We start from the raw sequence: 60948 nt of genomic DNA, 5'->3' as shown, positions 1-60948 counted from the left end.
AAACTTTTTCACTTTCTTATATGGATAATTATATGACCTAACAAAAAAGATGGTCACAAATAAAGAAAGAATGTAATGATAATGATATATATATATATATATATATATATATATATATATATATATATATATATATATATATATATATATATATATATATATATATATCAAAAAACCTTCAAAATAGGAAGGATAATAATAAGTTGATTATTTTTTTCAGAGTTGAAGGTCAGTGATCAATCATTGGTGTAATATGACACCTTAATATTGTAGAAAAGATTTTATGACCACAGACAAATCAACTTAGTAATAGCACCTCATCCCTTAATAGATTGTATATAGGAAAAGAGGAGTGGCATTTTCAGGGTGCAATTTAATTTGAAAAATAGTAGTAACAACTATATTATATAAGAACGTTTTTTTTATTATTTTAGAAAAAAATAATAAAATTTGATAAAAAGTACAGCAGTTTGGCAAGTACAATCAATAGGTATTTACGGATACAGCATAAACAGATAAAGTTCCCAACATGTTTCACCCATATATCGGACTTCTTCAGGGAATGCTGTCCAAGTAAACGGCACAAGTCTTCTATTAAAGAAGCACATACATACAATGATTATAGAAAATAGTAAAAACCTTCGCGCCAATGGTGTCGATAGCAGATAATATATATGAATGACATATACTGGTGATACATCTAGTAAAAAAACATTCCCAACAATAAAGAAAATTTGTGGAAATATATAAACAATCAGTGTAAGCTGCTCCCCAATTTTTGAATAATCAAAAAAATAGATAATCAAAAAAAGGAATGTAAGGAAGATAGGGGGCGCTAGATATCATATTATTCAAGTGCTCTAAATAAATAAATAAATCTCCTGCATTACCAAAAAAATGGAAATGTAAGAAAGCTAGGGGGCGCTAGATACCATACTATTCAAGTGCTTTAAATAAATAAATATCCTGCATTACCAAAAAAATGAAAAACATAATAATGACAAATCATAATTAGATTACACATTGGAGTGCCCACAATAGTGAAACAAATATATAGTGATTGATTGTCCACATAAAAAAGTGTTTTGAAGTGGTTGAAATGATATCTTTCAATAATATCCCAATCTTGTTGCTGTAAACGAAAGGTTTTCCATCACCAAAGGAAAATAAGAAAAAGGAAAACACCTCGAAGTAGTAGATATCTGCTTACCAGATACCAATGACTCCTTTAGTTAAAAAGAGAGTCACTAGCGCTTGTGCAGGGTTGTGCCTGCTCACATGGATGGCCGGACTGTGGTTGGTATTATAGGCATGGATCGTTCCCGTCAAGCTCATTCAAGATAGGATAAGGATACATAGGAAACAAAAACAGTCTCCATAGCGTAAAACCATTTATTAAAACAGTAAACAAATTAAAAAGCCAAATGGCCGCTTACATTGGTGGGTGCCTACCCGGCACTGGGGCTGCTTGCATGTCAGGGTGACTTCACAGTCAGAAAAAGCCTTTCATGTCTCCTCCACGCTGGCGTGCGTTCCAGCTTACACAGGGGGGCAGCCAAAGGATCCGGATGTTGTTGGGTGATAGGACATGTGACCACGTTTTACTGTTTTAATAAATGGTTTTACGCTATGGAGACTGTTTTTGTTTCCTATGTATCCTTATCCTATCTTGAATGAGCTTGACGGGAACGATCCATGCCTATAATACCAACCACAGTCCGGCCATCCATGTGAGCAGGCACAACCCTGCACAAGCGCTAGTGACTCTCTTTTTAACTAAAGGAGTCATTGGTATCTGGTAAGCAGATATCTACTACTTCGAGGTGTTTTCCTTTTTCTTATTTTCCTTTGGTGATGGAAAACCTTTCGTTTACAGCAACAAGATTGGGATATTATTGAAAGATATCATTTCAACCACTTCAAAACACTTTTTTATGTGGACAATCAATCACTATATATTTGTTTCACTATTGTGGGCACTCCAATGTGTAATCTAATTATGATTTGTCATTATTATGTTTTTCATTTTTTTGGTAATGCAGGATATTTATTTATTTAAAGCACTTGAATAGTATGGTATCTAGCGCCCCCTAGCTTTCTTACATTTCCATTTTTTTGGTAATGCAGGAGATTTATTTATTTATTTAGAGCACTTGAATAATATGGTATCTAGCGCCCCCTATCTTCCTTACATACAATGATTATAGTTAACGATAGATATTACAGCCATAATATAGATATAATATTTTAATTTAGAACATTTTACAAGTTTTGACAAATATAAACTATACTTGCGCGTGTCTGCAGTCTGGACAACACTCCTTACCTTGGTCTCTTGAAAGAATCAAATAAACCACTTATGGGTCAAGGTATCCACGTGCATCCAAAGAACCATATGCTAGGGGTGACCCTGGTTGTAACAAGTGTTTGGTGACAAGAGAAAGAACTTTCCTGTGCAGTGTAATAAAAATCATCTCTCCACTCCTCCTACTGCACAATGCCTATTGGGATTTGAAGTGTAAAGAGTCCATTCACCCCATTATATGGCTGCCAGTGGCGGCCCGTCTACTAGGGGGGCACGGCGCCGCCCCCTTATCCACCCGTCTGGCTCCCTGATCTACATACAGGGTGCCGGGATCATGGATTCCAATGATGGGGGGTGGGGTTTGAAGCACGTGATTAGAGCCAGAGGCTCTATTAGGCTTCAAAATAGGGTGGGCTCGGGGCGCAGACTAATGCCCCGTACACACGGTCAGATTTTCCGACGGAAATTGTTCGATGGGAGCTTATTGTCGGAAATTCTGATCGTGTGTACACAGTTCCGATGCACAAAATTCTACGCATGCTCAGAATCAAGCAGAAGAGCCGCACTGGCTATTGAACTTCATTTTTCTCGGCTCATTGTACGTGTTGTATGTCACCGCGTTCTTGACGTTTGGAATTTCCGATAAGATTTGTGTGACCGTGTGTATGCAAGACAAGTTTGACCCAACATCCGTCGGAAAAAAATCCATGGATTTTGTTGTCGGAATGTCCGATCGTGTGTACAGGGCATAAGACTGGGATGCCATTAAATTTCATGTGTGTGTGTAGAGGCAGGGGTCCCAATACTTTTGACAATATAGTGTGTGTGTGTGTATATATATATATATATATATACACAGTATATACATAGTATTTTTTTTCTCTGACTGTATGAACTAATGTGGTGCCACCGCCTTTTCAATTTTCTCTTAGTAAACTTCTCCGGCAGTCGTAGTTACTCTTAAAGAGGAAGTAAACCCTGACGGGTTTTACTTCCTCTTTATTGCCCTGCAAAGTGAAAGCATAATAGGCTAGTATGCATCGCACGCTAGCCCATTATGTGCCACTTACCTGCAAACGAAGCCCGCTGGTGGAAGCATCCATCTTTACCCCTCTTCCTTCCGGGGCAGTGGAATCCAGCTCTGTGACTGGCCGAAGCCGCATGGTGTCACTCTCGTGCATGCACGAGGGAGCCACCAGTCACGGCACACGCTGGGGGAAGAAACAGCCCGTTTGGCGCATTGTACATGAAATATCTCCTGAAGGGCACACATTCAGGAGATATTTTCAGTACATATAGGTAAGCCTTATTATAGGCCTACCTATATGTAAATATATCTCAGGGGGTTTGACAACCACTTTAAGGAAAGAGTAATTGTTGAATAATCAGGCCCGTAGCAGAAATGCTTAAATTGCTCTGATCCATGGGTGTGATCAGATGTGAGATCTGAAGTGGTTAACATAATGCTATTACATATAGTACATAAAAACATATCTATATATATATACATTGAAGACCCTTCACATGTGTGTATAGCTCATCTCTGTTCATCTCCCGTCTCTGTTCAGGTGGGCACATATGAATGCTGATGCACCCAGAAAGATCCAAACAATAGTTATAGAAAGAAACCAAGCAAAGGTTAACACAGTAAAGGGAAAAGGCCATTCGTACTCCACACAAAGCACAATGTCAGCATGTGAGTGTGTAAGCAGTAAAGGACGTATATAAGGACCATAGACATCCCAGCAGTTACTGGTGTAAACGAATAGCAGCACGGTGACAAATCAAGCAAAATGGGAAAGGTGAGTTTTTAAAAACAATTATTTTTTTGACTAAAAATTAAAGGCCGACTTTTTCCAATACTTTTTTTTTTTTATACAGTATTTAAATTGTTTTTGTAAATAATGTTGTTTTTATTGCTCTCTTTGGGGAAATTTTCCACCCTTTCCTGTCTATTTGACAAGCGTCTGACAGAGCAAGTGAAGGAAAATCTACCTAACAAGGACATTGATGGCAATATAAACAATCCTTCTAACAGAGTATGGAAAGGTTAGAGCCTCTGCCAGGATTTTATTGCTTTTCGTGGTATGGGAGCGCTAAACCTTGTGGTGATTTGTTGTAATGTTACATGTGGTATGAAGTCCCGGAGGTTACTTGTTACTACAACTGCGACCCTCTCAGAGGAATTTACTAAAAAAAAAAAATGTAAAAGATGGGAAAATCGCATTAGTTAGTTAGAACCCCCTTGTGTACATAGTTGGTTAATGTAGGTAAATTTTGTTGGGCTTCACTATAGCCTGTGAAGCCAGGTTATTTAGGATCATATAAAGGTCTCAGTCACCTCGCCCTGTCACCTCGCCCTGGCTTCAGGAAGCTTGTAGAAGGTCCCAGAACTTAGTGGGCGGAGGGGTGGAGAGTTCAGCCTGAATGTTCATGGGAACTCTACTAATCCCTGAGGGAAGGACTACCCAGTAGGTGGAGAGTGCCCTATAAGTATTCGGGAGCCTGGCCATGTTGGGATAGAGTCCAGAATCCAGAGTCTTATGCCTCCAGGTATAAGTGTGCTGCTGAGAGAGAGAGAGAGGGAGAGAGAGAGAAAGAGAGAAGAAAATTAGCCAGAGACTTCCCCACCCCCTGCATTCTCAGCCAGGCTTGTCTGTGACAACATGCTAGCAAGAGGGACCTGTACAGAAGAAGGCCTGGACAGAAGTTGCCAGCTTTGCTCCAGGAATTACCAGGGACTGAGTGAGTGATCTCTATTTGTTTACCCCCCCCCCCCCCAAGCCTACAAGGGAGAAAACAACCAAGTGCAAGACTTAACTAGTTTTCAGGAGGGACAGAGCTTAGTCTATCTTCAAACCTGCTGGGAAAATTTCAAGTTTTGGGCTGCATGCTTTAAGATTTCTTTTAGTGGGAATAGATCAAGATTCCCACAGTCAGTTTGGAAGTTTTCTTAAAGGAGTACAGCCTGGAAATTTGTGCTGGGAGTCAGCAATTGTTATCTAGTTTGTCCTCACGGGTTTGTGCTTTAAAGTCAGTTCTGGGCACCCCATACTTCCCTAAACTTGTCCAAGTTACATCCCCTAAAAAATATATCAAAACCAAGCCAAGGGACTGAATTATTGACTAATAAGTGCTTGCCAATAATGGGTGTTTCCTGGCTGTGCAGGAGAAGGGGGACCCAACGGTCCTTTAGGGGCTAGGGCTACAATTCACACATTCCAAAAAATACTTTTTTTCTTCATCACAAACAAATGTGTTTTGGGGACTTTGTCAGGGCTAGAATCAAGAAAAAAAAAACTATATGTATATACAGGGATAATTACCCCAATGTACTCTCATTGAAACTAAAAGCTCAGTGCTCCTTGACTCTTTGACTGAGGTTTCACTTCAAAGAGAAAATTAGAAATAATCACAAAATTATATGAATAATGATAATTGCCAGGGGAGAAACACTGACAATGAAAATTGTAGTGCCCATTGGTGTTGAGTTGAAGAATGCTCCTTATGTTGGTGGTTAGGGATGAGCCGAACACCCCCCTGTTCGGTTCGCACCAGAACATGCGAACAGGAAAAAAGTTCGTTCGAACACGCGAACACCGTTAAAGTCTATGGGACATGAACATGAATAATCAAAAGTGCTAATTTTAAAGGCTAATATGCAAGTTATTGTCATAAAAAGTGTTTGGGGACCCAGGTCCTGCCCCAGGGGACATGGATCAATGCAAAAAAAAGTTTTAAAAGCGGCCGTTTTTTCAGGAGCAGTGATTTTAATAATGCTTAAAGTCAAACAATAAAAGTGTAATATCCCTTTAAATTTCGTAGCTGGGGGGTGTCTATAGTATGCCTGTAAAGGGGCGCATGTTTCCTGTGTTTAGAACAGTCTGACAGCAAAATGACATTTTGAAGGAAAAAACTCATTTAAAACTACCCGCGGCTATTGCATTGCCAACAATACACATAGAAGTTCATTGATAAAAACGGCATGGGAATTCCCCAAAGGGGAACCCCGAACCAAAATTTAAAAAAAATGATGTGGGAGTCCCCCTAAATTCCATACCAGGCCCTTCAGGTCTGGTATGGATATTAAGGGGAACCCCGGCCAAAATTTAAAAAAAAAAATGACGTGGGGTTCCCCCTAAATTCCATACCAGACCCTTCAGGTCTGGTATGGATTTTAAGGGGAACCCCGCGCCAAAAAAAAAAAAAAAAAAACGGCGTGGGGTCCCCCCAAAAATCCATACCAGACCCTTATCCGAGCACGCAACCTGGCAGGCCGCAGGAAAAGAGGGGGGGACGAGAGTGCGGCCCCCCCCTCCTGAACCGTACCAGGCCACATGCCCTCAACATTGGGAGGGTGCTTTGGGGTAGCCCCCCAAAACACCTTGTCCCCATGTTGATGAGGACAAGGGCCTCATCCCCACAACCCTGGCCGGTGGTTGTGGGGGTCTGCGGGCGGGGGGCTTATCGGAATCTGGAAGCCCCCTTTAACAAGGGGACCCCCAGATCCCACCCCCCCCTGTGTGAAATGGTAAGGGGGTACAAAAGTACCCCTACCATTTCACTAAAAAACTGTCAAAAATGTTAAAAATGACAAGAGACAGTTTTTGACAATTCCTTTATTTAAATACTTCTTCTTTCTTCTATCTTCCTTCATCTTCTGGTTCTTCTGGTTCTTCTGGCTCTTCTGGTTCTTCCTCCGGCGTTCTCGTCCAGCATCTCCTCCGCGGCGTCTTCTATCTTCTTCTCCTCGGGCCGCTCCGCACCCATGGCATGGGGGGGAGGCTCCCGCTCTTCTCTTCATCTTCTTCATCTTCTTCTCTTCTTCTCTTCTTCATTTTCTTCTCCGGGCCGCTCCGCACCCATGCTGGCATGGAGGGAGGCTCCCGCTGTGTGACGGCGCTCCTCGTCTGACAGTTCTTAAATAATGGGGGGCGGGGCCACCCGGTGACCCCGCCCCCTCTGACGCACGGGACATGACGGGACTTCCCTGTGGCATTCCCCGTGACGTCACAGGGAAGTCCCGTCAAGTCACCGTGCGTCAGAGGGGGGCGGGGTCACCGGGAGGCCCCGCCCCCCCCGTTATTTAAGAACTGTCAGACGAGGAGCGCCGTCACACAGCGGGAGCCTCCCTCCATGCCAGCATGGGTGCGGAGCGGCCTGGAGAAGAAAATGAAGAAGAGAAGAAGAGAAGAAAAGAAGAAGAGAAGAAGATGAAGAAGATGAAGAGAAGAGCGGGAGCCTCCCCCCCATGCCATGGGTGCGGAGCGGCCTGAGGAGAAGAAGATAGAAGACGCCGCGGAGGAGATGCTGGACGAGAACGCCGGAGGAAGAACCAGAAGAGCCAGAAGAACCAGAAGATGAAGGAAGATAGAAGAAAGAAGAAGTATTTAAATAAAGGAATTGTCAAAAACTGTCTCTTGTCATTTTTAACATTTTTGACAGTTTTTTAGTGAAATGGTAGGGGTACAATTTCACCATTATTTCACCTTACTATTTCACACAGGGGGGGGGCCGGGATCTGGGGGTCCCCTTGTTAAAGGGGGCTTCCAGATTCCGATAAGCGCCCCGCCCGCAGACCCCCACAACCACCGGCCAGGGTTGTGGGGATGAGGCCCTTGTCCTCATCAACATGGGGACAAGGTGTTTTCGGGGGCTACCCCAAAGCACCCTCCCAATGTTGAGGCATGTGGCCTGGTACGGTTCAGGACCCCACGCCGTTTTTTTTTTTTTTTTTGGCGCGGGGTTCCCCTTAAAATCCATACCAGACCTAAAGGGTCTGGTATGGAATTTAGGGGGAACCCCACGTCATTTTTTTTTTTTTTAATTTTTTAAATTTTGGCCGGGGTTCCCCTTAATATCCATATCAGACCTGAAGGGCCTGGTATGGAATTTAGGGGGACTCCCACGTCGTTTTTTTTTTTTAATTTTGGTTCGGGGTTCCCCTTTGGGGAATTCCCATGCCGTTTTTATCAATGAACTTCTATGTGTATCGTCGGTAATGCAATAGCCGCGGGTAGTTTTAAATGAGTTTTTTCCTTCAAAATGTCATTTTGCTGTCAGACTGTTCTAAACACGGGAAACATGCGCCCCTTTACAGGCATACTATAGACACCCCCCAGGTACGAAATTTAAAGGGATATTACACTTTTATTGTTTGACTTTAAGCATTATTAAAATCACTGCTCCTGAAAAAACGGCCGTTTTTAAAACTTTTTTTTGTATTGATCCATGTCCCCTGGGGCAGGACCTGGGTCCCCAAACACTTTTTATGACAATAACTTGCATATTAGCCTTTAAAATTAGCACTTTTGATTTCTCCCATAGACTTTTAAAGGGTTTTCCACGGCATTCGAATTTGCCGCGAACACCCCAAATTGTTCGCTGTTCGGCGAACTTGCGAACAGCCAATGTTCGAGTCGAACATGAGTTCGACTCGAACTCGAAGCTCATCCCTATTGGTGGTCAGTGGAAAAGTGCCTCCTTAAATTGGTGGTCAGCATAGTGTTCCCTTACTGTAATGGTCAGTGTGACTCCTTAGTTTAATGGTCAGTGGGTCACCATTACTATACTGATATAAATTAAAAAGTGTCCCCCCTTACCAATAGCTAAAAAAGATCACTGATGTCAATAATGACTGAGAGGCAGATATTGCTCATTGTTCAAGGAACCACTGGCAACCTCCGAAGAAACCCTCGATGAGAAAGACTGACATAGTGTGACATGAAATCTAACCAATAAGGCTTTAAACAAAGATCAAAGTCTAACAGAGGTTTGAACTCTTCCCCACCCTGATAAAAAATAAAAATGTTTTGTCTAATGTTAAGTTTTAATATTTATCTAACTGTGATCTTGTGTGTGCCCAGCTGAGTTTTTAGGTTTATATATTGAGTGTGGAACATTCCCTTATTTTTTTTTGACAATCAAGAAGTAAAATTCATTTCACGGCTTATACAAATAAATGTCTACCCTTTTATTCCATTAGATCATCTTTTACGAAGACAAGAACTTCCAGGGTCGCTCTTATGAGTGTAGCTCTGAATGCTCTGACCTGTCCTCATACTTCAGACGCTGCAACTCCATCCGCGTGGAAAGTGGAAACTGGATCCTGTATGAGCAACCCAACTACAGAGGACACCAGTACTTCCTCCATAGAGGAGAGTATCCTGACTTCCAGCAATGGATGGGTTACAATGACTCCATTAGGTCTGTGCGTCTGAGCCCCCAGGTAATACAATGCAGTACAATGTGAATTAAAGCATACTGCTGCCCCTAGCCATGTGACAAATCTCCTGTGTAGCAAGCTTAGGATCTTGACGCCTGTGATCCATCTTACACTGTAATGCTGCGTACACACGGTCGGATTTTCCGACGGGAAATGTTGGCTGTGAGCTTGTTGGCGGTAAGTCCGACCATGTGTATGCTCAATCGAACATTTGTTGTCGGACTTGCCACCAGCAAATGTTGGCTAGCAGGTTTTAAAATTTTCCGCCAACAAATGTTTCTTGTCGGACTTTCCGATCATGTGTACACAAGTCTGTCGGACAAAAGTCCACGCATGTTCGGAATCAAGCACGAGCTGGAAGCGCTCGGTCTTGTAAAACTAGCGTTCGTAATGGAGATATCACGCACGTCTCGTGTGTCACTACGTTCGTAATTGTTGGCCAACATTTGTGTGACCGTGTGTATGCAAGACAAGTTGGAGCCAAAATCCTTCGAACAAAAATCCACGGTTTTGTTATCTGAAAATCCTATTGTGTATACGGGGCATAAGTCTTAAGATATGTCAAAACAACACAGACCAATGCAAAAATGCCTAACAAAATAAATAAATAATACATATGAGGGGTCTTCAGAAACTTTCCACACTTTTAAATTTCCTTTGGAAACAGTGAGGGCGCGGAGTTTTGCTGATGGCATTAAAAAGGTACGAGGCTAGGAAAAATGCATCGCAAAGGAAGGTGACTATGCAGAAAAGTGATATATTTTTTCATGAAATTCTTAATAAAGAGAGTTAAACAAAAGTGTAGAACATTTTTGAAAAATCCATATATATATATATATATATATATATATATATATATATATATATATATATATATAGGCCCTGGAAGTGAGAAAAGAAAACTCAGAAGTGAGAAAATTGGTAGTGTTGATGTTACAGGTTTGACTGCTTGGTTAATTTCAAGTTTTGTTTCCTTCTTTAGCACCAAGGTTCCTTTAGAATCAGGATTTATGAGAGAGAAGACTTCAAAGGTCAGATGATGGAGTTCACTGAGGATTGCCCTCATGTCTATGAGAGATTCCGCTACAATGACATTAATTCTTGCCATGTCCATGATGGCTACTGGATGTTCTATGAGGAGCCCAACTATAGAGGACGTCAGTATTACCTGAGACCTGGAGAGTACAGGAGATACACCGACTGGGGAGCCACAAGTCCCAGAATTGGGTCCTTCAGACGTCTCCATCATCTCTATTAAATGTTTAAAAACATTTTAAGTTTTCTGCTAGACAATAAACTTGATAAAGACATTTTTTTCTGTTTGTTTTTTATGCAATGTTGATTTGATGAGATGAGAATTTGTAAAGTGCAGCAACCCATACAAGCGGTCAAAAGCCACTTTTAGTCAGAGACACAATCATCTACAGTATATGACTATATACGGTAGACTGGATGAGAGTCGCTCTTCATTTTATTGTCAAAGCTTTAAGTGGTTGTAACAAGTATATAGGAAAAGAGGAGTGAGATTTTCGAGGTGCAATTTGATTTGAAAAATAGTAGTAACAACTATACTATATAAGAAAGTTTTTTTATTGTTTTAGAAAAAAAAATAATAAAATTTTATAAAAAATTACAGCAGTTTGGCAAGTACAATCAATAGGTATTTATGGATACAGCATAAATAGATACAGTTCCCAACATGTTCCACCCATATATCAGGCTTCTTCAGGGGATGCTGTCCAAGAAAACGGTACAAGCCTTCTATTAAAGAAACACATACATACAGTGATTATAGTTAACAATCGATATTAAAGCCATAATATACATATAATATTTTAATTTAGAAAATTTTACAAGTTTTGACAAATATAAACTATACATGCGCGTGTCTGCAGTCTGGACAACACTCCTTACCTTGGTCTCTTGAAAGAATCAAATAAACCACTTATGGGTCAAGGTATCCATATGCGTCCAAAGAACCATATGCTAGGGGTGATTCAAGGACCAACTAAATAACAAATTGAATCAAATTTAGTTTAAATATAGACATTAAACCGATCTCCACACAAAGAAGCCAAGTATATAAAAGAAATCAACTAACAGAAATAAAATTCTGCGGTAGACTCAGAATCAGGGGACAAACGCTGTCAAAGAATGCCAAGGTCTATTGATAAAACTATCCAGAAAAACGAACACAGAAAGCAAAGACTAATTAGAGAACAATGAAGCAGTTGCAGTTTATAAAGGCAAACAGATTGAGTATTTCATCAACAGAGCAAAAACTACTAAATGCGTTCTCTTGAAAATATAAACATAAAGATTTTTTCAAATCCGAAAATAGCAAATGATTACCTGGCATTCAATAGCAGCATGCATGTATCCCTGGGTTCCAGCAGCTTCTAATATTTGGAACCAGTGGCCTTAAATACCCCCCATCCAGCCTAGACCAGAAGCGGATGTGAGGACCATACCGCGCATGCGCGAACCGCGTCACGCCCGCTCCTTCGCTCGTCGCCGCTGGGTCCTAACCATCGGCTCCAGAGGCGAGGGGCGTCACTCCCTCTGGTGGATGGAGGGAAAATCTCACCGCATCTCAAAGGGATGCGAAAAGATCATGTGAAAAGGAGAAAATAGAAGCGAGGCGACAGAACGCATGCGGGACGGTAAAACGGGCGTCTGGCCAATTATAGCACAAGTGCCCCGAGCGTCCATATGGTCATCCCAATGCCAGGAAACAAGGTTGCAAAAGGGCTTAAATGGGGACTCAATAGGGCTTAAAGATGGAAAGGATTCTTGAGGAGGATGGATTTCAACAGGATCAGACAGTGTGGTCAGGTGCGGACATGCACATATATTTACAAGAAAATTCATATTAGTCTCAGAACAGTACATTTAGGAGTAATGCGGGCAAAAATAGAAAATAGAAATAAAAATAAAATAAATTCATCAAAAGACATGTCAGGTTGTTAGCCATATATATTGGTCAAACAATCTATGCATTAATAGCATGTAACGTATGGCATAAGGTCCAATATTTATAGGTATTAATTAGGAGAGTAAATAAATCAAATCTCGCATATATATATACCAGGTATGGGGGGGAAAAGGGAAAGGACGGGAGGGGGGCAATTGGAGGTGTAACGAAAAACCGGAATTCATGACATAAAAGAAAGGTAAGGGAAGGGAAAATGGGGAGGGAAGAAGGGGAGGAAAGGGAAAGGGGAAGGGGAGAGGGAAAGAAAGGGGAAGGCAGGAATGGGGAAAGGGAGGGGGTTTGGGAAGGGGGAGGGAAAAGGGGGGGATAAAAAGGCGAGTAAAAGAGGGGAGGGAGAGGCAAGGGAAGAAGGAAAGAGCAAAGTTAATAGCGAAGGGCCAGTAATGTCAGTCAGATGGATATATATCAATATTATAGGAAGGGTTTATAGCTTAACATTTCATTCAATCCGGGGTAAGCTGTCGCTTTCAATAGATGAATGCATCGTTATTCTAATTGTAAGAACTTTTCATCGTTACTGCCACCTCTAACATCAGTAGGGATGTGTTCTAAGGCCATACATTTTATAGTGTGTAAGTTGAAACCATGGCACAACGCCACATGGCGATTTATCGGGGTTTCCATTTTATGTTCTTTAATAAGGGATATATGATTGTTTATTCTTTTAAAGAAGGGTCTCTTACTGTTTCCGATATAGAAGCACTTACAGGTACATTTCATCAGGTATACAATGCCAGGAGTTTGGCATGTCACTCTATGTCTAATCCTATGGATTTGACCATTAGTTAGTTCTATCTCATTATTATTCGGCATAAAACGACAAATTGTCACACTTTTTGCATGAAAAAGTTCCAGAAGGTAAAGTAGATGATGTTAAAGTTTTATAATGACTTTGGACCAAACGGTCCTTTAAGGATTTTGCTCGTCTATAGGTTATTTGTGGCTGTCTTTCTACATATTTGTTCACTATGGGACCTGCCAATAAAAGTGGCCAAGATTTATTAATAATTTGTCTTACTTTTCTACGTTGCTTTGTGTAAGACGTAATTATTCTCACTGGTTGTGATATGGGCTTACTTTTCTTTTTGAAAATTAGAGTATCCCTAACGTGGCTCTATGAAATGCTTTTTTGAGATTACTGTGCGTGTATCCCCTTTCACGTAAACCGTAAATAAAGGGCATTTGCCTCAGTTTTGAAGTTCTCATCCCTACTACAGTTGCGTCTCAGTCTGAGATATTGACTGTAGGGGATGCTGTTAATCAAAGATTTTGGATGGGAGCTTGATGCGTGTAAAATAGCATTACTGGCTGATGGCTTCCTGAATAGGGATGTACCCAGGGAGCCATCTGTTTCAGCAAAAATCTGAATATCCAAAAAACGGATACATTTCTTATCACATAGCATTGTAAATTTGAGGTTGTATTTATTGTTACCCAAGATTTCCATGAATTCAATCAACTCCTGATGTGCACCTGACCATATCATTAAAATATTGTCAATATAGCGATGGAACGTTACTATATAATCCAAATATTTTTTAATATCTTCTCTTCCAAAATGGTCTCTCTCCCAACCCCCCAGGTACAGGTTGGCATACAATGGGGCACAGCGTGTCCCCATCGTTACCCCCTGCACCTAGAGGTAGTGGGAGAGACCAAATATAAATACGTTCCTTGTAAAGATAAACTTTAATAAATCCAAGATAAATTCATTATACTTATATGTGGTTTGACTTCGTTCATGTAGGTGATCTACTACAACTTGCAATCCCATATCATGTGGGATCGTGTTGTAGAGGCTCTCCACATCAACAGTGACAAGACATGCATCCTAAGGGATGGAAATGCCTTTGATTATTCTAATGAGATCAATTGTATCCTGCACATAGGAAAATAAAGGTTTAACTTGGGGGCCTAGATAGGTATCAATTAAGCTACTCCCATTTTCCATCTGGAAATGATGGGATGACCGGGGAGATTTGTTAATGACTTATGAACTTTTGGTAAAGCATAAAAGGTCAAGACTTTCAGGTTTATTGACATCCAAGAACGTCCAAGTTGATTTATCTATCAAGTTCTTAGAATAGGCTTTTAAGATGATGTTTCTATGTTCTTTACAATAGGACTCAATGACTGTTACTAAAATGGGTCTATACCACTCTCGATTTTGGAGATTGTACAGACACATTCTTTCATAATCATTGCAGTTCATTACCACCAAATTACCGGCTTTATCTACTGATTTAATTACGAGTTCAGTGTTTGTTTGTAATGATATCAATGCCTTCCTCAAAGGGGGGGGGGGGGGGGATAGATTATCTTGGAAAGACCTCAACCCTGTAGTATCCTCTATTTCTTTGGTTGTTTGTTGTACAAAAGTCCAAATGTTGGGATTGTTACCCAAAGTGGGAAAATTCTTTGATTTGGGTCTAAATAACTGTGGAGGGGGAAAACATCTATTGGAAGTAATTACTCCTGATGGGGGGGGGGGGGGTTTAAAAGGCGAGTTAATAGAGTCACCGTCTTCCTTCCATTAGCGTCACCATCTTCCTTCCATAGTTCCATTAAATCCTGTATAGCTTGAATTTCTCTAATTGTTAAATCATTATCACCAGTGGAATTGGTGAGATGGTCTATGTGAGTTGATTTATGATAAATGGTTTTAAACATTAACCGTCGAGCGAATAGATGGATGTCTTTAATGACGTCAAAGCAGTCAATGTTTGCATCTGGGCAAAAAGTAAGGCCCAGCTGCAAGACATTGGTTTCCTCACAGGTAAGTGTATTGGATGAAAGATTCAAGATTTGGAGTTGTTTCCCCTCATCAGGGATTATACAGTAGGGGTATGTGGTTTCACCGGATTTCTGTTCTCCGGTGTTCCTAGAGGTAAAAAAAATTGAAGCTACTTTTGGGTCAATCTTGCTAACTATAGAAGGAGTGGAGTCACTTACCTTAGTAGGCATTATTGTGGGTGCTAAAGTTGAAGAACAAGAAATAGGAATAGATAAAGAAACCATTGAAACATTAGTTTTGCAATTTTGAGTGCCACGTGAATTTTCTAATAGAAGGGTGAGAGGTGTTGAGACCTTGTGAATTTTTTGGTCGAACCACTGGTGATTCACGCTCGTGCGTAGATACCGGTGCGCTCTTTACATTATCTGAAAAGGATATATTAGAATCTCCTTTACGTTTTTTAGAAGATCTTTCGTTAGTAATGTCCTGGTAGACAGTTGATTGGCTAGAAGATGTAAGAGAAACAGAACAAGCATCAGATATATGAGTAGTATGATTCGACTGCAAATGGTTATTCTGTTTAGCTAAACATCTTGGTTGTGTTTGCTGATTCCCTTTCATAGGCAAAGCCCATATCATGTGCTGATTGATCCCGTATAAATTTAATCTCTTTATTATTTATAATCTCAATGGTATATTGTTCAATGTGCTCTCTTAGCTCGCGCTCCTTACCTAAAAAGGAGGATAGGCCCGCCAAAGACACATGTTCAGCATACCATTTATTATTTGTTCATCTACCTCATTAATTTCAATCTCATATTGATAACATAATAAGGACATCATCCCTAAAGAACATGATTGTAGGATTGATTCCCGTTTGTTTTTTAGTGCTTCATGTACTTTTTTTAAGGTTGGGAAAAATTTGTACCCTTAAAATTCTTTTCTTTTCAACTGATTTTTGGAGTTTGACAAATGATTTGTCCAAATTGGCTTCCTTAACCCCCACTGAGCTCTGGGAAAGGTGTATTTTTGTCATGAATCCCTCCCAGTCCTCCCCACAGAACCTGGCCATAGTAAGATCTTTTTGTTTTTTCTATAATCTTAAACAATTTTAATATAAAGCAATCTAGAAAAAGATTATTTATAAAATAAAATTTGCATATAAATAACATAGAAGTTTATAAAAGATTTTAAACTTTTTCACTTTCTTATATGGATAATTATATGACCTAACAAAAAAGATGGTCACAAATAAATAAAGAATGTAATGATAATGATATATATATATATATATATATATATATATATATATATATATATATATATATATATATATATATCAAAAAACCTTCAAAATAGGAAGGATAATAATAAGTTGATTATTTTTTTCAGAGTTGAAGGTCAGTGATCAATCATTGGTGTAATATGACACCTTAATATTGTAGAAAAGATTTTATGACCACAGACAAATCAACTTAGTAATAGCACCTCATCCCTTAATAGATTGTATATAGGAAAAGAGGAGTGGCATTTTCAGGGTGCAATTTAATTTGAAAAATAGTAGTAACAACTATATTATATAAGAACGTTTTTTTTATTATTTTAGAAAAAAATAATAAAATTTGATAAAAAGTACAGCAGTTTGGCAAGTACAATCAATAGGTATTTACGGATACAGCATAAACAGATAAAGTTCCCAACATGTTTCACCCATATATCGGACTTCTTCAGGGAATGCTGTCCAAGTAAACGGCACAAGTCTTCTATTAAAGAAGCACATACATACAATGATTATAGTTAACGATAGATATTACAGCCATAATATACATATAATATTTTAATTTAGAACATTTTACAAGTTTTGACAAATATAAAATATACTTACGCGTGTCTGCAGTCTGGACAACACTCCTTACCTTGGTCTCTTGAAAGAATCAAATAAACCACTTATGGGTCAAGGTATCCACGTGCATCCAAAGAACCATATGCTAGGGGTGACCCTGGTTGTAACAAGTGTTTGGTGACAAGAGAAAGAACTTTCCTGTGCAGTGTAATAAAAATCATCTCTCCACTCCTCCTACTGCACAATGCCTATTGGGATTTGAAGTGTAAAGAGTCCATTCACCCCATTATATGGCTGCCAGTGGCGGCCCGTCTACTAGGGGGGGCACGGCGCCTCCCCCTTATCCACTCGTCTGGCTCCCTGATCTACATACAGGGTGCCGGGATCATGGATTCCAATGATGGGGGGTGGGGTTTGAAGCACGTGATTAGAGCCAGAGGCTCTATTAGGCTTCAAAATAGGGTGGGCTCGGGGCGCAGACTAATGCCCCGTACACATGGTCAGATTTTCCGACGGAAATTGTTCGATGGGAGCTTATTGTCGGAAATTCTGATCGTGTGTACACAATTCCGATGCACAAAGTTCCACGCATGCTCAGAATCAAGCAGAAGAGCCACACTGGCTATTGAACTTCATTTTTCTCGGCTCATTGTACGTGTTGTATGTCACCGCGTTCTTGACGTTTGGAATTTCCGATAAGATTTGTGTGACCGTGTGTATGTAAGACAAGTTTGACCCAACATCCGTCGGAAAAAAATCCATGGATTTTGTTGTCGGAATGTCCGATCGTGTGTACAGGGCATAAGACTGGGATGCCATTAAAGTTCATGTGTGTGTGTGTAGAGGCAGGTGTCCCAATACTTTTGACAATATAGTGTGTGTATGTGTGTGTGTGTGTGTGTATATATATATTTATATATATATATATATATATATATATATATATATATATATATATATATACACAGTATATACATAGTATTTTCTTTCTCTGACTGTATGAACTAATGTGGTGCCACCGCCTTTTCAATTTTCTCTTAGTAAACTTCTCCGGCAGTCGTAGTTACTCTTAAAGAGGAAGTAAATCCTGACGGGTTTTACTTCCTCTTTATTCCCCTGCAAAGTGAAAGCATAATAGGCTAGTATGCATCGCACGCTAGCCCATTATGTGCCACTTACCTGCAAACGAAGCCCGCTGGTGGAAGCATCCATCTTTACCCCTCTTCCTTCCGGGGCAGTGGACTCCAGCTCTGTGACTGGCCGAAGCCGCGTGGTGTCACTCTCGTGCATGCACGAGGGAGCCACCAGTCACGGCACACGCTGGGGTAAGAAACGGCCCGTTTGGCGCATTGTACATGAAATATCTCCTGAAGGGCACACATTCAGGAGATATTTTCAGTACATATAGGTAAGCCTTATTATAGGCCTACCTATATGTAAATATATCTCAGGGGGTTTGACAACCACTTTAAGGAAAGAGTAATTGTTGAATAAACAGGCCCGTAGCAGAAATGCTTAAATTGCTCTGATCCATGGGTGTGATCAGATGTGAGATCTGAAGTGGTTAACATAATGCTATTACATATAGTACATAAAAACATATCTATATATATATATACATTGAAGACCCTTCACATGTGTGTATAGCTCATCTCTGCTGATGCACCCAGAAAGATCCAAACAATAGTTATAGAAAGAAACCAAGCAAAGGTTAACACAGTAAAGGGAAAAGGCCATTCGTACTCCACACAAAGCACAATGTCAGCATGTGAGTGTGTAAGCAGTAAAGGACGTATATAAGGGCCATAGACATCCCAGCAGTTACTGGTGTAAACGAATAGCAGCACGGTGACTAGGGATGAGCTTCGAGTTCGAGTCGAACTCATGTTCGACTCGAACATTGGCTGTTCGCAAGTTCACCGAACAGCGAACAATTTGGGGTGTTCGGCGGCAAATTCGAATGCCGCGGAACACCCTTTAAAAGTCTATGGGAGAAATCAAAAGTGCTAATTTTAAAGGCTAATATGCAAGTTATTGTCATAAAAAGTGTTTGGGGACCTGGGTCCTGCCCCAGGGGACATGGATCAATGCAAAAAAAAGTTTTAAAAACGGCCGTTTTTTCAGGAGCAGTGATTTTAATAATGCTTAAAGTCAATCAATAAAAGTGTAATATCCCTTTAAATTTCGTACCTGGGGGGTGTCTATAGTGTGCCTGTAAAGGGGCGCATGTTTCCTGTGTTTAGAACAGTCTGACAGCAAAATGACATTTTGAAGGAAAAAACTCATTTAAAACTACCTGCGGCTATTGCATTGCCGACAATACACATAGAAGTTCATTGATAAAAACGGCATGGGAATTCCCCAAAGGGGAACCCCGAACCAAAATTAAAAAAAAAAAATGACGTGGGGGTCCCCCTAAATTCCATACCAGGCCCTTCAGGTCTGGTATGGATATTAAGGGGAACCCCGGCCAAAATTAAAAAAAAAAAATGACGTGGGGTTCCCCCTAAATTCCATACCAGACCCTTCAGGTCTGGTATGGATTTTAAGGGGAACCCCGCGCCAAAAAAAAAAAAAAAACGGCGTGGGGTCCCCCCAAAAATCCATACCAGACCCTTATCCGAGCACGCAACCTGGCAGGCCGCAGGAAAAGAGGGGGGGACGAGAGTGCGGCCCCCCCTCCCTCCTGAACCGTACCAGGCCACATGCCCTCAACATTGGGAGGGTGCTTTGGGGTAGCCCCCCAAAACACCTTGTCCCCATGTTGATGAGGACAAGGGCCTCATCCCCACAACCCTGGCCGGTGGTTGTGGGGGTCTGTGGGCGGGGGCTTATCAGAATCTGGAAGCCCCCTTTAACAAGGTGACCCCCAGATCCCGTCCCCCCCCTGTGTGAAATGGTAAGGGGGTACATAAGTACCCCTACCATTTCACGAAAAAAGTGTCAAAAATGTTAAAAATGACAAGAGACAGTTTTTGACAATTCCTTTATTTAAATGCTTCTTCTATCTTCCTTCATCTTCTGGTTCTTCTGGCTCTTCTGGCTCTTCTGGCTCTTCTGGTTCTTCCTCCGGCGTTCTCGTCCAGCATCTCCTCCGCGGCGTCTTCTATCTTCTTCTCCTCGGGCCGCTCCGCACCCATGGCATGGGGGGGAGGCTCCCGCTCTTCTCTTCTTCTCTTCTTCTTTTCTTCTCTTCTTCTCTTCTTCATTTTCTTCTCCGGGCCGCTCCGCAATCCATGCTGGCATGGAGGGAGGCTCCCGCTGTGTGACGGCGCTCCTTGTCTGACAGTTCTTAAATAACGGGGGGGGCGGGGCCACCCGGTGACCCCGCCCCCCTCTGACGCACGGTGACTTGACGGGACTTCCCTGTGACGTCACGGGGAATGCCACAGGGAAGTCCCGTCAAGTCACCGTGCGTCAGAGGGGGGCGGGGTCACCGGGTGGCCCCGCCCCCGTTATTTAAGAACTGTCAGACGAGGAGCGCCGTCACACAGCGGGAGCCTCCCTCCATGCCAGCATGGATTGCGGAGCGGCCCGGAGAAGAAAATGAAGAAGAGAAGAAGAGAAGAAAAGAAGAAGAGAAGAAGAGAAGAGCGGGAGCCTCCCCCCCATGCCATGGGTGCGGAGCGGCCCGAGGAGAAGAAGACAGAAGACGCCGCGGAGGAGATGCTGGACGAGAACGCCGGAGGAAGAACCAGAAGAACCAGAAGAGCCAGAAGAACCAGAAGATGAAGGAAGATAGAAGAAAGAAGAAGCATTTAAATAAAGGAATTGTCAAAAACTGTCTCTTGTCATTTTTAACATTTTTGACACTTTTTTCGTGAAATGGTAGGGGTACTTATGTACCCCCTTACCATTTCACACAGGGGGGGGGCCGGGATCTGGGGGTCACCTTGTTAAAGGGGGCTTCCAGATTCCAAAAAGCCCCCCGCCCGCAGACCCCCACAACCACCGGCCAGGGTTGTGGGGATGAGGCCCTTGTCCTCATCAACATGGGGACAAGGTGTTTTGGGGGGCTACCCCAAAGCACCCTCCCAATGTTGAGGGCATGTGGCCTGGTACGGTTCAGGAGGGAGGGGGGGCCGCACTCTCGTCCCCCCCTCTTTTCCTGTGGCCTGCCAGGTTGCGTGCTCGGATAAGGGTCTGGTATGGATTTTTGGGGGGACCCCACGCCGTTTTTTTTTTTTTTTTTGGCGCGGGGTTCCCCTTAAAATCCATACCAGACCTGAAGGGTCTGGTATGGAATTTAGGGGGAACCCCACGTCATTTTTTTTTTTAATTTTGGCCGGGGTTCCCCTTAATATCCATACCAGACCTGAAGGGCCTGGTATGGAATTTAGGGGGACTCCCACGTCATTTTTTTTTTTTTAATTGTGGTTCGGGGTTCCCCTTTGGGGAATTCCCATGCCGTTTTTATCAATGAACTTCTATGTGTATTGTCGGCAGTGCAATAGCCGCTGGTAGTTTTAAATGAGTTTTTTCCTTCAAAATGTCATTTTGCTGTCAGACTGTTCTAAACACAGGAAACATGCGCCCCTTTACAGGCATACTACAGACACCCCCCAGGTACGAAATTTAAAGGGATATTACACTTTTATTGTTTGACTTTAAGCATTATTAAAATCACTGCTCCTGAAAAAACGGCCGTTTTTAAAACTTTTTTTTGCATTGATCCATGTCCCCTGGGGCAGGACCCAGGTCCCCAAACACTTTTTATGACAATAACTTGCATATAAGCCTTTAAAATTAGCACTTTTGATTATTCGTGTTCGTGTCCCATAGACTTTAACGGTGTTCGCATGTTCGAACGAACTTTTTTCCTGTTCGCATGTTCTGGTGCGAACCGAACAGGGGGGTGTTCGGCTCATCCCTAACGGTGACAAATCAAGCAAAATGGGAAAGGTGAGTTTTTAAAAACAATTCTTTTTTGGACTAAAAATTAAAGGCTGACTTTTTCCAATACTTTTTTTTTTTATATTTAAATTGTTTTTGTAAATAATGTTGTTTTTATTGCTCTCTTTGGGGAAATTTTCCACCCTTTCCTGTCTATTTGACAAGCGTCTGACAGAGCAAGTGAAGGAAAATCTACCTAACAAGGACATTGATGGCAATATAAACAATCCTTCTAACAGAGTATGGAAAGGTTAGAGCCTCTGCCAGGATTTTATTGCTTTTCGCGGTATGGGAGCGCTGAACCTTGTGGTGATTTGTTGTAATGTTACATATGGTATGAAGTCCCGGAGGTTACTTGTTACTACAACTGCGACCCTCTCAGAGGAATTTACTAAAAAAAAAAATGTAAAAGATGGGAAAATCGCATTAGTTCTGTAGTACCCCCTTGTGTACATAGTTGGTTAATGTAGGTAAATTTTGTTGGGCTTCACTATAGCCTGTGAAGCCAGGTTATTTAGGATCATATAAAGGTCTCAGTCACCTCGCCCTGGCTTCAGGAAGCTTGTAGAAGGTCCCAGAAATTAGTGGGCAGAGGGGTGGAGAGTTCAGCCTGAATGTTCATGGGAACTCTACTAATCCCTGAGGGAAGGACTACCCAGTAGGTGGAGAGTGCCCTATAAGTATTCGGGAGCCTGGCCATGTTGGGATAGAGTCCATGATCCAGAGTCCTGGAAGCGACCCCGTTGCTGGGGGGGGGGGGGCTGGGGGGGGGGGGGGGCTGGGGGGGGGCTTGGCCTCCAGGCATAAGTGTGCTGCTGAGAGAGAGAGAGGGAGAGAGAGAGAGAGAGAGAGAGAGAGAGAGAGAGAGAGAAGAAAATTAGCCAGAGACTTCCCCACCCCCTGCATCCTCAGCCAGGCTTGTCTGTGACAACATGCTAGCAAGAGGGACCTGTACAGAAGAAGGCCTGGACAGAAGTTGCCAGCTTTGCTCCAGGAATTACCAGGGACTGAGTGAGTGATCTCTATTTGTTTACCCCCCCCCAAGCCTACAAGGGAGAAAACAACCAGGTGCAAGACTTAACTAGTTTTCAGGAGGGACAGAGCTTAGTCTATCTTCAAACCTGCTGGGAAAATTTCAAGTTTTGGGCTGCATGCTTTAAGATTTCTTTTAGTGGGAAAAGATCAAGATTCCCAAGATTCCCACAGTCAGTTTGGAAGTTTTCTTAAAGGAGTACAGCCTGGAAATTTGTGCTTGGAGTCAGCAATTGTTATCCAGTTTTCCTCACGGTTTGTGCTTTGAAGTCAGTTCTGGGCACCCCATACTTCCCTAAACTTATCCAAGTTACATCCCCTAAGAAAAAAAATATCAAAACCAAGCCAAAGGACTGAATTATTGACTATTGAGTGCTTGCCAAAAATGTGTGTTGCCTGGCTGTGCAGGAGAAGGGGGACCCAACGGCCCTTTAGGGGCTAGGGCTACAGTTCACACATTCCAAAAAATACTTTTTTTCTTCATCAAAAACAAATGTGTTTTGGGGACTTTTCTCAGGGCTAGAATCAAGAAAAAAAAGCTATATGTGTATACAGGGATAATTACCCCAATGTACTCTCTTTGAAACTAAAAGCTCAATGCTCCTTGACTCTTTGACTGAGGTTTCACTTCAAAGAGAAAATTAGAAATAATCACAAAATTATATGAATAATGATAATTGCCAGGGGAGAAACACTGACAATGAAAATTGTAGTGCCCATTGGTGTTGAGTTGAAGAATGCTCCTTATGTTGGTGGTCAGTGGAAAAGTGCCTCCTTAAATTGGTGGTCAGCATAGTGTTCCCTTACTTTAATGGTCAGTGTGACTCTTTAATTTAATGGTCAGTGGGTCACCATTACTATACTGATATAAATTAAAAAGTGTCCCCCCTTACCAATAGCTAAAAAAGATCACTGATGTCAATAATGACTGAGAGACAGATATTGCTCATTGTTCACGGAACCACTGGCAACCTCTGCAGAAACCCTCGTTGAGAAAGACTGACATAGTGTGACATGAAATCTAACCAATGGCTAACCAAAGCTTTAAACAAAGATCAAAGTCTAACAGAGGTTTGAATTCTTCCCCACCCTGATAAAAAATAAAAATGTTTTGTCTGATGTTAAGCTTTAATATTTATCTAACTGTGATCTTGTGTGTGCCCAGCTGAGTTTTTAGGTTTATATATTGAGTGTGGAACCTTCCTTAATTTTTTTTGACAATCAAGAAATAAAATTCATTTCACGGCTTATACGAATAAATGTCTACCCTTTTATTCCATTAGATCATCTTTTACGAAGACAAGAACTTCCAGGGTCGCTCTTATGAGTGTAGCTCTGAATGTTCTGACTTGTCCTCATACTTCAGACGCTGCAACTCCATCCGCGTGGAAAGTGGAAACTGGATCCTGTATGAGCAACCCAACTACAGAGGACACCAGTACTTCCTCCATAGAGGAGACTATCCTGACTTCCAGCAATGGATGGGTTACAATGACTCCATTAGGTCTGTGCGTCTGAGCCCCCAGGTAATACAATGCAGTACAATGTGAATTAAAGCATACCGCTGCCCCTAGCCATGTGACAAATCTCCTGTGTAGCCAGCTTAGAATCTTGATGCCTGTGATCCATCTTACACTGTAATGCTGCGTACACATGATCAGATTTTCCGATGGGAAATGTTGGCTGTGAGCTTGTTGGCGGTAAGTCCGACCGTGTGTATGCTCCATCGAACATTTGTTGGCGGACTTTTCGCCAACAAATGTTGGCTAGCAGGTTCTCAAATTTTCCGCCAACAAATGTTTCTTGTCGGACTTTCCGATCATGTGTACACTACACAAGTCTGTCGGACAAAAGTCCACGCATGTTCGGAATCAAGCACGAGCTGGAAGCGCTCGGTCTTGTAAAACTAGCGTTCGTAAGGGAGATATAACGTACGTCTTATATGTCACTACGTTCGTAATTGTTGGCCAACATTTGTGTGACCGTGTGTATGCAAGACAAGTTGGAGCCAAAATCCTTCGAACAAAAATCCACGGTTTTGTTGTCAGAATGTCCGATTGTGTGTACGGGGCATAAGTCTTAAGATATGTCAAAACAACACAGACCAAAAATGCCTAACAAAATAAATAAATAATACATATGAGGGGTCTTCAAAACGTTTCCACACTTTTAAATTTCCATTGGAAACAGTGAGGGCCCGGAGTTTTGCTGATGGCATTAAAAAGGTACGAGGGTAGGAAAAATGCATCGCAAAGGAAGGTGACTATGCAGAAAAGTGATATATTTTTTATGAAATTCTTAATAAAGAGAGTTAAACAAAAGTGTAGAACATTTTTGAAAAATCCATATATATGGCACTGGAAGTGAGAGAAGAAAAGAAAACTCCGAAGTGAGAAAATTGGTAGTGTTGATGTTACAGGTTTGACTGCTTGGTTAATTTCAAGTTTTGTTTCCTTCTTTAGCACCAAGGTTCCTTTAGAATCAGGATTTATGAGAGAGAAGACTTCAAAGGTCAGATGATGGAGTTCACTGAGGATTGCCCTCATGTCTATGAGAGATTCCGCTACAATGACATTAATTCTTGCCATGTCCATGATGGCTACTGGATGTTCTATGAGGAGCCCAACTATAGGGGGCGTCAGTATTACCTGAGACCTGGAGAGTACAGGAGATACAGCGACTGGGGAGCCACAAGCCCCAGAATTGGGTCCTTCAGACGTCTCCATCATCTCTATTAAATGTTTAAAAACATTTTAAGTTTTCTGCTTGACAATAAACTTGATAAAGACATTTTTTTCTGTTTGTTTTTTATGCAATGTTGATTTTCGATGAGAATTTGTAAAGTGCAGCAACCCATACAACCAGTCAAAAGCCACTTTTAGTCAGAGACACAATCATCTACAGTATATGACTATATACTGTACACTGGATGTCGCTTTTCATTTTATTGTCAAAGCTTTAAGTGGTTGTAACAAGTATATAGGAAAAGAGGAGTGAGATTTTCGAGGTGCAATTTGATTTGAAAAATAGTAGTAACAACTATACTATATAAGAAAGTTTTTTTATTATTTTAGAAAAAAATAATAAAATTTGATAAAAAATTACAGCAGTTTGACAAGTACAATCAATAGGTATTTACGGATACAGCATAAATAGATAAAGTTCCCAACATGTTTCACCCATATATCAGGCTTCTTCAGGGGATGCTGTCCAAGTAAACGGTACAAGCCTTCTATTAAAAAAAAAACACATACATACAGTGATTATAGTTAACAATAGATATTAAAGCCATAATATACATATAATATTTTAATTTAGAAAATTTTACAAGTTTTGACAAATATAAACTATACATGCGCGTGTCTGCTGTCCGGACAACACTCCTTACCTTGGTCTCTTGAAAGAATCAAATAAACCACTTATGGGTCAAGGTATCCATATGCGTCCAAACAACCATATGCTAGGGGTGACCATAGGGGGCATTAAAGGATCAACTAAATAACAAATTGAATCAAATTTAGTTTAAATATAGACATTAAACCGATCTCCACTCAAAGAAGCCAAGTATATAAAAGAAATCAACTAACAGAAATAAAATTCTGCAGTAGACTCAGAATCAGGGGACAAACACTGTCAAAGAATGTCAAGGTCTATTGATAAAACTATCCAGAAAAACGAACACAGAAAGCAAAGACTAATTAGAGAACAATGAAGCACTTGCAGTTTATAAAGGCAAACAGATTGAGTATTTCATCAACAGAGCAAAAACTACTAAATGCGTTCTCTAAAACGGCAACAGCCTAAATCAGAACAGAAGCATAGTTTTGAAAATATAAAGATAAAGATTTTTTCAAATCCAAAAATAGCAAATGATTACCTGGCATTCAATAGCAGCATGCATGTGTCCCTGGGTTCCAGCAGCATCTAAAAGCTGGAACCAGTGGCCTTAAATACCCCCCATCCGGCCTAGACCGGAAGTGGATGTGAGGACCGTACCGCGCATGCGCGAACCGCGTCACATCTGCTCCTTCGCTCATCGTCGCTGGGTCCTAACCATTGGCTCCAGGGGCGAGGGGCGTCACTCCCTCTGGTGGATGAAGGGAAAATCTCACCACATCTCAAAGGGATGCGAAGAGATCATGTGAAAAGGAGAAAATAGAAGCGAGGCGACAGAACGCATGCGGGACGGTAAAACAGGCGTCTGGCCAATTATAGCACAGGCGCCCGAGCGCCCATATGGTCATCCCAATGCCAGGAAACAAGGTCGCAAAAGATAAACCAGGGAGAGGGGGAAGGGAAAATGGGAGGATAAAAAGGGGAGTAAAAGAGGGGAGGAAGAGGCGAGGGAAGAAGGAAAGAGCAAAGTTAATAGCGAAGGGCCAGTAATGTCAGTCAGATGAATATATATCAATATTATAGGAAGGGTTTATAGCTTAACATTTCATTCAATCCGGGTTAAGCTGTCGCTTTCAATAGATGAATCCATCGTGATTCTAATTGTAAGAACTTTTGATCATTACTGCCACCTCTAACATCAGTAGGGATGTGTTCTCAGGCCATACATTTTATAGTGTGTAAGTTGAAACCATGGAACAACGCCACATGGCGATTTATGGGGGTTTCCATTTTATGTTCTTCAATAAGGGATATATGATCGTTTATTCTTTTAAAGAAGGGTCTCTTAGTGTTTCCGATATAGAAGCACTTACAGGTACATTTCATCAGGTATACAATGTCAGGAGTTTGGCATGTCACTCTATGTCTAATCCTATGGATTTGACCATTAGGTAGTTCTATCTCATTATTATTCGACATAAAACGACAAATGTCACATTTTTTGCATGAAGAAGTTCCAGATGGTAAAGTAGATGATGTTAAAGTTTTATAATGACTTTGGACCAAACGGTCCTTTAGGGATTTTGCTCGTCTATAGGTTATTTGTGGCTGTCTTTCTACATATTTGTTCGCTATAGGACCTGCCAATAAAAGTGGCCAATATTTATTAGTAATTTGTCTTACTTTTCTACGTTGCTTTGTGTAAGACGTAATTATTCTCACTGGTTGTGTTATGGGCTTACTTTTCTTTTTGAAAATTATAGTATCCCTAACGTGGCTCTATGAAATGCTTTTTTGAGATTACTGTGGGTGTATCCCCTTTCACGTAACCGTAAATAAAGAGCATTTGCCTCAGTTTTGAAGTTCTCATCCCTACTACAGTTGCGTCTCAGTCTGAGATATTGACTGTAGGGGATGCTGTTAATCAAAGATTTTGGATGGGAGCTTGATTCGTGTAAAATAGCATTACTGGCTGATGGCTTCCTGAATAGGGATGTACCCAGGGAGCCATCTGTTTCAACAAAAATCTGAATATCCAAAAAACTGATAATTTTCCTATCACATAGCATTGTAAACTTGAGGTTGTATTTATTGTTACCCAAGATTTCCATGAATTCAATCAACTCCTGATGTGCACCTGACCATATCATTAAAATATTGTCAATATAGCGATGGAACGTTACTATATAATCCAAATATTTTTTAATATCTTCTCTTGCAAAATGGTCTCTCTCCCACCCCCCCAGGTACAGGTTGGCATACAATGGGGCACAGCGTGTCCCCATCGCTACCCCCTGCACCTGGAGGTAGTGGGAGAGACCAAACATAAATACGTTCCTTGTAAAGATAAACTTTAATAAATCTAAGATAAATTCATTATACTTATATGCGGTTTGAATCCGTTCATGTAGGTGATCTACTACAACTTGCAATCCCATATCATGTGGGATCGCGTTGTAGAGGCTCTCCACATCAATAGTGACAAGCCATGCATCCTCAGGGATGGAAATGCCTTTGATTATTCTAATGAGATCAATTATATCCTGCACATAGGAAAATAACGATTTAACTTGGGGGCCTAGATAGGTATCAATTAGGCTACTAGCATTTTCCGTTAAATATCCACATGGGATGACTGGGGAGATTTGTTAATGACTTATAAACTTTTGGCTTTGATTTGGGTCTAAATAACTGTGGAGGGGGAAAACATCTATTTGAAGTAATTACTCCTGATGGGGGGGGGTTTAAAAGGCGAGTCAATAGAGTCACCGTCTTCCTTCCATAGTTTCATTAAATCCTGTATAGCTTGAATTTCTCTAATTGTTAAATCATTATCACCAGTGGAATTGGTGAGATGGTCTATGTGAGTTGATTTATGTTAAATGGTTTTAAACATCAACCGTCAAGCGAATAGATGGATCTATCAAGTTCTTAGAATAGGCTTTTAAGATGATGTTTCTATGTTCTTTACAATAGGACTCAATGACTGTTACTAAAATGGGTCTATACCACTCTCGATTTTGGAGATTGTACAGACACATTCTTTCATAATCATTGCAGTTCATTACCACCAAATTACCGGCTTTATCTGCTGATTTAATTACAAGTTCAGTGTTTGTTTGTAATGATATCAATGCCTTCCTCAAAGGGGGGGGGGGGGATAGATTATCTTGGAAAGACCTCAACCCTGTAGTATCCTCTATTTCTTTGGTTGTTTGTTGTACAAAAGTCCAAATGTTGGGATTGTTACCCAAAGTGGGAAAATTCTTTGATTTGGGTCTAAATAACTGTGGAGGGGGAAAACATCTATTGGAAGTAATTACTCCTGATGGGGGGGGGGTTTAAAAGGCGAGTTAATAGAGTCACCGTCTTCCTTCCATTAGCGTCACCATCTTCCTTCCATAGTTCCATTAAATCCTGTATAGCTTGAATTTCTCTAATTGTTAAATCATTATCACCAGTGGAATTGGTGAGATGGTCTATGTGAGTTGATTTATGATAAATGGTTTTAAACATTAACCGTCGAGCGAATAGATGGATGTCTTTAATGACGTCAAAGCAGTCAATGTTTGCATCTGGGCAAAAAGTAAGGCCCAACTGCAAGACATTGGTTTCCTCACAGGTAAGTGTATTGGATGAAAGATTCAAGATTTGGAGTTGTTTCCCCTCATCAGGGATTATACAGTAGGGGTCTGTGGTTTCACTGGATTTCTGTTCTCCGGTGTTCCTAGTGGTAAAAAAAATTGAAGCTACTTTTGGGTCAATCTTGCTAACTATAGAAGGAGTGGAGTCACTTACCTTAGTAGGCATTATTGTGGGTGCTAAAGTTGAAGAACAAGAAATAGGAATAGATAAAGAAACCATTGAAACATTATTTTGCAATTTTGAGTGCCACGTGAATTTCTAATAGAAGGGTGAGAGGTGTTGAGAAGTTGTTGTGAATTTTTTGGACGAACCACTGGTGATTCACGCTCGTGCGTAGATACCGGTGCGCTCTTTACATTATCTGAAGAGGATACATTAGAATCTCCTTATGTTTTTTAGAAGATCTTTCGTTAGTAATGTTCTGGTAGACAGCTGATTGGCTAGAAGATGTAGGAGAAACAGAACAAGCATCAGATATATGAGTAGTATGATTCGACCGCAAATGGTTATTCTGTTTAGCTAAACATCTTGGTTGTATTTGCTGATTCTATTCATAGGCAAAGCCCATATCATGTGCTGATTGATCCCGTATAAATTTAATCTCTTTATTATTTATAATCTCAATGGTATATTGTTCAATGTGCTCTCTTAGCTCGCGCTCCTTACCTAAAAAGGAGGATAGGCCCGCCAAAGACACATGTTCAACATACCATTTATTAATTTGTTCATCTACCTCATTAAATTCAATCTCATATTGATAACATAATAAGGACATCATCCCTAAAGAACATGATTGTAGGATTGATTCCCGTTTGTTTTTTAGTGTTTTATCTACCTTTTTTAAGGTTGGGAAAAATTTGTACCCTTAAAATTCTTTTCTTTTCAACTGATTTTTGAAGTTTGACATATGATTTGTCCAAATTGGCTTCCTTAACCCCCACTGAGCTCTGGGAAAGGTGTATTTTTGTCATGAATCCCTCCCAGTCCTCCCCACAGAACCTGGCCATAGTAAGATCGTTTTGTTTTTTCTATAATCATAAACAATTTTAATATAAAGCAATCTAGAAAAAGATTATTTATAAAATAACATTTGCATATAAATAATATAGAAGTTTATAAAAGATTTTAAACTTTTTCACTTTCCTATATGGATAATTATATGACCTAACAAAAAAGATGGTCACAAATAAAGAAAGAATGTAATGATAATGATATATATATATATATATATATATATATATATATATATATATATATATATATATATATATATATATATATATATATATATATATATATATATATATATATATATCTCAAATAACCTTCAAAATAGGAAGGATAATAATAAGTTGATTATTTTTTTCAGAGTTGAAGGTCAGTGATCAATCATTGGTGTAATATGACACCTTAATATTGTAGAAAAGATTTTATGACCACAGACAAATCAACTTAGTAATAGCACCTCATCCCTTCATAGATTGTATATAGGAAAAGAGGAGTGGGATTTTCAGGGTGCAATTTGATCTGAAAAATAGTAGTAACAACTATATTATATAAGAACGTTTTTTTTATTATGTTAGAAAAAAATAATAAAATTTGATAAAAAGTACAGCAGTTTGGCAAGTACAATCAATAGGTATTTACGGATACGGCATAAACAGATAACGTTCCCAACATGTTTCACCCTTATATCGAACTTCTTCAGGGGATGCTGTCCAAGTAAACAGCACAAGCCTTCTATTAAAGAAACACATACGTACAATGATTATAGTTAACGATAGATATTACAGCCATAATATACATATAATATTTTAATTTAGAACATTTTACAAGTTTTGACAAATATAAACTATACTTGTGCGTGTCTGCAGTCTGGACAACACTCCCTACCTTGGTCTCTTGAAAGAATCAAATAAACCACTTATGGGTCAAGGTATCCATGTGCATCCAAAGAACCATATGCTAGGGGTGACCCTGGTTGTAACAAGTGTTTGGTGACAAGAGAAAGAACTTTCCTGTGCAGTGTAATAAAAATCATCTCTCCACTCCTCCTACTGCACAATGCCTATTGGGATTTGAAGTGTAAAGAGTCCATTCACCCCATTATATGGCTGCCAGTGGCGGCCCGTCTACTAGGGGGGGCACGGGTGCCGCCCCCTTATCCATCCGTCTGGCTCCCTGATCTACATACAGGGTGCCGGAATTATGGATTCCAATTACATAGTTACATAGTTACATAGTAGGTGAGGTTGAAAAAAGACACAAGTCCATCAAGTCCAACCTATGTGTGTGATTATGTGTCAGTATTACATTACATATCCCTGTATGTTGCGGTCATTCAGGTGATTATCTAATAGTTTCTTGAAGCTATCAATGCTCCCCGCTGAGACCACCGTCTGTGGAAGGGAATTCCACATCCTTGCCGCTCTTACAGTAAAGAACCCTCTACGTAGTTTAAGGTTAAACCTCTTTTCTTCTAATTGTAATGGGTGGCCACGAGTCTTATTAAACTCTCTTCTGCGAAAAAGTTTTCTCCCTATTGTGGGGTCACCAGTACAGTATTTGTAAATTGAAATCACATCCCCTCTCAAGCGTCTCTTCTACAGAGAGAATAAGTTCAGTGCTCACAACCTTTCCTCATATCTAAGATCCTCCAGACCCTTTATTAGCTTTGTTGCCCTTCTTTGTACTCGCTCCATTTCCAGTACATCTCTCCTGAGGACTGGTGCCCAGAACTGGACAGCATACTCCAGGTGCGGCCGGACCAGAGTCTTGTAGAGCGGGAGAATTATCATTTTATCTCTGGAGTTGATCCCCCTTTTAATGCATGCCAATATTCTGTTTGCTTTATTAGCAGCAGCTTGGCATTGCATGCCATTGCTGAGCCTATCATCTACTAGGACCCCCAGGTCCTTTTCCATCCTAGATTCCCCCAGAGGTTCTCCCCCCCCCAGTGTATAGATTGCATTCATATTTTTGCCACCCAAATGTATTATTTTACATTTTTCTACATTGAACCTCATTTGCCATGTAGTCGCCCACCCCATTAATTTGTTCAGGTCTTTTTGCAAGGTTTCCACATCCTGCGGAGAAGTTATTGCCCTGCTTAGCTTAGTATCGTCTGCAAATACAGAGATTGAACTGTTTATCCCATCCTCCAGGTCATTTATAAACAAATTAAATAGGATTGGTCCCAGCACAGAACCCTGGGGAACCCCACTACCCACCCCTGACCATTCCGAGTACTCCCCATTTATCACCACCCTCTGAACACGCCCTTGTAGCCAGTTTTCAATCAATGTACTCACCCTATGGTCCATGCCAATGGACCTTATTTTGTACAGTAAACGTTTATGGGGAACTGTGTCAAATGCTTTTGCAAAATCCAGATACACCACGTCTACGGGCCTTCCTTTATCTAGATGGCAACTCACCTCCTCATAGAAGGTTAATAGATTGGTTTGGCAAGAACAATTCTTCATGAATCCATGCTGATTACTGCTAATGATATCGTTCTTATTACTAAAATCTTGTATATAGTCCCTTATCATGCCCTCCAAGAGTTTACATACTATTGATGTTAGGCTAACTGGTCTGTAATTCCCAGGGATGTTTTTTGGGCCCTTTTTAAATATTGGTGCTACATTGGCTTTTCTCCAATCAGCTGGTACCATTCCAGTCAATAGACTGTCTGTAAAAATTAGGAACAACGGTCTGGCAATCACCTGACTGAGTTCCCTAAGTACCCTCGGATGCAAGCCATCTGGTCCCGGTGATTTATTAATGTTAAGTTTCTCAAGTCTAATTTTAATTCTGTCCTCTGTTAACCATGGAGGTGCTTCCTGTGTTGTGTCATGAGGATAGACACTGTAGTTTTGGTTACTGAAGCCCCCCGATTCACTCGTGAAGACTGAGGAGAAGAATAAATTTAATACCTTTGCCATCTCCCCATCCTTTGTAACCAGATATCCTTCCTCATTCTTTATGGGGCCAATATGGTCTGTCCTCCCTTTTTTACTGTTTACATACTTAAAGAATTTCTTGGGATTTTTTTTTGCTCTCCTCCGCTATGTGTCTTTCATGTTCTATCTTAGCCGTCCTAATTGCACCCTTACATTTCTTATTGCATTCTTTATAAGTCTGAATGCTGAGGATGATCCCTCAACCTTGTGTTTTTTGAAGGCCTTCTCCTTTGCTTTTATATGCATTTTTACATTGGAGTTAAGCCATCCAGGATTTTTGTTCGCTCTTTTAAATTTATTACCCAATGGGATACATTGGCTAATGCCCTTATTTAATATGCTCTTAAAGCAAACCCATCTCTCCTCCGTATTCTTTGTTACTAATATTTTATCCCAATTTATGCCTTTTAGCAAGGTTTGTAGTTTAGGGAAGTTGGCTCTTTTGAAATTCAGTGTCTTTGTGTTCCCTTCATGTTTCCTATTTGTGTGATTTATACTGAAACTAATTGACCTGTGATCGCTGTTACCTAAATTGCCCCGTATTTTCACATCTGTGATCAGGTCTGTATTGTTGGTAATCAGTAGATCCAGTAATGTTTTATTTCTAGTTGGTGCGTCTACCATCTGACCCATAAAATTGTCCTGCAAGACATTAAGGAACTGGCGAGCCTTAAATGAATGCACGGTTCCCTCCACCCAGTCTATGTCTGGATAATTAAAATCCCCCATTATGATAACACTTCCCATCCTTGCTGCTAATCCAATTTGTGATAGGAGATCCGTCTCCACTTCCTCCCTCAGGTTAGGGGGCCTATAGCATACTCCCAGTATTATTTTCCCCTTAGCTTCATCCCTTTGGAGCTCTACCCATAAGGATTCCACCTCCTCTCTAGCTCCCTCAGTGATGTAATCTTTCACATTCGCTTGTACATTATTCTTGATATATAGGCATACCCCTCATCCCTTTTTTACCCTCTCTATCCTTGCGGTATAGGATATACCCTTGAATGTTTGCCAGCCAATCATGAGAGCTGTTGAACCAGGTCTCTGAAATTCCCACAAAATCCAAATCCTCCTTGTACAACAGTATCTCTAGTTCACCCATCTTGTCCGCCATGCTCCTGGCATTGGTGAACATGCCACATAGTTTAGACCAGTCGCATATTGTCCTCGTATTGAGTTTTTCAAGATTGCAACTAGGACTTGCTACTATACTCACCTTGTGTTTTTGTGCTTTGGTTAACCTACCATTAATGCCCCCAATACTACCCTCTGGAATATCTTCCGCGCTGGCTATCACTGTCTCTGGACCCTCCCCCCCATCACCTAGTTTAAAAACCCCTCTAACTTTTTGGCCATCTTCATTCCCAGCAGATCTGCACCCTCCTCATTTAGATGCAGTCTGTCCAGGGGCGGACTGACAACACTCAGGGCCCCCGGACCAAATAAAGCAAGGGCCCCCTGTCAGGCCCCGCCCATGACCCACCCCTAACCCCTCCCATGGCCCACCCCTGACCTCGCCCCTACATTTTGCACAAAGTACAACTTCTGCCATTTTTTTTTAATGGGACCTGGAGGGGGGTCTCTCGCTAACAGTGTCCATTAGAGAGTCTCTGTTAGAGAGAGAGACCCCCTCCAGGACCTATTAGAGACTACAAAGGAGTATAATGGGACCTGGAGGGGAGCCTCTTTCTACCAGAGTGTACAGTAAACACCTTCATTCACTCTGGTCCTCACAGGACCCCCTCCTTTCGCCATGACTCTCACCCCTGCCCCAACCCCTCACAAAGTAGAAATAAAATTGGCACTGTGTAGAGCTCCTCTTACCTTAACTATGGGTACTGTAGCTGTGGCTGGTTCCCGCATCCTCTGTGGTTGGCTGGCTCCCTGGTTTGGGTGGGTCACCGTGGGTGGCTAGCTGGCATCCTGGCCCTGCTGTGGGTGGGTCACCGTGAGTGGGTGACTGGCACCCTGGCCTTGCTGTGGGTGGGTCACCGTGGGTGGTTGGGTGGCACGCACCCTGGCGCTGCTGTGGGTGGGTGGCTGGCTGGCACCCTGGCTGGTGTGTCTTCTCCTCTTCCACCATTTTGGGCACTGTTTGCTGAGGTGAGGGAGGTGCTTGGAGGGAAGTAATGATCTTTTCCCTATCCGGGACGGTAAATCTAGAAGGTTTGCAGCCTCTCCAGTGCCTCTCAATGCAGCCTCACCAATTCCAATCAGCGCAGACTCAGCAGTGCCAATCAGTGCAGCCTCACCAGTGCCCATGAATGCAGCTTCACCAGTGCCCATGAATGGAGCCTGATCAGTGCCCATCAATGCAGCCTCACCAGTGCCCCTTAATGCAGCCTCACCAGTGCCCCTCAATGCAGCCTCAACAGTGCCCCTCAATGCAGTCTCACCAGTGCCCCTCAATACAGCTCTACCAGTGTGCCCCTCCATGCAGCCTCACCAGAGTGCCCCCTCCATGCAGCCTCACCAGAGTGCCCCCTCCATGCAGCCTCACCAGAGTTCCCCCTCCATGCAGCCTTACCAGAGTGCCCCCTCCATGCAGCCTCACCAGAGTGCCCCCTCCATGCAGCCTCACCAGAGTGCCCCCTCCTTGCAGCCTCACCAGAGTGCCCCCTCCTTGCAGCCTCACCAGAGTGCCCCCTCCATGCAGTCACACCAGAGTGCCCCATCCATGCAGCCTCACCAGAGTGCCCCCTCCATGCAGCCTCACCAGAGTGCCCCCTCCATGCAGCCTCACCAGAGTGCCCCCTCCATGCAGCCTCACCTAGAGTGCCCCCTCCATGCAGCCTCACCTAGAGTGCCCCCTCCATGCAGCCTCACCTAGAGTGCCCCCTCCATGCAGCCTCACCTAGAGTGCCCCCTCCATGCAGCCTGATCAGTGCATGGGGGATAGCCGCCGGATCACACAGAGTGGGTAACTCCCGCTGTGAAACCTGGTGACCGCTGTCATCGGATGTCCCACCTCCTTTGTTAGACATCACATGTCCTGGCATTGGACCAGTGAGACATCTATCAAAAGAGGCGGGACATCGGGTGACAGCGGTAAGCACAGGGCCACTGTTAGAAATCATGGTGCCCCATACAGCTTACCTGACAGGGCCCCTTTTAACCTCGCCCTTGACCCCATCCTAGGCTCCTCCCCTGATCCAACCCCTTTAGATTTGTCCATGTTTACATATGCACGCATACTGTGTCCCAGGAACTGGATTTTGCTGCTCACATCCTTAATGGGACCCCTAATGGCACGGGAGAGCCCAGTAAAAAGGTGATGGCGGGACGGTGGTGGAACCCCCTTCCACTGCCTGTAAAAGTAATCCAGGGGTTTCTTAGCAACTAGGATTACTTTTACTTTGTGCAGACTTGTTGGGGCTAAAAAATGATATCTTGATCATTGCTGCAGCAATGATCAAGATATCACCCTTCCAATCAAGCAATGTACCAGTATGTTGCTGGACAGGAAGTGGTTAAGGGGGGTGGTTCGGGGGCACATGTTTACTGCCCCCCCAAACGCAAGTGTAAAGTAACATCACACTGCTTATGATTATCAGCATTATGAAAACTGCGCAGGCAGCACAGTCAGCATGTGCTCTGTCATGGATCTGTCACAGTGTCACATGGCTTTTGGGTGCTGACTTTGTTAATTTATGCCTGTACTGTATATTACAAACTTTAACCCAGTACAGGCATAACAAAGTCAGCACCAAACAACAATATGACACACTGTGACAGATCCGTGACAGAACACATGCTGACTGTGCTGCCTGCCTGAGTATCATAATGCTGATAATCATGACCTGCTGCTATGCTGTGTGTAAGCCCAAGTGAGACAGTGAGGATTCTATCCTCTGTTCTCCACTCACTCTGCAGTGCAGGTGCAGCCACGCTGTCCCCCAGGTTCTTGCTCTCTCTCATCCACTGAGCCGTCTGTCGCCTCACCTCAGTCTTGTCAGTCGGCACCTGAAAACGGGAGGCGGAGCCTCGTCGTATCACTCCGCCATTGAAGGTAGTGGGCAGCGGCAGCCGGAACTAATTAACTAGCAGAGCAACGTGCGGTGCAGCTTTTTCTACATGCGCCCGAAAAAGGAGAAATAGTCCGACTGCTGCGCTCACCTCCTGGGCCCCTCTGTAGACATGATGGGGCCCAGGAAAATGTTATAACCCCTCTTAGTAGCAGCGGGGGTATGGTTTTGAAATCTCTCAATTTTATTATGCATAAATTAACTGGAAATCACCAGCCCTAAAGGGTCCAGCAGGTGGCACTGGCGGGCCCCCTTTAGCGGCTGGGCCCTCGGTCCATGTCCGATTGGACCGACTGGTCAGTCCGCCCCTGAGTCTGTCCCTTCTATAATACCGGTTACCGACTGAGAAGTCGGCCCAGTCCTCCAGGAACCCAAACCCCTCCTTACTACACCAGCTCTTCAGCCACTTGTTTACTTCCCTAATCTCCCTCTGCCTTTCTGGTGTGGCTCGATGTACCGGTAGTATTCCAGAGAACACTACCTTGGAGGTCCTTTTCCTCAATTTAGCACCTAAGTCCCTAAAATCGTTCTTTAGGACACTCCATCTGCCTCTGACTTTGTCGTTGGTGCCAATGTGCACCATGACAGACGGGTCTTCCCCAGCCCCTCCCAGTAATCTGTCCACAAGATCCGTGATGTGCCAAACCCGAGCGCCTGGTAGACAACATACTGTTCGGCGCTTCAGGTCTTGGTTACAGATTGCCCTCTCTGTCCTTCTAAGAATTGAGTCCCCTACCACCAGAATCTGTCTTTCCTTTCCTCCTTTCCCTTTGCTGCCCCCCCACTCTCACTGGAGGAGTTCTTCCCCTGGCAGCTAGGAGAGTCCCTCATCTCCAGCAGTGCTGGTCCCTGACTGGTTTCACCAATGTCACTCAATGGATCGCACTTATTGGGATGCTCCAGTCCTGGATCGGCCTCCCTGGCACTTCCCCCTCTACCCTTCCTGACTGTCACCCATCTACTCTTTGCTAGTGCCTGCACCTCTTTGTCTCCACCCACCTCTGTGCTGGCCCCTGCCGGCACATGCCGTGTACGTTCCTGGCTCTCCTTTAGTATGGAGGGACTTCTCAGTACTGACAGTTGCTTCCCCAGATTCAGAACCTGGGCTTCCAGGGAAACAATGTGCTTACATTTTGCACAGCAGTAATCGCCCTCCATCGGATGATCAAGGAACGCATACATGCGGCAAGATGTACAAAGAGTCGCCTCTCCACACCCGCCGGGCATCGTACCTATTAAATTTAATGAGGATTGGGGATACACCCTGTCCAAATTACCTAACAGCTAGCTTCCTGGCACTAATACTCAAGACAATACACAGGTACACAACAAGACAATACACAGGTACTCACAGACCTACGTGCAATCGCAGAACAGTCGCAGACCTACGTGCACTCGCAATACTCAAGTATACAGTACACAATACACAAGTACTAACAATCCACACACACTACTCAGACAACACTCAGATACTCACACTACACAGGTACTATGACCCCTGTTATAACCTCCTGTTTTAAACTCTGGTTTTTAACTCCCACTTATACCAGCTCCACTTACACCGAGTTCCACAGCCTCAGACTGAGCAGGGGGGTGATAGGGGGGTGGGGTTTGAAGCACGTGATTAGAGCCAGAGGCTCTATTAGGCTTCAAAATAGGGTGGGCTCGGGGCGCAGACTAATGCCCCGTACACGTGGTCAGATTTTCCGACGGAAATTGTTCGATGGGAGCTTATTGTTGGAAATTCTGATCGTGTGTACACAATTCCGTCGCACAAAGTTCCACGCATGCTCAGAATCAAGCAGAAGAGCCACACTGGCTATTGAACTTCATTTTTCTCGGCTCATTGTATGTGTTGTATGTCACCGCGTTCTTGATGTTTGGAATTTCCAATAAGCTTTGTGTGACCGTGTGTATGCAAGACAAGTTTGACCCAACATCCGTCGGAAAAAATCCGTCCGCCGCGCAGGCTTCAGGCAGCCCAGGGGTCCGCCGCATCGCTCGGGTCCCGGTGCACGTGCCCGGCACCCGCGATGGCCGCCGGGCTCCCGCGATTGCCCAGTAACCGAGCAGGACCGTGGATCTGTGTGTGTAAACACACAGATCCACGTCCTGTCTGATGGGAGGAGACCGATGGTGTGTTCCTTGTACAGAGGAACACCGATCGGTCTCCTCCCCTTGTGAATCCCCTCCCCCCACAGTTAGAATCACTCCCTAGCAACACATTAACCCCTACAGCGCTCCCTCCTGGTTAACCCCTTCATTGCCAGTCACATTTATACAGTAATCAATGCATTTTTATAGCACGGATCGCTGTATAAATGTGAATGGTCCCAAAAATGTGTCAAAATTGTCCGATGTGTCTGCCGCAATATCGCAGTCACAATAAAAATCGCAGATCTCCGCCATTACTAGTAAAAAAAAAATAATAATAAAAATGCTATAAATCTATCCCCTTATTTTGTAGACGCTATAAATTTTGCGCAAACCAATAAATATACGCTTATTGCGATGTTTTTTACCAAAAATATGTAGAAGAATACCTATCGGCTTAAAATGAGGAAAAAATTTGTTTAAAAAAAAAAAATCTGGATACTTATTATAGCAAAAAGTAAAAAATATTGTGTTTTTTTAAACTTGTCACTCTTGTTTTGTTTATAGCACAAGAAATAAAAAACGCAGCGGTGATCAAATAACATATAAAAAATTGAAGCGCTTCACTAAGTGATCAATAAACTGAAATAATTGTGGACAATTAGTGCATCCCACACATAAATTCCAAACCAGTGTGGGGTGAAGATAAACTCAAATTATGTAACAAAATTTATCAGAAACAATTTAAATACCTATGTGAAAGTGAGGTAATATTGCACATATATAAAAATATATAAATATATAGTGGAGTATAAAACCAGAACAATCATCCATCAAAACATAAGTGTTAATAAATAGTGAATATAAATGATTTTAAATAAACAAGTGATTATAGTTAAATAAACACGCTGATAGTGTGGTTTAAATATGGAGAGAGAAAAGACAGCTAATTCTAATGGCAATTTAAACTTAGTCCCAGTGGTTGAGGTTCTTTAATTGCTTAATTGGAGTGTTCGCTTGTCATTCCTGAGCGATATTGCCATCCAATTCCAGCCTCATAGTATATGGTTCTCAACACCGTTGGATATATGTAAAGCAAATAAACAAGGAAAACTTCATTGCGCAATGAACTAAATATAGTACACCAGCAAATCGCTATGAGATACACTCACGTGCGCCCCGTAGTAAGAAAACATATGGAAATGCGAGTGGCAGTCAGCCGCTGTGGACGAGAAAAGGATCGCTGCAGTACACAGCCAGAGTGACAGACTGCAGAGTGCGTCCTAGGCTCCTCCCACGCGTTGCGTCACCGTCACGTGACTTTCTCAAGGATACACTCGAGATACCACGGTCTCAGTTTTAAAGCACAATGGCATAGCGGTTACCATGGATACAGCGTTGTTCACTCGAGTCATCATCCTGCTTACTGCATATCATCATATGTTTATTTTAGGTACACTTTATTATACATACACAAAAAGTAATTTAATTTAATAGTAGCAAAATACACATATTTATAAAAGCCGCTACACAGACATAACCAAAAGTTAAAAATACACACTGGGTATTCCAAGCATTGTTATACATCCTCCAGTGGTATAGAAATAGTATTGCACAATTAAGCTTTACTTAGCAACGGCCGTGACTGGCCATCTCCAGCAAAAGCACACAGTAGTTAAACATATCAAGGGGTAATTTAGTTAATTACACACACTTAATCAAGATACCCTATTATAATTCCTTTATATAACGCTACATATCGCCCCCTACGGATAAACAAAAAACCAAGATCAAATCCATTCCTGGCGTGCTTATTACGTATTCTAAAACATAGATTTATATATATATATGAATGGAGTATACCTTAATATAAAGTGCAACATTTTGGTTAAATATAAAAATATCCAATGTATATATAAATTATTTATTTATTTTTTTTAAATATTAAAAAATGCATATGTGTATTGCAGAAAAAGATCTGAACTAGCTAAAAACCCAAAATATTTTTATATAAGCAGTTTAAAAAATATATGATAAAAAAATCTTTTTCATAAAATTTCACTTTTAAAATTATTTAAAAATCTGTAATAAAACAATTAAGATCGAATTCAATATTCAAGCCATTTGGTTCAAGAGTACGCATCTGGAGCATCCACTTTGATTCATTTTTGCTGAGTTCCCTGATCTTATTGGAGCCCCTCCAGTGTGGTTTATATCTTTGGATTGCCCAGAACTTCAAGTCCCTGGGATCTTTATTATGGTACATAGCAAAATGTTTGGAGACACTATGCTTAGGGTAATATCAAGAAGTACATGCTATCTAAGCCTCCCTCCGTGAACAACAATGAGATGGAGGCTTCAGGAGGAATTAAGCATAGCAACTTGAGAAACAAATCATTATTCAATCCACCCATAACAAATAATGAACATATTGAAGTGTTCAATAAAATGGTGATGAAAGATCTGGAACAATTGAAATTTAGAAGAATCTCAGAACCCCGACACATTCAACAAGGCATCAAACAGCTGGAACAAAACAAGGATATTATAGTAAGACCAGCAGACAAAGGGGGTGCCATTGTAATATTATCAAAAGAATATTACCATCAGGAATTAATGGGACAATTAAGCGACATTAATACGTACATCAAACTCAGGAGTAACCCTACCAGAGAATACAAACGGGAAACTATCTGATTTAATCCGGAAAGGAACAGACAAAAATATTTTAACTAAAAAAGAATCTAATTACTTAGTACCTGACACTTGCAGAGTCCTTATAATGTATACGATGCCTAAAATTCACAAGAATGCAGAGCAACCACCAGTAAGACCCATCATAAATGGGATACGATCGATTAATGCGAGGCTGGGGGAATATGTTGATAAATTTTTGCAACCTTTAGTACCTCGAACTAAAGCATATCTACGAGACACAAAACATTTGTTACAAATATTGGAGACCCTTACTTTGAAATCTGATGAGAAATACATTATAGCAACAGCTGACATAGCTTCACTGTATACAATAATTGAGCATAGTGATGCAATAGAAGAATCAAAGTGGGCTATGGATCAATATAGCCACCTTATCTCCAAGCAAAAAAGATTCATTTTAAGGAGCCTGGCGTTTGGAATACAACACAATTACTTCTGGTACAGAGAAAATTACTATAGACAACTAACGGGTATTGGAATGGGAGCTAAATATGCTCCGAGCGTAGCCAATGTATTCATGGCCAAATGGGAGGAGGAAGCAATCTTTTCAAATATCCCAGATGAGTTGGTACTATATAAAAGATTCATTGATGACTGTATCATAATCTGGAGAGGGGATGAATCAAGCTTAGTTCTATTTTTCCAACATCTGAATCTGAATCAGAAGAATATTAAACTTGAATATCAAATTAGTGAGGAAAAAGCTAATTTTTGGGATCTAGAAATAGAGCTGAAGGAAAATATTATCAGTACCAAAACGTTCTTTAAACCAGTTAAGAGGAATAGCTATATACCAGTGGATAGCTGCCATTACGAGCCATGGCTAATTAACATCCCAAAAGGCCAGTTTATACGTTTATGAAGAAATTGTTCAGATAATAATGAGTACCTTAAACAAGCTCAATGGATGGGAAAAAGGTTTGAAGACAAAGGCTACAGCAAAGAATTCATAGAAAATAAAATTACAGATGTGAACCAGGTCTCAAGAGAGTTTTTGATCCCAGACAAGATCAAGGAAAATGAAACCAATAATGATATACCTCTAATCATGAATTTTAGTGTTCAACATAAAAAAATGGAGAAAATTATCAAAAAACATTGGTCTCTTTTGAAAACAGACACAACTCTGGGTAATATTTTACCAGAGAAACCTAGATTCATATATAGGCGAGTCCCAACATTAAGGGACCTATTAGCTAAAAAATGCACCGGATCCTCCTAAAAAAGTAACTGATTTATCCTTCTTCCAGGGAAAAGGTTTCTTCCCCTGTAAGAGGTGTTATGCCTGCAGAAATACCGACCAAAACTGTTATAAGTGTCATAAATTTACATCAACCAGTACCGGAAAAGAATTTGAGATCAGGGATTTTGTATCATGTAGAACGGAAGGCGTGGTATATGTCCTACAATGTTCCTGTTCTCTCCAATATATAGGTAGAACCAAAAGACCTATGTGGAAGCGAATAAGGGAACACATCCAAAATATTAAAAAAGCTTACCCTAAGCATAGTGTCTCGAAACATTTTGCTATGTACCATAATAAAGATCCCAGGGACTTGAAGTTCTGGGCAATCCAAAGATATAAACCACACTGGAGGGGCTCCAATAAGATCAGGGAACTCAGCAAAAATGAATCAAAGTGGATGCTCCAGATGCGTACTCTTGAACCAAATGGCTTGAATATTGAATTCGATCTTAATTGTTTTATTACAGATTTTTAAATAATTTTAAAAGTGAAATTTTATGAAAAAGATTTTTTTATCATATATTTTTTAAACTGCTTATATAAAAATATTTTGGGTTTTTAGCTAGTTCAGATCTTTTTCTGCAATACACATATGCATTTTTTAATATTTAAAAAAAAAAATAATAATTTATATATACATTGGATATTTTTATATTTAACCAAAATGTTGCACTTTATATTAAGGTATACTCCATTCATATATATATAAATCTATGTTTTAGAATACGTAATAAGCACGCCAGGAATGGATTTGATCTTGGTTTTTTGTTTATCCGTAGGGGGCGATATGTAGCGTTATATAAAGGAATTATAATAGGGTATCTTGATTAAGTGTGTGTAATTAACTAAATTACCCCTTGATATGTTTAACTACTGTGTGCTTTTGCTGGAGATGGCCAGTCACGGCCGTTGCTAAGTAAAGCTTAATTGTGCAATACTATTTCTATACCACTGGAGGATGTATAACAATGCTTGGAATACCCAGTGTGTATTTTTAACTTTTGGTTATGTCTGTGTAGCGGCTTTTATAAATATGTGTATTTTGCTACTATTAAATTAAATTACTTTTTGTGTATGTATAATAAAGTGTACCTAAAATAAACATATGATGATATGCAGTAAGCAGGATGATGACTCGAGTGAACAACGCTGTATCCATGGTAACCGCTATGCCATTGTGCTTTAAAACTGAGACCGTGGTATCTCGAGTGTATCCTTGAGAAAGTCACGTGACGGTGACGCAACGTGTGGGAGGAGCCTAAGACGCACTCTGCAGTCTGTCACTCTGCCTGTGTACTGCAGCGATCCTTTTCTCGTCCACAGCGGCTGACTGGCACTCGCATTTCCATATGTTTTCTTACTACGGGGCGCACGTGAGTGTATCTCATAGCGATTTGCTGGTGTACTATATTTAGTTCATTGCGCAATGAAGTTTTCCTTGTTTATTTGCTTTACATATATCCAACGGTGTTGAGAACCATATACTATGAGGCTGGAATTGGATGGCAATATCGCTCAGGAATGACAAGCGAACACTCCAATTAAGCAATTAAAGAACCTCAACCACTGGGACTAAGTTTAAATTGCCATTAGAATTAGCTGTCTTTTCTCTCTCCATATTTAAACCACACTATCAGCGTGTTTATTTAACTATAATCACTTGTTTATTTAAAATCATTATATTCACTATTTATTAACACTTATGTTTTGATGGATGATTGTCCTGGTTTTATACTCCACTATATATTTATATATTTTTATATATGTGCAATATTACCTCACTTTCACATAGGTATTTAAATTGTTTCTGATAAATTTTGTTACATAATTTGAGTTTATCTTCACCCCACACTGGTTTGGAATTTATGTGTGGGATGCACTAATTGTCCACAATTATTTCAGTTTATTGATCACTTAGTGAAGCGCTTCAATTTTTTATGTGTTGTTTTATGTATAGGGATTCTGAGCACCTTGTATTGATAGCAGCCTCACTTTTATATTTGATCAGCTCATTTTGGATTTTGTTTTTTTATCTCAAATAACCATCACAGCGCTTTGTTTTTTCACATACACCATATTTTTAGGGGTGATCAAATACCACCAAAAGAAAGCTCTATTAGTGGGGAAAAAATGATAAAAATTTCATTTGGGTACAGTGTAGTATGACCGCGCAATTGTTATTCAAACTGCGACAGTGCTGAAAGCTGAAAATTGGCTTGGGCAGGAAGGGGGTGAAAATGCCCTGTATGGAAGTTGTTAAAGTTCATGTGCGTGTAGAGGCAGGTGTCCCAATACTTTTGACAATATAGTGTGTGTGTGTGTGTGTGTGTGTGTGTGTGTGTGTGTGTGTATATATATATATATATATATATATATATATATATATATATATATATATATATATATACAGTATATACATAGTATTTTTTTCTCTGATAGTCCCCAAAACAAATTTACTTTAGCTGCAACATAAAATCTTTTATTGACTGTATGAACTAATGTGGTGCCCCCGCCTTTTCAATTTTCTCTTAGTAAACTTCTCCGGCAGTCGTAGTTACTCTTAAAGAGGAAGTAAATCCTGACAGGTTTTACTTCCTTTTTATTCCCCTGCAAAGTGAAAGCATAATGGGCTAGTATGCATCGCATGCTAGCACATTATGTGCCACTTACCTGCAAACAAAGCCCACTAGTGGAAGCATCCATCTTTACCCCTCTTCCTTCCGGGGCAGCGGACCTTGGCTCTGTGACTGGCCGGAGCCGTGTGTTGTCACTCCCGTGCATGCACGAGGGAGCCGCCAGTCACGACACACGCTGGGGGAAGAAACGGCCCGTTCGGCGCATTGTACATGAAATATCTCCTGAAGGACGCACGTTCAGGAGATATTTTCAGTACATATAGGTAAGCCTCATATAGGCTTACCTATATGTAAATATGTCTCAGGGGGGTTTATTCAAAGAGTAATTGTTGAATAAACAGGCCCGTAGCAGAAAAGCTTAAATTGCTCTGATCCATGGGGGTGATCAGATGTGAGATCTGAAGTGGTTAACATAATGCTATTACATACAGTACATAAAAACATATCTATATATCTATACATTGTAGACCCTTCACATGTGTGTGTATAGCTCATCTCTGTTCATCTACCGTCTCTGTTCAGGTGTAGTACATCTGAATGCTGATGCACCCAGAAAGATCCAAACAATAGTTATAGAAAGAAACCAAGCAAAGGTTAACACAGTAAAGGGAAAAGGCGATTCATACTCCACACAAAGCACAATGTCAGCATGTGAGTGTGTAAGCAGTAAAGGACGTATATAAGGGCCATAGACATCCCAGCAGTTACTGGTGTAAACGAATAGCAGCACAGTGACAAATCAAGCGAAATGGGAAAGGTAAGTTTATAAAAACAATTATTTTTTGGACTAAAAATAAAAGGACAACTTTTTCCAATACTTTTTTTTTTGTTTAAATTGTTTTTGTAAATAATGTTGTTTTTATTGCTGTCTTTGGGGAAATTTTCCACCCTTTCCTGTCTATTTGACAAGCGTCTGACAGAGCAAGTGAAGGCAAATCTACCTAACAAGGACATTGATGGCAATATAAACAATCCTTCTAACAGAGTATGGAAAGGTTAGAGCGTCTGCCAGGATTTTATTGCTTTTTGTGGAATGGGAGCGCTGAAACTTGTGGTGATTTGTTGTAATGTTACATGTGGTATGAAGTCCCGGAGGTTACTTGTTACTACAACTGCGACCCTCAGAGAAATTTACTAAAAAAAAAAAATGTAAAAGATGGGAACATCAAATTAGTTCTGTAGTACCCCCCTTGTGTACATAGTTGGTTAATGTAGGTAAATTTTGTTGGGCTTCACTATAGCCTGTGAAGCCAGGTTATTTATGGTCATGTAAAGGTCTCAGTCACCTCCCCCTAGCTTCAGGAAGCTTCTAGAAGGTCCCAGAAATTAGTGGGCGGAGGGGTGGAGAGTTCAGCCTGAATGTTCATGGGAACTCTACTAATCCCTGAGGGAAGGACCACCCAGTAGGTGGAGAGTGCCCTATAAGTATTCGGGAGCCTGGCCATGTGGGGATAGAGTCCAGGATCCAGAGTCCTGGAGGGGACCCCATTGCTGGGGGGGGGGGCCTGGCCTCCAGGCATAAGTGTGCTGCTGACAGAGAGAGAGAGAGGAGGGAGAGAGAGGGAGAGAGAGAGAGAGAGAGAGAGAGAGAGAGAGAGAGAGAGAGAGAGAGAAGCAAACTAGCCAGAGACTTCCCCACCCCCTGCATTCTCAGCCAGGCTTGTCTGTGACAACATGCTAGCAAGAGAGACCTGTACAGAAGAAGGCCTGGACAGAAGGGACTGAGTGAGTGATCTCTATTTGTTTACCCCCCCCCCAAGCCTACAAGGGAGAAAACAACCAGGTGCAAGACTTAGCTAGTTTTCAGGAGGGACAGAGCTTAGTCTACCTTCATACCTGCTGGGAAAATTTCAAGTATTGAGCTGCATGCTTTAAGATTTCTTTTAGTGGGAAAAGATCAAGATTTCCAAGATTCCCACAGTCAGTTTGGAAGTTTTCTTAAAGGAGTACAGCCTGGGAATTTGTGCTGGAAGTCAGCAATTGATAACCAGTTTGTCCTCATGGTTTGTGCTTTGAAGTCAGTTCTGGGCACACCATACTTCCCTAAACCTGTCCAAGTTACACCCCCTAAGAAAAAAAAATCAAAACCAAGCCAAGGGACTGAATTATTGACTACTGAGTGCTTGCCAAAAACGTGTGTTGCCTGGCTGCGCAGCAGAAGGGGGACCCAACGGCCCTTTAGGGGGTAGGGCTACAGTTCACACATTCCAAAAAATACTTTTTTTTCTTCATCAAAAACAAATGTGTTTTGGGGACTTTGTCAGGGCTAGAATCAAGAAAAAAAAGCTATATGTGTATACAGGGATAAGTACCCCAATGTACTCTCATTGAAACTAAAAGCTCAGTTCTCCTTGACTCTGATTGAAGTTCCACTTCAAAGAGAAAATTAGAAATAATCACAAAATTATACGAATAATGAAAATTGCCAGGGGAGAAACACTGACAATGAAAATTGTAGTGCCCATTGGTGTTGAGTTGAAGAATGCTTCTTATGTTGGTGGTCAGTTGAAAAGTGCCTCCTTAAATTGGTGGTCAGCATAGTGTTCCCTTACTGTAATGGTCAGTGTGACTCCTTAGTTTAATGGTCAGTGGGTCATCATTACTATACTGATATAAATTAAAAAGTGTCCCCCCTTACCAATAGCTAAAAAAGATCACTGATGTCAATAATGACTGAGAGACGGATATTGCTCGTTGTTCAAGGAACCACTGGCAACCTCTGCAGAAACCCTCGTTGAGAAAGACTGACATAGTGTGACATGAAATTTAACCAATAAGGCTTTAAACAAAGATCAAAGTCTAACAGAAGTTTGAACTCTTCCCCACCCTGATAAAAAATAAAAATGTTTTGCCTGATGTTAAGCTTTAATATTTATCTAACTGTGATCTTGTGTGTGTCCAGCTGAGTTTTTAGGTTTATACATTGAGTGTGGAACATTCCATCCCTTTATTTGACAATCAAGAAGTAAAATTCATTTCACGGCTTATACGAATAAATGTCTACCCTTTTATTCCATTAGATCATCTTTTACGAAGACAAGAACTTCCAGGGTCGCTCTTACGAGTGTAGCTCTGAATGTCCCGACCTGTCCTCATACTTCAGACGTTGCAACTCCATCCGTGTGGAAAGTGGGAACTGGATCCTGTATGAGCAACCCAACTACAGAGGACACCAGTACTTCCTCCATAGAGGAGAGTATCCTGACTTCCAGCAATGGATGGGTTACAATGACTCCATTAGGTCTGTGCGTCTGAGCCCCCAGGTAATACAATGCAGTACAATGTGAATTAAATCATTGGATGTGAGCTTGTTGGTGGTAAGTCCGAACGTGTGTGCGCTCCATCGGACAATTGTTGTCGGACTTTCAGCCAACAAATGTTGGCTAGCATGTTCTCAAATTTTCCACCAACAAATGTGTGTTGTCGGACTTTCTGATCGTGTGTACACAAGTCCAAAGTACAAATACACATGCTCGGAATCAAGGACTAGCTGGAAGCGCTCAGTCTTGTAAAACTAGTGTTCGTAATGGAGATATCACATGACTATTGAACTTCCTTTTTATTGACTTGCCGTACGTCTTGTACGTCACTACGTTCATAATTGTTGGCCAACATTTGTGTGACCGTGTGTATGCAAGACAAGTTGGAGCCAACAACCTTCAAATAAAATTCCATGGTTTTGTTGTCGGAAAGTCCGATCATGTGTACAAGGCATAAGTCTTAAGATATGTCAAAACAACACAGACCAAAAATGCCTAACAAAATAAATAAATAGTACATATGAGGGGTCTTCAAAAAGTTTCCACACTTTTTAAATTTTTTGCTGATGGCATTAAAAACGTACGAGGCTAGGAAAAATGCATCGCAAAGAAAGGTGACTATGCAGAAAAGCGATATATTTTGTTAATGAACTTCTTAATAAACAGTGTAGAACATTTTTGAAAAACCCTTGTATATATATATAGGCACTGGAAGTAAGAGAAGAAAACTCCCAAGTGAGAAAATTGATAGTGTTGATGTTACAGGTTTGACTGCTTGGTTAATTTCAAGTTTTGTTTCCTTCTTTAGCACCAAGGTTCCTTTAGAATCAGGATTTATGAGAGAGAAGACTTCAAAGGTCAGATGATGGAGTTCACTGAGGATTGCCCTCATGTCTATGAGAGATTCCGCTACAATGACATTAATTCTTGCCATGTCCATGATGGCTACTGGATGTTCTATGAGGAGCCCAACTATAGGGGGCGTCAGTATTACCTGAGACCTGGAGAGTACAGGAGATACACCGACTGGGGAGCCACAAGCCCCAAAATTGGGTCCTTCAGACGTCTCCATCATTCCTATTAAATGTTTAAAAAAGTTTTCTGCTTGACAATAAACTTGATAAAGACATTTTTTCTGTTTGTTTTTTTATGCAATGTTGATTTTTGATGAGAATTTGTAAAGTGCAGCAACCTATACAACCGGTCAAAAGCCACTCTTAGAGACACAATCATCTACAGTATATGACAATATACCATACACTGGATGAGAGTCGCTCTTCATCATAAAATCACATATTTATTTATTCCATGCAGAATAAGTTGGTTGCTTATATATGGAGGAGATTTACTAAAATCAGAGCTTGCAAAATCTGATGCAGCTCTGCATAGAATCCAATCAGCTTTCAGGTTTTATTTTCAAAGCTTAAAGTGGTTGTAACACTAACAAGTGTTTGGTGACAAGAGAAAGAACTTTCCTGTGCAGTGTAATTAAAATCATCTCTCCACTCCTCCTACTGCACAATGCCTATTGGGATTTGAAGTGTAAAGAGTTCATTCACCCCATTATATGGCTGTCAGTGGCGGCCCGTCTACTAGGGGGGCACGGGCGCCCCCCCCTTATCCATGCGTATGGCTCCCTGATCTACATACAGGGTTCCAGATGCATGGATTCCAATGATGGGGGGGGGATTTGAAGCACGTGTTTAGAGCCAGAGGCTCTATTAGGTTTCAAAATAGGGTGGGCTCGGGGCGCAGACTAAGATTGGGATGCCATTAAAGTTCATGTGCGTGTAAAGGCAGATGTCCAAATACTTTTGACAATATAGAGTATATATATATATATATATATATATATATATATATATATATATATATATAGTATTTTTTTTCTCTGATAGTTCCCAAGACAAATTTGCTTTAGTTTCAGAATAAAATATTTTATTGACTGTATGAACTAATGTGGTCTTTTCAATTTTCTCTTAGTAAACTTCTCCGACGGTCGCAGTTACTCTTAAAGAGGAAGTGAGCCCTGATGGGTTTTACTTCCTCTTTATTCCCCATGCAAAGTGAAAGCATAATGGGTTAGTATGCATCGCATGCTAGCCCATTATTATGTGCCACTTACCTGCAAGCGAAGCCCGCGATGTCCCTGCTGGTGGAAGCATCAATCGTCACCCCTCTTCCTTCCAGGGCCGCGGACTCCGGCTCTGTGACTGGCCGGAGCCGTGTGGTGTCACTCCCATGCATGCACGCAGGAGCCACCAGTCACGGCACGTGCTAGGGAAGAAACGGCCCGGAGGGCCGATCCTTCAATGCGCATGCGCCAATTACATCATCGGTGCATTGTACATGAATATCTCCTGAAGGGCGCACGTTCAGGAGATATTTTCAGTACATATAGGTAAGCCTTATTTTTTTAGGCCTACCTATATGTAAATATGTCTCAGGGGGGTTGACAACCACTTTAAGGAAAGAGTAATTGTTGAATAAACAGGCCCATAACAGAAATGCTTAAATTGCTCTGATCCATGGGGGTGATCAGATGTGAGATCTGAAGTGGTTAACATAATGCTATTACATACAGTACATAAAAACATATCTCTATCTATCTATCTATCTATCTATCTATCTATCTATCTATCTATCTATCTATCTATCTATCTATCTATCTATCTATCTATCTATCTATCTATCTATCTATCTATCTATCTATCTATCTATCTATCTATACACATACATTGTAGACCCTTCACATGTGTGTATAACTCATCTCTGTTCATCTCTCCTCTCTGTTCAGGTGGGCACATATGAATGCTGATACACCCAGAGAGATCCAAACAATAGTGATAGACCAACACAAAGTGACACATAATTGGAAAGTGGAAGAAAAATGATAGTTAGTTTTAAAAACGTTTTTACAAATAAATATGTGAAAAATGTGGCGTGCATTTGTATGGTGCCCCCCCTGAGTCCACATTTCACTGCAATTACAGCTGCAAGTCTTTTTGGGGATGTCTCTATCAGCTTTGTACATCTAGAGCAGTGATGGCAAACCTTGGCACCCCAGATGTTTACAATTCCCATGATGCTCTTGCACTCTGCAGTGTAGTTGAGCATCATGGGAAATGCAGTTCCAAAACATCTGGGGTGCCAAGGTTGACCATCACTGATCTAGAGAGTGAGATTTTTGCTCATTCTTCTTTGCAAAATATCTCAAGCTCTGTCAGATTGGATGTAGAGTGTCTGTGAACAGCAATTTTCAAGTCTTGCCACAGATTTTCAATTGGATTTAGGTCTGGACTTTGACTGGGCCATTCTAACACATGAATATGCTTTGATCTAAACCATTCCATTGTAGCTCTGGCTGTATGTTTAGGGTCGTTGACCTGCTGGAAGGTGAACCTCCACCCCAGTCTCAAGTCTTTTGCAGACTCTAATGCCCCGTACACACGGTCAGACATTGATCGGACATTCCGACAACAAAATCCATGGATTTTTTCCGACGGATGTTGGCTCAAACTTGTCTTGCATACACACGGTCACACAAAGTTGTCGGAAAATCCGATCGTTCTAAAGGCGGTGACGTAAAACACGTACGTTGGGACTATAAACGGGGCAGTGGCCAATAGCTTTCATCTCTTTATTCATTCTGAGCATGCGTGGCACTTTGTGCGTCGGATTTGTGCACACACGATCGGAATTTCCGGCAACAGATTTCGTTGTCGGAAAATGTTATAGCCTGCTCTCAAACTTTGTGTGTCGGAAATTCAGATGGAAAATGTGTGATGGAGCCCACACACGGAATTTCCGACAACAAGGTCCTATCACACATTTTCCGTTGGAAAATCCGACCGTGTGTACGGGGCATTACAGGCTTTCTTCTAAGATTGCCCTGTATTTGGCTCCATCCATCTTCCCATCAACTCTGACCAGCTTCCCTGTCCCTGCTGAAGAAAAGCATCCCCACAACATGATGCTGCCACCACCATGTTTCACAGTGAGGATGGTGTGTTCAGGGTGATGTGCAGTGTTAGTTTTCTGCCACACATAGCGTTTTGCTTTTAGGACAAAAAGTTAAATTTTGGTCTCATCTGACCAGAGCACCTTCTTCCACATGTTTGCTGTGTCCCCCACATGGCTTCTCGCAAACTACAAATGGTTCTTCTTATGGCTTTCTTTCAACAATGGCGTTCTTCTTGTTGCTCTTCCATAAAGACCAGATTTGTGGAGAGCACGACTAATAGTTGTCCTGTGGACAGATTCTCCCACCTGAGCTGTGGATCTCTGCAGCTCCTCCAGAGTTACCATGGGCCTCTTGGCTGCTTCTCTGATGAATGCTCTCCTTGCCCGGCCTGTCAGTTTAGGTGGACGGACATGTCTTGGTAGGTTTGCAGTTGTGCCATACTCTTTCCATTTTCGGATGGATTGAACAGTGCTCCATGAGATGTTCAAAGCTTGGGATATTTTTTTATAACCTAACCCTGCTTTAAACTTCTCTACAACCTTATCCCTGATCTGTCTGGTGGGTTCCTTGGCCTTCATGATGCTGTTTGTTCACTAAGGTTCTCTAACCAACCTCTGAGAGATTCACAGAACAGCTGTATTTATACTGAGATTAAATTACACACAGGTGGACGCTATTTACTAATTAGGTGACTTCTGAAGGCAATTGGTTCCACTAGATTTTAGTTAGGGGTATCAGAGTAAAGGGGGCTGAATACAAATGTACCCCCCACACTTTTCACATATTTATTGGTAAAAAATGTAGAAAACCATTTATCATTTCCCTTCCACTTCACAATTATGTGTCACTTTGTGTTGGTCTATCACATAAAATCCCAATGAAAAACATTTACGTTTTTGATTGTAACATGACAAAATGTGGAAAATTTCAAGGGGCATGAATACTTTTTCAAGGCACTATATATAGTGCCAACAGTTTGCGCAGCACTTTACAATATAAAGGGAGACAAAACAACAACAATACAGTTCAAAACAAGGGGGAGGGAATGGTGAAACAAAAGGTAGGGACTGTGAGGGAAGAACTGATGAGGGGAGTAGAAGATTTGGCTGTTAGCTAAAGGCAGGATAGGCCTCCCTGAAGAGGTAAGTTTTTAGGGATCGCCTAAAAGTGGACAGAGTAGGAGATAAGTGGACTGATTGGGGTATGGAGTTCCAGAGGATGGGAGAGGTTCTTGAGAAGTCCTGGAGACGAGCATGGGAGGAGGAGACAAGGGAGCTAGAGAGCAGGAAGTCTTGGGAGGAGCAGAGAGGATGGTTTGGGTGATATTTGGAGATAAGATTGGTATGTTATTGTTAGTGTTTTGAATTTTATCCGTTGGGCAATGGAAAGCCAGTAGAGGGAATGGCAGAGAGGAGTGGCGGACACTGAACGGTAGGTGTTGGAAGGCTATATTGAGGAGGACTGCCCCATAAATACTGATTCGCCAAAAGTCTATACAGGATGGAGATTGGGTTGAGTTTGGATGGTGTATGATTGACGTATAAAGGAATGAACGAGTGAGAGAGCTATCTGTTTTTGCCATCTGAGCCCAGCCGACAACACAAAACCTCGAGGAAAGCATTGTGATAAGTATCTTGTATTATATGTTCTGTTGTATATGCTTTGTAATATCTTTCATTAGTATTTCCATGTTAGCGTTTCCTATTTTCTTGGGAAATAAATAAGACTTTGTTTTATTAAGCAGTGTGCTTGGTTTCATAGCTAACCTTTTATCATTGTGATATTAACAGTAACATGTGATCAGAGTTTTAATAGACTAGCTAACTATAGGAAAAGACAAGTTAATACATAGGTAAATAGAGGGGATCTGTAACCACCCTCGAATAATATTTATTGTACCTATTACTTCAGTAGGTAAGGTGGATGAGTCTGGCAGCAGCATTCATGATAGACTGCAGACATGTGCCGTTTTTTTCGTTAAGAATTGAAATTCAGACAAATTTTTGTTTTTCAGAAATTCAGACGTATAAGAATTTCCGAATTACGATTATACCGAGTTTAAACGAACCCGAAATAATGAAAAAAGAAATAAAAAATTTGGACGGAAAATCGTTTTGAATAGGTCTCGAATCGATTGGAATCGTTTTCAAATCAATTTCAAATGGTTTTCGAATCTAAAAGTTTTCAAATTCGAACAGTTTTCCATTTTGAAAAGTTTTCTAATTCCGATAGTTTTCCAATTTCCAAAGAGAATAAAATAGAATAGAAAATAAATTAATAAAATAGAAAAAAATAGAATAGAATAGAATATAACAGAAAATAAAAGAATAAAATATAATAGAGTAAAACAGAACAAAATAGAATAGAAAATAAAAAATAAAAACAGAATAGACTAGAAACAACTAGAATAGAATAGAATAGAATAGAATAAAAAAAGAATAGAACAAAATAGAATGGATATAACAATCTTCTGAATTTCGTATTTCAAAAAGAATACATTTGAGTTTGAATACATAAGAAAAGAATAAAATAAAAAAGAATAGAATAGAAAAAAAAGAATAGTAAAGACTATAATAGAATAGAAAAGGATAGAATTAAAAAAAAAAAAACGATTGACTAGAATAGAAAGAATATAACCACTTCCCAAAATTCAAATAGAATCAATTTGAATTTGAATAGAGTATAAAATAGTAGATTAGAATAGAAAAAAACAATAGAATAGAATAGAATAGAAAGAATATAACCATCTTCTGAAATTCGAATTTTGCATAGAATAAATTCAAATTTGAATAGAAAAGAATAGAATAGAAAATAAAATAATAGAATTGAAAAGAATAGAATAGAATAAACAAATAGAAAAAGACTTTTTTATATACTATTGTGTTATTTTCTATTCTATTCTAATCTATTATTTTCTATTCTTTTCGAATTTGAATTGATTCTATTTGAATTTTTGGAAATGGTTATATTATTTCTATTCTTTTCTATTCTATTGTTTTTTCAATCACATGCTTTTCTATTCTATTATTTTCTGTTCGAATTTCAGAAGATGGTTATATTCTTTCTGTTTTATATTATTCTGTTTTTATTCTATTCTGTTTGTTTCTTTTCTATGCTATTCCATTCTATTCTGTTGTTTTATTTTATATTCAATTTTTTTCTGTTTTACTCTATTATATTCTATTTTTTTATTTTCTGTGATATTCTATTCTATTCTATTATATATTTTTCTATTCTCTTTCTTTATTTTCTATTCTATTTTATTCTCTTTGTAAATTGGAAAACTATTCAAATTCGAAAACTGTTCATATTCAAAAACTATGAAAACTATTTGAATTTGAAAACGATTTGAAAACTTTTTGAATCGACTTAAATTTGGAAAATTCTAATCGATTTGAATGCGAATAAACAAAACTAATTCCAAAAACGAATTACATGGATTAAAATAATTTAACTGAACAAATTTATGTAAATAACGAATCGAAACGAAATGAAACAAAAAAAAAAAATTTGTTCTGCACGTCTAATAGACTGAAGAGGGGATAGCTTACAGAGAGGTAGGCCAATGAGGAGGAAGTTACAACAGTTAAGGCGTGCGATAAAAAGGAGTGAATAAGATGCTTAGTAGACATGTGCAATTTGTTTCGTTCCGAATTCGTTTGTTAACGGATTTGGACAAATTTCTACAAATTTGGAAATATCTGAATTAACGAAAACTCGTTTAACAAAATTTTCAGGAAATTCGTAAACTTGTAATGAAAATTCAAAAGAACAAAAATCCGAAAAAAAGAATGAAAATTCGAAAATTTGAAAATCTGAAATAATAACTGACTAATAATAACTTAACTATAATTAACTATTAAATTATAGGTGTTGGAATTTCCTTTCAAATTTGGCTGTTAGTGAACATAACGAATACAAATTTATCCAAAGGTACCAATTATCCAAAACAACGAATGCCGCATCTAAACGAATGGAACGTAAGGAAATTATAAATAATAAATAACATTTTATTATTATTTATTATTCATTTGTTCTGTTCCCTTTGTTTAGATGTGGCATTCGTTATTTTGGATAATTCGTAACTTAGGGTAAATTTGTATTTGTTAAGTTGACTAACAGCCACATTTGAAAGGAAATTCCAATACCTATAATTTCATAGTTATTTTTTTTGTCCATAACATTTTTATTGTAAACTCGAAAGTGTAGCATTTGTACAATCTTAATAACATTTGTACATATAGCTTGAACATAGTAAATTCAACTGTAAGTGTAATATGTTACACCGTTAGAGCTCTCTTTAATGGTAATCACTCAAATCAAGACTGGATTCTTGCTTTCTCCAAACTCAATGTGAATGTGAAATTTCATAGTTAGTTATTATTAGTTAGTTATTATTTAGAATTTTCTGATTTTCATTCTTTCGAATTTTCAGATTTTTTCTTATTTTTGGATTTTCTAATTTTCGGTTTTTCGAATTTCCGAATTTTTGAATTTCTGAATTTTCGAATTTCCAGATTTTCAAAATTTTGAATTTAAAATTTACGAATTTTCAAATTTACGATTTTTCGAATTTACGAATTTACGAATTTTCTAATTTACGAATTTCAATTATAACGGATGACCCGAAAAACTAAAAAACTAAAAAAAAATGAAATGACAAATTAAAACGAACACATTTTTTGGCAGTGCACATTTCTATTGGTTAGTGGTTTCAACGTTTAGAAAGGGGTGTATTTTGAAGATGTTACGGAGAATTAGACATGTGCACCGCCAAAAAATTTGTTAGTTTTCATTTTTGTTTCATTTTTTTTGTTTGTTTTTCAGTTCATTCGCTATGATCAAAATTTGTTATTTTGAATAAACTCGAACATTTGAAAATTCAAAAATTCGAAAATTTGAAAATTCAAAATCCGAAAATTCGGAAATTAGAAAGTAATTTTTAATAACTAACTATTAAATTATAGATATTGGAATTTCAAGTTTGGATGGTACTTTTCTCTTTCAAACCTTTCCAGTTACAGTGGGACACCTCACATTTTGGTAAGGGATGAGCAAATCTGCCTGGGTTCAAACAGTGTGGTGAACTCTGAGTGAAATTCTGAACTTAGCAGTAAATTCTGTTGAAGTCAGTGGAAGGTGAATCCTATAGATTCTGGCCACTTATCGGGTTAATAGAATTCTGTAAAAAATAAGCATTGAAAGCTGTGCACTGCCATGGGGGGGGCATGTACCAATGGCCAAAACATGAAAAAAAGTACAGCAGGGAAAGTCTTCATACGGCTTAAAGGGTTGTCAGTGCCAATATACTCTGGTAGCGCATGTTTGGCAGCCAAAATATTTTCTCTAATACAATTAGCTTGTTTTACCTACAGAAGCTGCACTCCAATCTGACTAATTTCAGTTTGAAAAAGAGTCTTTTTCTAGTAGTTTTACCAGCAACACGTGCTATTTCCATCAAGCCCGATTTGACCAGCAGATAGAAGTTGGCCAGTACAAGTTCTCCGGACTGCCGCATGCCGATATACGTCCTAACTTTGAAGAGGGATATCTTTGTTATGGCAGCAGCTAGCTGTCATAACCCTGGTATCCTCTTCTTCGGCGGTTCGCTTTCCGATAATAGTGGTCTCTGCGGCAGATACGCCGCAAGATCGCTTTTATCGGCGGCGGGAAAGTGCCACCACACTCTGGTGCCCTCCGCCACTTATTGGAGCCGTCGGCAGTGGTGGAGCCGATCGGGTCCTTCTGCTGGCTGGGTATGGAGACGAGTGAGGGGAAGATGGCCCCCACCTGGCTCCATACCATTGCAGGGCAGAAGCGACGTCAAAACGTCACTTTCGCCTACAGCTCTTAAAGGGCCATTTTTTTTTTTAACCACTTCAATACCCGCGCATAGTCAAATGATGGCCACAGATGGGATCTCTCATCCTGGGTGGCCGACATATGACGTCCTGGGCTTCCCGGCCTTCTAGAGGGCGCACGCACAGATCCACGTCCTGTCAGGTGAGAGGAGACCGATCTGTGTTCCCAGTACAGAGGAACACTGATCGGTCTCCTCCCCTTGTGAGTCCCCACCCCCTACAGTTAGAATCACTCCCCTAGGAAACACATTTAACCCCTCGTGTCCCCCTAGTGATTAACCCCTTCCCTGCCTGTCACATTTATACAGTAATCAATGCAATTTTATAGCATTGATCGCTGTATAAATGTGAATGGTCCCAAAAATGTGTCAAAAGTGTCCGATGTGTCCGCCATAATGTCGCAGTCATGAAAAAAATCGTAGATAGCCGCCATTACTAGTAAAAAAAAATAAATAAATAAAAAATTTTAAAAAATGCCATAAATCTATCCCGTATTTTGTAGACGCTATAACTTTTTCGCAAACCAATCAATATACGCTTATTGCGATTTTTTTTACCAAACATATGTAGAAGAATACGTATCAGCCTAAACTGAGGAAAAAATGTTTTTTTGTTTTTTTTAATTGGGATATTTATTATAGCAAAAAGTATATAATAATGTGTTTTTTTCAAAATTTTCGCTCTTCTTTTGTTTATAGCGCAAAAAATAAAAACCGCAGAGGTGATCAAATACCACCAAAAGAAGGCTCTCTTTGTGGGGAAAAAAGGACGTCAATTTTGTTTGGGTACAGCATCGCACGACCGCGCAATTGTCGTCTAAAGTGCAACAGCGCTGAAAACTAAAAATTGGTCTGGGAAGGAAGGGGGTGAAAATGCCCTGTATTGAACCGGTTAAATGACAACATTTTTTTATTTTTTTTGCATTGTAGTGTAAATGTGAGATCTGAGGTCTTTTTGACCCCAGATCTCATATTTAAAGTGGAGGTCCACCCTGAAAAAAAAAATGCACCAAAAAATACCTAAAAAAATGGAGGAAAAGAAAAAAAAAAATTTTTACTTATGTGAAATGGCTGTTGCTAGGCAGTCTTCTGCTTCCCGCGTTGTCTTCTGGGGAATGGGGCACGGTGTGTTATGGGAACTGTGTGTGTCCAACAACACATCGCGTCCC

General features: G+C 40.5%; 2 protein-coding genes and 1 pseudogene across 4 annotated transcripts; all 3 read left to right on the top strand.

The window, feature by feature from the left end:
- The first annotated feature begins 4061 nt into the window (after nt 1-4061).
- On the top strand, nt 4062-10834 carry LOC141121753 (gamma-crystallin-3-like). The gene is made up of 3 exons (XM_073611475.1): nt 4062-4107; nt 9291-9533; nt 10513-10834. Exons 1-3 carry the CDS (start codon nt 4099-4101, stop codon nt 10786-10788), a joined length of 528 nt encoding a protein of 175 aa, XP_073467576.1. The 5' UTR covers nt 4062-4098; the 3' UTR covers nt 10789-10834.
- An 8409-nt stretch (nt 10835-19243) lies between these two features.
- On the top strand, nt 19244-25811 carry LOC141126433 (gamma-crystallin-3-like). 3 transcript variants are annotated; one of them, XM_073612389.1, is made up of 3 exons: nt 19244-19252; nt 24311-24553; nt 25490-25811. In XM_073612389.1, the coding sequence occupies exons 1-3, from the start codon at nt 19244-19246 to the stop codon at nt 25763-25765; spliced, it is 528 nt and encodes a 175-aa protein (XP_073468490.1). In that variant the 3' UTR covers nt 25766-25811. The 3 variants fall into 3 exon arrangements, with proteins under 3 accessions (XP_073468490.1, XP_073468482.1, XP_073468477.1); XM_073612381.1 differs by lacking the exon at nt 19244-19252 and adding an exon at nt 21996-22004; XM_073612376.1 differs by lacking the exon at nt 19244-19252 and adding an exon at nt 23774-23794.
- A 23880-nt stretch (nt 25812-49691) lies between these two features.
- On the top strand, nt 49692-51039 carry LOC141128349 (gamma-crystallin-3-like; annotated as a pseudogene).
- The last annotated feature ends 9909 nt before the right edge of the window (nt 51040-60948 follow it).

The sequence above is a fragment of the Aquarana catesbeiana genome, linkage group LG01 (assembly GCF_042186555.1).
Source record: "Aquarana catesbeiana isolate 2022-GZ linkage group LG01, ASM4218655v1, whole genome shotgun sequence".
Taxonomy (NCBI): Eukaryota; Metazoa; Chordata; class Amphibia; order Anura; family Ranidae; genus Aquarana; species Aquarana catesbeiana.
The sequence above is the reverse complement of the archived record's forward strand: the minus strand, read 5'-3'. Positions and strand labels throughout refer to the sequence as shown.

Coding starts and splice junctions, on each gene's coding strand:
- LOC141121753 (XM_073611475.1), top strand. Junction 9,534..10,512: donor CTGTGCGTCTGAGCCCCCAG/GTAATACAATGC, acceptor TTCCTTCTTTAG/CACCAAGGTTCCTTTAGAAT.
- LOC141126433 (XM_073612376.1), top strand. CDS start 23,774: ATGTTGGTGGTCAGTGGAAAA. Junction 23,795..24,310: donor TGTTGGTGGTCAGTGGAAAA/GTGCCTCCTTAA, acceptor TTATTCCATTAG/ATCATCTTTTACGAAGACAA. Junction 24,554..25,489: donor CTGTGCGTCTGAGCCCCCAG/GTAATACAATGC, acceptor TTCCTTCTTTAG/CACCAAGGTTCCTTTAGAAT.